General features: G+C 38.8%; 1 long non-coding RNA gene across 1 annotated transcript; it reads right to left on the bottom strand.

The window, feature by feature from the left end:
- Positions 1-20,948: 20,948 nt before the first annotated feature.
- On the bottom strand, positions 20,949-33,298 carry LOC121511526. Its single transcript, XR_005992050.1, has 4 exons — positions 33,216-33,298; positions 29,134-29,270; positions 28,257-28,332; positions 20,949-21,468 (listed from the first exon to the last, which is right to left on the bottom strand). It is a non-coding gene; the product is annotated as an uncharacterized LOC121511526 (long non-coding RNA).
- Positions 33,299-60,936: the final 27,638 nt, after the last annotated feature.

Raw genomic sequence — 60,936 nt, forward strand, 5'->3', positions numbered from 1 at the left:
AAACACTGATGAGCAAAGTGCAACATGATATGAAGTGGAACATCAGCACAACCTCGTCTGCTCCAAGCATCTTGATTCAGCAATTGTTCTGGTAAGCATCCCTTCCAATTTTGCTTCGAAGCTCGAAAGTGATGCTCACTCAAAACGGCAGCCATGGGAATAATGTCTTTGATAAAGTTCTGTTTATTCTTTGATATGATCTCAGTCTTATTGCAACAGCAAAGAGGCTCACCAACACTCTCATGAGTGAACTGTTATATAAAAGTGAAACAAGTAAACAAACTGAGCTGCTTTATAGCCTTTTGAGTAACTTCTTGAGTCTCAGGCAATGAGTCCAACCCTCCTCTCTAGTCTGTGGCAGATAGTGTGAGGTCAAGCTTCAAGCTCTTGAAACAAGTCCGAGATAACTCGCTAGGACCTAAGCACATCTCTTCACTAAACATCTGAATTTGTTCAAACTTCTTGCAAAACCTGAATTTTCTTCTTCCTCATCTGTGATTTTATCAAATCATTATAACTTTATCTGCCTTCACCTAATAGTTATTTTACTGATTTGTCTTTGGTGCATCATAATGTAACATGGTACCTCCATTAGTAAGTTTAGTTATAGCAACAAAATGGAAGATGTCAATGGCCATAACAGCCATAAAGGTGTCCCCCATTTGTTGTTTTGCTGTTTTTCTTGTCCCTCTGTTTCTGCTTTTCCCCTCTGCTACCTCTCCTACCGTTTTCCAACCCAAGCATGGCTTCGGCAGATGGCTGTCAACATGAGTCTGGTTCTGTTTGAGATTCCTGCCCCTTAACCCTCTGAGCCCTAGCTATTTTTTAACCATTCTGTCTTACCTAGACGTATTGACTCAAAAAGCGGAGACTTTTGTTGGTCATACTTTTTCTCCCAACTTCCAAAAAGTTTTAAAAGTCATTCTGTAGCTAAAAGTCTTCAAAAACATTCACATTTTTACAGGAAAAGTCCTTGTGCTCCTTCGTGTTAGCTTTATTTGTGCCATTAGTCAAAGCAGTTCCTGTCTGCAGTGATACAGAGGGCGACATCACAGGCTCTCTGTCTCTATCTCTCTCAGTTAGGAGCAGAAAAAGGCCGTCTCTAGTGTGCAGTTTGACAAAGTATGATGCAACGACAGAACAGCCTGGCATTGGTTGTCACAGACCAGTAACAGTGCATTATAGGATACAAACAGACAAGTAGCATTAGCAGCTGTTATGTAGCATCTAATGACCTTTGATATCAATTTCCAGGCTCACCAGAAAAGCCTCTGTAAGGGCTAAATACTGCTAGTGCTGTGTTCAAGGTGATTAGTGTTGCTCTTTACTATAATAGGCTACATCAAACACTTCAGTCTTGACCTGCCTTCTATGGCTTCTAACTTCCGTTATGAATTCACGCTATACAAAGCAGATTTATTAAGTCAGCTAATAGAGATGAGATCCGTATTGGCAGATGCTCATTTAAATATTTTATCTGTATTGGCAGATAATTTTTTTGTTGATATTCACAGCGCTTAAAATTGGCCTGTTTTGGCTGTAAATATGGCAGTACTGACTGTATGAGTAAGCTTAGGGATTTTTAGGCAGGACCAACAGAAAGCTGAAGTCTTCCTTTTTTGTCCTTATTCCTTATGCTTTAAAGGTTGTTTAAGGACTAAAATGTATTTCTTTTTTTCATCATTAAGCTTTGAAATGTATTTCAGGGACTTAAGTTTTAGGTCTGAAAAACATATTTAAATGTCAGTATCAGCTAAAATGAATCTGTTAATATCATCATATTGGATAGAATCAAAAATCTACTATCGTGTGTCCTTCCCCGTTAAGTTTTATCATGCAGGATTAATATTTTTAACAAACGGGACTTACCACATGTATGGGTGTGTTTACCACGGCTGCTTTGAGCGAAGGTAATGAAAAGGACTGTTCTGCAGCTTAAAGGACTAACGTAAAAGGAGGCATGTTGTGGATGTCGATGCCTGATAGACTGAAAAAGTTAATCTGAGACAGCATTTCAAACAAAATGACCACCACTGATCCACTTTAAAAGCATGCACCAGAAATAAATGGGTAATGTCTCTGAGGCTATGTCCATGTTTTAAACAGTGTATGGTTAAGTCAGTTTAGTACAATAAAATTAACAACAACAGTTGGCCAAAAAATGAAACTGAATTCTTGTGGTATGTAGAGATCAGAAAAGTTATTACCTGGGAGGAAAAAATCAAGTAGTGTAAGTCTGTAATGGGGACCAGAGAGGTTGTGCTGGTGATAGTAAGGGATATTTTAGAGTAAGGTTAGAGAAGCACTTAACACGGGGTGACGGTTTTCCAGGTTGTGGGGGTTTGCAGTGTTAATGAAGAGGGCAGGTCAGTATGACACCAGCCTTCACCTTGGAACATGACAGGGTCTGGTTTTACTGCAGCTCTTACTGAGGTTATGATGGATGGATGGATGGATGGATGGATGGATGGATGGAGGGATGTACTGTGTACATATGTATATTATCATAGGAGAGGGCAGAACCAATGACAACCAGTGGGAAAGAAGAAGAGGTGGAGGGTGAGAATACAATCCAGCTCTTGTTTTTTATAGCCCCATTTCAGCAGATGAGCAGCATCAATCTTAACCTCACCACTGAGGTAAGGCCTGCTGCTATTGGTGGGGTAGTTATAACACCCATTCACACACACAACATGCAGCAGTCTACATGCATACTGTAAAAGAAATATGGTAACTTTTTTCATATTAACCCATGAAAAAGTCCTTGCTGACAAAGTGTTCTCAATAAATTAAAACAACCTTTGAAATGTTGACCATGCTGAACATCTGGATAGATATAACAATGAATCTCATATTGAATCTATGATGACTAACAATGTGGCTCACTTTGTACGTTATTGTAAATTACCAGAATTCTTCTGTTGATATGAAATGTCAAAATCTGCTTTCAAGCCAATATTCAAGCACAGTCATATATTGAGAATATACCAAATCCTGTGTATTATGTTGAGCTTAATCTATGCAGTACAGACACTACAGGAGTATAAAATCTGTACAAGTGGGTCTGCATTTTCAGTATTGGGAAACTGGTCCTCTTGTGTATGATTTTAATACATTTTAGTACATTTATACATTTTAAGTCCAAGCTAACCTTACAAAGCTGATGGACTGGCCAAATTCCACGTCTGTCATCAGGTGATCCATCTTGCAAAACTCCAATCTGAATGAAATGTGCCCAGTCTGAGAGCAGATGAATCAATTGGCATCATTTGTGGACAGTGAGTCTGCAAGCTGGTTAATTATGGTGACCAGTATAGTAATAAGCTCGGATTTAGCCTAAGCAGCAGGTTTTCTTTAGAATTGGACCACGTTTCTTGACTAGAAGAAGAGCAAAGAACCTCACTTAAACTTTTTCTTGCCAGAAAAGATGTTTTTGCTCTCCATCTGACTGGCCTCAGCATTAGCATCAAAGCAGCCATCACCTCATCAATGGTTCAGGTGCTCTGATCATCTTTCACTGTGGCCTTTTTTGTCATTGATTACATGGAAATCAAACATGAACGAATAGAGTTAAGACGGCTTTGTATCTGCAAAATAGTTAAAATTTAGTAGATTCTTTTTATTTAAGATGCCTTTGCTGTTCAAAACATTTTCTAGGAGATAGGGTTAATCAGTCTCAAATTTACAAACAGTATATAAACATGAATGGACATGTGTCCCTTTGCTCATGCAAAACAACAAAAAATGCATGCCCACCTGCAGCACATTCACATAGCAACATCAGAAATATTTCAGCGTTAGATAAATTAGCTTCACATCACAGGAACAGAAATGTTGTTAAAGAATTCTACATCAGTGTCATTTTCCAGACAAAAAATCTTAAGTCAGGAACAAACATGTCTCATTTTCTTCCTGTGCTGGGAGACTGTCTGTTTACATGAAGAAATTAAAGCAAAAACCATGTTGGTGTTAGTGAGCGTGTGAATATGTGTATTTGGTGCTGGTGGGGTGGGGGCATACAGCAAAACAGAAAATGTTTTGAATTATACATTCCTGCCATCAGTGACAAATTGAGAGAGGGATTTGTCATAAATCATACACACACTGCGCTGCCTACGCAGAGAGGTGCTCGGTGGGTAGCAGCTTGAGATTTAGGAGTGTGCTGTCGCCTCGTCTGGAGCCTGCAGCCACACCTCCACCAGGTACACAACTGTGTGAGGTACATGTTATTCTCAGCATATATCAACTGACAGGATGAGAAGTCTTTGTTCAAGGTTAATTATCTTTAGCACTCTATTTTCCCCGTATGTCCTTTCTTATATGTTTTTGAAACATTATAAAAGTAAAATCTTCAGTCTTTCAAACTTAGGTATATTAACTAACAACGAGGATATTCACAGTATTTCATAGGACTTATAATCATAAGCCACAAATCTTTGTGAACAACACTTCAGTACAGTTGTGCGTTTTCCCAGTGGTATTCCCACCACTCATGTTATGGGAATGCTGGAAAGACTCTGGACAGTGTCTTGTTTCTGGAGCATGTTTAACACACCAGACACACCTTTAGACAAAAAAGAGGGTAAAGTTTAGAAAGAGGTGAATAAAACACATAAGCAGAGGAAGGCTGAGTCCATCCATCATGGTAACTTAACTAACAGGAGCAGGGCAAAGGAGAGTGGAGGGGTCAGAGAGCAGAGATGACCACTATGTTGTAAGGAGAGTACAATATCAGTGTGACGCTAACATCTGCTGGGAATATAAATACTGTGTAAAGGTGACCCGCCAGTTTTACTATATGATGCATGTGTTGTTATGTGTGTGTTTGATCCTTGCATGTGTTGTTATTGTTTGTGTGGGTGTTGGGTGTCAAATGGTTCACAACAGCTGCTGCAAAAATTGTAACTTTAAATTGTACACTAAAAATGGTGAAAAGTATTATATTTAATGCCAAAAACACAGATATCTTTGACTTTGTACTATTCAACAACTACTATATTATTATTTATAAACTGAGTTTATGAATTGTGTGCACTACTGTGGAGGAATAGAATTACATTCAGCAGTGGAGTACAAGACAAAGTGGGATCATAAAGTGTATTTTGTCATAACCTGTTGTATCATATTTTATCATATTTTAATGTACGATATTGTTAACTTTTTTGGCAGCCTATGGAAGGGTGCCAAAAAAGAGGATGGTACAGTTTGGTTATTTGTGACCCTTTTAACTTTTGATAATGGACCAGACTGCTAGGTGGAAACTACCTATTTGTGAGCTGCTGTGCCTTTTTCTCTTACTAATACAAACAACTCTGCCACAGATTTTTTAGCAAAAGTTTGCACCCAGGCAAATTATACTTTTGGTTGATTTTTAAATGATATCATATCATACTGTATCATACCGTGCTGTGTTATATTGAAAAACATTCTTCAGATAAAAAAAATGTAAATAAACTTAGCCATAGCCATGGTCAGTTTGAAACATGGCATCAGTGATGACACATACAAGAATTTGAGAGGAGGAGGGTCCAAGGATCTCTGGTTCCCAGCTTTCTCTGGTCCACACTACATGTCTGTTGTCAATAAATAAATCACAGATGAAGTCAGACCCTTGTATTTACACAGAGGTTAAAACTCACGAGCCGAGGCGCTTAAAAGAACCTAAACAAAACAAATGTGTGCAAAGGTTTCCCACAGACATGTACTTGGGAGGCACACAGAAGAACATGGAGCAATGCTGAGCTAATCGTAGAAAACACACATTCACTGGGGTTTATAAAGTAAAGCATAAACACACCAAGAGAACTCAAATGTTTCCCTATGAACTGAACTTTTAATCAGATTGTGGTTCACCATTTGAACCACACTCTGGAATATTCCAAAACACAACTTAAAAGATAAACCCAAGAAGATTTTAGGTTTTAAAATTTGAAGCCATCTTGTTGGACAGCTGAATGCCTTTACACTTACTAATTATAAAACTGGATGAACGTGGTGCACAGCAGGTTTTGTGGTGGGTAGTTTAAGTATGCAGCTTTGTTGGCAAAAAATGTGTCATTTCAGATGAGAGAGATGAGAGCTGTTTTAATACAAACTTTGGTACTGTCCTTTGTACTGAACTTAAACGTTGACAGAAGCCTGTTTCTATCTGAAACCACAGGGACCACAAGCTTTACCTTCCACTAAAATTAAGACCAGTATAAGGCAAAATCAGAAATTGGTCTTGAAGTACACTATATAATTTATATCATACTACTTCAGTACTTAAGAGATTTAAAAGCACTTAGTTTTATCACCTAACTATGACTGCATTCTCAAAGTGCATATATCCCAGATTCTGGTATTTGAAAATATGAACTGCAGTTTTTAAAGGTTTAGAGAGGCACATATTTACTGCATACACAGAGCAGAGATTACTGCTTAGTTTGTCATTATGCTCGCCCCAAAAAACCTCTTTAATGTTAACGTAAAAAATATGGAAGGCAAAATAAAAGACTGCATAAATATTCACCCCTTTAAAGTGACTGACCTAATTCAACAGAGGTCCAGCCATTTGGTGCTAGTAGTCTCACAATTTGTGAAAAGGGGATCACCTAAGTGCAGTGAATGTGTCTCAAGGGATTGTAGTACAAAGACAATTGTGTCTAAAAGGTCCAATATTCCTGGAATCAGTAAAATAAAGACAAAAGAACGCTCCAAGCAACTCAGAGGAAAGTTTATTGAAAGGTTTAAGTCAGGGGATCCATCCATCCATTTCCTTTACCGCTTCTGCCGTTAGAGGTTGCGGGGGGGTTGGGGGGACTGGAGCCAATCCCAGCTGTCATTGGGCAAGAGGCGGGGTACACCCTGGACTGGCCTCCAGTCAATCACAGGGCTAACATGTACAGACAGACAACCAGGCATGCTCACATCCATACCTACGGCCAATTTTAGAGTCACCAATTCACCTAACAAGCATGTTTCTGGTGGTGGCAGGAAGCTGGAGTACCCAGGGAGAACCTCCACTTGCACAGGGAGAACATGCAAACTACTACACAGAAAGGCCCTGACCAGGAAGCGAACCTTGCTGTGAGGCAATAGTGCTAACCCCTGCGCCACCATGCAGCCCAAGTCAGGGGATCGATACAAAAAAATTCCAAGGCACTGAACATCCCCTAAAGTTCAGTTAAATCCATCATCAAGAAATGGAAGATATAAGGCACAGGTGTAAATCTGCTGAGATCAGGTTGTCCTCATGAACTGAGTGACTGAGCAAGAAGGAGACCAGTGAGAGAGGCCACCAAGACACCTATGACTACTCTGAAGGAGTTACAAGCTTCAGCAGCTGAGATGGGAGAGACTCTCCATACAACAACTGTTGCCCGGGCTCTTCACCAGTCAAAAATTTACAGGAGAGTGGTAAAGAAAAAGCCACTGTTGAGGAAAACTCCAAATAAATCTTGACTAAATTTCGCCAAAAGGCATGTGGGAGACTTCATGGTCAAGAGGGAGAAAGATCTTTGGTCTGATAAGACCAAAACGCTATGTTTGGAGGTCACCAAACCCTGCACATCACCACAAACACTCCATTCTCACCGTGCTGGCAACATTATGCTGTTGGGATGCTTCTCGGCTCTGGAAGGCTTGTAAAGGTAGAGGTTAAAATGAATGCATTGCAGCAAAATATAAGAAAATCCTGTAGAACTGTCTCATTCAATCTGCAAGAGAACTACGCTTGGGAGAATTATTTTCCAGCAATACAATGACCAGAAGCATACAGTGAATACCACAAAGAAATGTTTTAAAGACAACAAGATGAATGTTCTGGAGTGACCGAGTCAAAGCCCAGGCCTCAAACAAACAGAGAATTTGGGGATAGACTTAAAAAGGGCAGTGCATGCCCGATCCCATGCAACCTGACAGAGCATGAGCAGTTTTGCAAAGAAGAATGCAGTAAAATTGCAGTGTGCGGATGTGCAGTTCTGATTTAGGCTTATCAACACAGACTCGGTGCTGTGATTGCAGCTAAATGTGCATCTACTTAATACTGACTTAAAGGGGGTGAATATTTAAGCAGTCACTTATTTTACATTACATATTTTTATTCAGTTGACATTAATTGAAAGAAATCTTTTTTCACTGAAAGAGGTTTTTGCCCCTTTGTCATCACAAAAGCCAAATTATATTGGCCATGATTGCTTTAAAAATTCAATAAAAGGGTAAAACATATAGGGGGTTGAATACTTACAATAAGCATTGTAGCACCAAGTATAATCTAGTTAACCTTGCAAAGCAGATGGATACGCCTGTTTCCTTGTTTCTCACTGGCAAATCCATCTTGCAAAGCTCCCATCTGAACCGTTTGGGCCCGGTTAGAAAGTGACAGGACCAATCGGCGACGAGGGGGAGTACTTTAAGGCTCAGCAGAGTCGTGACGTAAACAAGCAGCAGCAAGAGCTGGTGCAGTCATGGAGGAAGGGATTAGCGTGGATGCTGCTAAAGCGCCAGTTTTATCAGAACTTAACATTTCTTTGTTAAAAGAGGAACAAAGAACAGCAGTGAGTTGTTTTCTTTTCAAAAACGACAAGTCGAGTTCTTACATGTCTAAAGTTGCCATGTTTCGTGTTATTTCTCAGTAGCTGCGCACGTGCAGCTCGATAGCTGCTACGTCACGTGTTTTGTTGCTCTTATTGGCCTGTAGAGATGTGACAGACAGAACATTCATCCAATCGCACTCTGAGTTTTTTTCAAAGCCTCTGCCTTTTCTCAAATGTTTCCTATTGAAGCTTTCTCAGATGAATGCATCTGGTGTGTCAGGTTATAATCTAGTAGCTTTTGTAGGTTATCAAGTATATCTCTTACAAAATGAATATATGGTAAATAATTTTGCTCAACAACTTTCAGTCAGACTTCTCCATCCTGTGGCTGAATTTGATGGTGAGTTGAATATTGCACAGAGCTTCATATAAATATCGCTCTGTATATACCTGACTGCTACACACAACATGCCTCCACACCACCCAACCCAGGATCTTTCTGACTCAATCTCCGCTCAGAGCCACATCCGAAATCACTGGCTCACTAACTATCAGAAGGAAAATCAAATATTTTGTTTTGGGCTTCACTAATATCAGCATTTTTGCTCCACCCCTAATGGCGTTTTTATTGATCGGCCTCTAAATGTTGGGCCCATATATTTGACGGCACTCATTTAAAGTAGAAGTGAGTAATAGCTGTCTGAAGGAAGGCTGTAAAGCTGCATGTGTGTGGGTTTTCTGTCAGAAGAGAAGAGATGAAGAAAAAAGAGAGGGAGAATAAGTGATAGAGAGCAAGAAGGAAGTTGGGGCAAGGTGGGGTGAGAAAATGAGGAGACTTTCAGGAAGGGGGGAGGGATAAGCAGTAAAAACATTTTCCATACCTAACAAAATTTGTACTAAAGCATTTCTGCAAACGCAACCCATTTTAGCGACACACTCTCATACATCACTTCTACGCTTTCACAAACAAACCCCCTCTCTCTGTCCCCTCCTTCATCTCTCTCTCTCTATCCCTCCATCCCTCTCGGGTCATCAGCAAGCGAAACCACAACAAAGGGGGGCCGTTGCCGCGGTGACCTTGGCTGTGACATCATGTGGCGGCAGAAAGAAATGAAGCCATTAGGCCGAGGCAGCGCTTGCCCATAAATCAGACTGTTTCCAATAAGCTGCCTTAATGGTCATCCATCACCCCGCCAGCCAGCGCCCTCCGCACCCAACAGCCCGGGGAACGGCCACAGGGATGCAGGGGAGGGGGTAATAATGGGGAAGAGAGAGGAGAAACAGCCTGGGTAAAAATCTTGGGGATAACGGAGGAGAGGGAAAGCAGAGGTAGGGATGTGGAACAGAGAAGGTGACAGGAGGGAGTACGTAGAAAAGTAAGGAGAGGGTAAGTGGATGAGGGATGCAGATATAGGAGAAGTGAAGCAGGTTGTAGTCCTAACAGCAGGTTGCATGGTTCCACTTTGACCAATGACTACTATTTAGTGTTTTTTTAGTGTGCAAGAGCTGTACAATATTGAATTTTTGTTGATACTGATATGGCGATATTTACCAACTCATACCAATATTGATACCGGTATAGGTTCTTTGCAGATGACGTCATGCAGCAGCAGAGGACGCCAGCTGGGGGGCAAGAAGTTATTTCTGCATTGATTGATGCTACCAAAAAGGCCATGATTTGAGCTGTTTAGGACAATGCCAAGCATTCAAATTGCAAAAGAATGTGTATAGATAGATAGATAGATAGATAGATATACAGTGCTTAACAAATTTATTAGACCACCTGTCATATTTGTCACACAGACCATCCAGCATCATGAAGTGCTTTAATGCGGACTCTTTCATTTTCAGTGAGCTCTGCACGTTTTACCATTTTGAACAGGAATGAGGAATTTCAAACTGAATTCACTTTTTCATACCCAAATTTGAGCCGGCTCACTGGGCTTCTCTGAGAAGTCAGAAATTAATCAAGCATAACATTCAACCAAAACTAAAACTCATTTTTCTGTTCAGGAATGCAACATTACAAATATCATTTGATTTGAAGAGCTTCTTGGTGTATTAACCATTGCAGAAACATAAAAAATGATTTTGGTAATTACCAATTCTGTTAATTTAGGGCAGCTGTGGCATTAACCTTATTTTGGGTGGTGGTCTAATACATTTTTTCAGCACTGTATATGTCCACATATATATATATATATATATATATATATATATTCTTTTTTTTGTTTGTTTGTTTTGTTTTTCAAAAAGTTTGAAAACCTCTTGGAGAAAAGGCAGCAGAATTGAAAAAGCCTCAGTCCCAAACTGGACAAGCAGTGTCACACATGGCTCTTGGTTCATTTCTACAAACCACTCTGGGTTGGTTCAGTACAGTTTTGTCATAGTTTAGCCCATTAAACTCTGATCTTACCCATGTTTCCTCAGCTGAGGTCTATCTCACCACCTCCAGTCTTGCTTGTTTTGTTGGCAAATCCATCTCTTGTAAGAGATTCAGATCGTTTGGCTTAACTCAGTAGAGCTGGTTGTTTAGCTCCCAAATGGCTCTTCATATTTTTATGTGGATTTAATAACAACGAAAGTCTGGAGGGAAGGAAACTGGCACTCAAATGGTGGCTAGCTAATGCGGCTAACATAAAAGAGCCATTTCTTAGAACAGAATTGTTCGTGAACAGCACATCTTTACTCTGTTGCTTACCTTAAAAGGTGTATCCAAAGGTGTATCCAGTTGATAGCATATGGAGCAAAGACAATCAACATTTTAACATACAGCATGTTTATGACAAAATTTTTATTTTCTATTTGTTAAAGGGGCTCAGCTAGCCTCTTACCTCAGTACAAGACTCCTCTAGACTCTTGTTTCCCTTCATCTTGCTAGAAGACACTAGACACTTTGTGGTTTGCAGGAGTCAGTACCGTAAAATACCATATAATCACCAGGTCCCAATTAACCGCGGGGTGTGGCAGTACATTTTGACAAATAAACGCCTGTTCCAAACAAACGCCCGGTGTAATTTGTTTAAAGCTCCGATATGTGACTGAAAAGAGATGAGAACTGTAAAGAATCAACTCTAAACTCCCCCATCCATTCCTGTTCTTCTCTGTGTTTGACTCATGGTTTGACTGTTTGAGCTCCGTCGCGCCACCCCTCACGTTATGCACCTCCTTGCGGATGAGATGTCCGCTGAATTGCATTCTGATGGTGGCAAAGCATTTGTGGAGTAGTTTTGCTCTGTTTTCCACTGAAATCAATGGCCGAATCACAGGCATGAAAACACTTCATCTCATCATGAACAAATTCAACACAGGACCGAACACTGCCGTAATTCTAACATTGAATTAACTTCTCACTGAGCCGAGATACAGAAGCTACAGCGGCCAATAGGAACACTCCCTCTGACCTGAGCCTGATTGGCTGCGAGTACTAGCCTCCTCATTGGCTGGGGCATGTCCCTTGCTGGTTTTCTCAAGTGAGATAGCAGCACCATGCCCCGGTGCAGCGAAAAAATTAAAAGTACGACATTAACTTTAAACTGTCTGTCGTCAACTTTGTGTTTGTTTAGTTCCTTACCTGTATTTAAAGTGTTTAGAGAGTGCTGAGTTGACAGGGGAAGGCAATTAAAGTCTCCTGTCACCTCAAAAACCACTGTATCTGCGCAGCGCGAGCCCATGTAATCCTCTTAGCTGCAAGTAGATGTGCAGATATGAAGAGCGAAGTTGCTGTCAACTTAAAACTGATTTTAATCATCCATGGCTGCAGGATGGACTTTTTGCTGGGTCAAAACAAAAATAATCGTCGCTCAGGTCATGACCCCAGTAGTTGCCATGGTAGCTTCTTCTTCTTTCTCCTCCTTTGCGGGGTTGTAAACCAGCTACATGCATACTGCCACCAGCTGTTTCAGACCTGGTAAATATGCAAGTGCGCCCGGGCACGGTTCAGTGTTGCAAGTGTGAAAGCACGCCAGGGGGGAAGGGGGAGGGATCGCGCCGCGGCGCAGTTTAAAACAACTGGGCCTAATGTGAAAGCACCCTACTTCACAAACATATTGGTACATACAGCTGATATTTACAATTGATATATCAGCTGTAAATTGTTAAAAATATACATATAAATATATTTTAAGTTAACCATTCTTTTTTGTAATATTTTTTGAGCAAAGACAACTAATGCAAGATTATGTTTTATTAGACCACCACCCAAAGTAAGGTTAATGCCACAGCTGCCCTAAATTAACAGCATTGGCAATTACCAAAATCATTTTTTATGTTTCTGCAATGGTTAATACACCAATATGTAGAAGCTCTTTAACCCAAATGATATTTTAATGCTAAAATATAATTATTATCGTTATCCATGAATTTTCAAATTTACTGATTTACAAAAAAACCTGAAAAATAGTAAAGCACATTATTATTTCTTGATTAATATGTAAAATTATAGTTATTTACTTGCATTCCTGAACAGAAAATTGAGTTTTAGTTTTGGTTGAATGTTATGCTTAATTAATTTCTGACTTCTCATTGAGCCGGCTCAAATTTGGGTATGAAAAGGTGAATTCAGTTTGAAATTCCTCATTCCTGTTCAAAATGGTAAAACGTGGAGAGCTCACTGAAAATGAAAGAGTCCGCATTAAAGCACTTCATGATGCTGGATGGTCTGTGTGACAAATATGACAGGTGGTCTAATAAATTTATTAAGCACTGTACTTGGTCAGTATGGCCATTTTTTTCCAGCTTTACTATGTGCACTTGCTTTGTAGTTTATGATGGTTGCATGATAAGAAACTCCGACACACCAGATTCAGTCAGGCTTAGAGTAATAAACCATCCCACTTCTTTCATCTGACAGAAAAAAGTGGAATTTAATTTAAAAGGATATTTTGTTAAACTGAAATGAACCTGCTTCCTTTATGTGTATCGTTCCTCTGAGTGCTTTAGTAGTCAAATAAAATGTTCCATTTATTAACATATAAATGTCATCCAACCCATCCTTCAGTACTTAATAAATTACAAAATGTTAGCTAATTATCATTTGGTGATTAGATGGAAAATTACAGCAGTAAGATGCTAACACACAGAGAATCCCCCAGAGTGAACAGAAGTTTATAGCAAGAAAGCATCCTTGTGCTGGAAACATCTCTGTGAGCCAAACCCCAAACCCCTGGTAGCTAACCATGGCAGAAGAATTACTCCACTGACTCCCTGTAGTTATGTCAGCAGGAACCCGGTGTAATCAGCCCTGTTTGAGTCCCACACCACACCAGCCTCGTGCTGAAAGGTCCCGTGTAAGTTATGTTTCACGCAGTGTGCAATTGTGGTCTAGCATCCTTAACTCCGCTCTCCAGCTTTCCTTCCTTTTTCACTGTCTTGCTCAGTATTTGTTCCTGGACTAGACCTTCTTCTCCAAACATTCTCACTCTCTTTAGTTTCATCCTCATTTCATGTGATCCACCTTTTCCAACACTCCCCCACTCCGTCTTTCATTTTCCTCCTTGCTATGTGTGTGTATTTATGTGTGTTTGACCATATCCCCCACGAAAAACGAGAGCCCATTTTGTCCAAAATCAACTCACCCAGAAGTCACTTACAGCCGGTGCTCTTATGAGCCCTGTAAATGCGAAGCTGAAAAATGATGTGTGTGGCATGCCTCTCCTCTTAGGTTTCCCCAAGAACAGCGGCCAAATTGTTTTTGCTGGGCACTACGAGGGGCATTATCCATCATTTTGAATGAGCTCCTTAATTGGGATTATAGGAGCAAAAGTGCAAAAATTGACTCTGAGAGTGATACCATTACAAGTGGGCCTTTCAGATGAAATAAGAGGGTGAGTGTGGACTGTCAGCCAGTGTTTTGGTAGATATTTGGCCAACACTTTGAGTTTATATGTGTGCATATAAAGCATCTTTTATCTGAATAAATGTGTTTGAAAATATACGTCTTAATGTCGTTGCACTGGGTAAGTGACTAAAGTCATTAATTACTTTTCTAGGATTGAATTAGTGATACATTTTGCAATGTATTCAGAGAATAAAGGTATTCATTCCTTTATTTTATTGTAGGTCTAAAAGTGTGCTACTCAAGTTGCATAATTCCTGAGGTGGAATTTGATATTGTTTGATTCTTTCTTTCTGTAACTATCCAGTACAGCTGTGTTGCCTAGTTACCAGCAAAATCATTACAAATGCAACATATATACTTATTATTAAAAAGCAATAAAAAATGTATTATCATCACAGTATTTCTATATTCATATTCTTATTTCTATATTCATATTCTTATTTCTAACACACTTTTTACAAGACAACACTGAACTGAAGCAATGTCACTATGGTTGCTAGAACAAGAAAGCATTGCAAACCCATAAAAATCCACAAATTAGGCCCAACCTAACTCATTTAAACATGTTATTTACTGTGCTTATCATGCAACTTTTTGGCAGGACTTAAAATGTAAGAACATACAACTCAAGAGCATACAACATCTCTACTAAGGATAGGGTGTTTCTATTGGTATTCCTATTTTAAACTGGTTATTGTTTCCTTTCATTTTATTTTTTGAAAATGCAGTTTCATTACTTTTACAAATTTCCTGAATTGTGCAGGATCAAACACAAATGCTTATTTGAAACATATTTGTCTTACTGTTGGTAATTACAGGACAGTTTGGCTGCAGACCGCTCATCCCTGACAGCCACTCTTAATCTGAGATGCTGTGTATTTAAGAACAGAAAACCACATAAAACGTAGGGTAAGGGTTAGGGTAAGAGTTGAAGACATGGTTAGGATACCAAAACTTAAAAGTTAAAGGCCTGACCTGCAAAAACCCTATTACAAAACGCTGAATTAAGACAAGTAAACAGTCCGTTTACAGGAAAAACTAAGTCCTTAATGAAAATTTTCTAACACAGCAAGCCAAGCTTAGTTCTGTTACCTGTGTAAGCTACGTAGATACTGTGGCTGCATAAGTAAAGCAAAGCTCACAACGCAGCTACATAAGCTATATATCAATGTTATCTACATAGCTAAGTAAGCTTTAGCTATGTTGGCTAAAGCTCACGTTGCTTAAGCTAACTTGGCTGTAGATAAGGGAGCTATGTAGCTAATGTAGCTAAAGCTAAGATCACCAAGCTGGCTATGTAGATACATTATCTAGGGGATTAGACTTCTGAACTTTTTCTCTGTGTTATACATGAAAGTTTGCTTAGTCTGTAATGTTTGCAACGTGGTTATTTCATGAATGTAACTGCCAGACTTTGTTTACGAATGAAGTTGAATTTAAAACAATTCTTTAACTGTAAATAAATTGTACTGGCAAACTCTGGCACTTCCTGAGTTTTATGGTGTCTCAGTTAAATAGTCTACAAGAGTGGGCATTTGAGATGAACAGACCCCTCTCGGTAAATATTGTTTATGTATATAGTATAGTATACATCATGGAAGAAGATTGTTACTTGTGTATTTTGTCACTGGAAATGTTTGAAGATGAAGTGTGTCTAGAGTCCTATAGTTTGTGTGTTTGGCTGTGAGTGTTAAGCTGTGGAGTGTGTACACAGAGCAGGCAGACAGGCAGACAAACACCAGCCCAGCAGGTACTATTTTATTCATGGTGGGTAATCCCCACTCTGCACCTCCTTAATCTGCTGCCATGCAGTGTTTGCCAAAAGTTCAGCTTCACTCCACCTCCTCTTAACCGCTCACAAACTCTCTGACTTTTATGCTTTTCTGTAAAGCTGCATTTCTGAGGACTTACCATCTGTTAGTCTGATGGTTTCTTAAAGGTAGAAATGCAATTTTAAGCAGAGTAAAAATGGCTGTCTGTGTATCAGACCAGGCAGTTTTCTTTCAAAATTTAACTCAGAATGTACCCATAAGCACTCCGAACATGGGAAAACTTTCTGTGTCTGACAGATTTAGTGATAGATTTTGTTGACCTGCAGAGTGCTTAGACAAAAACCCAACAACTTAAACGAAATTATTAAACAACAAAGAGAGAACTATTTAACTCATTGGTATGAATAAACTTAAAAAACAAAGCAAACTGGAAAGCTATTTGTCACTTCATATGCAGTTGCAGAATACTTAAGCACTGTGCACAGCCAAGGAACATCCTTCTATCTATCTATCTATCTATCTATCTATCTATCTATCTATCTATCTATCTATCTATCTATCTATCTATCTATCTATCTATCTATCTATCTATCTATCCACGAAGTAAAATAAAACTGATAATATACAAAATCAAAAGTAATCCTAAAAAACAATGAACTTAAACTTTACAAAACCATAATGTAAATAAACATCAAAGTTAATACACAATAAAAAAGGGACCCCTATTATGAATCTACACAGCAGCATTTATCCAGCCAGGTGGAACGGTGTTATTGGTCCACAGTTTTAAAATGCTATTAATAAAGTTAATTTGGGGTTGCTAAAGTTTAACCAATTTTAACATTTTCTTTTTTTGTTCCAAAATAGTTATTCCTTCTTTGTACTGAGTAATAGTAAAAGTAAGGTTAGAAGTGAGTCAGTACCTGCAAAAAAACAAAAAACAAAAAACTTGAAGTCACAAGAATAAAAAGTCTAAAATTCAACATAAGTTCTTGAATTAAGTCAAAACAGGATAAATAAATCTTTACTAGAATTTCTAAAAGAAATACAAAGCGCTCTAACAACAAAAAACAGATGTAATGTCTTTAGTCAAGCTGCACACATGTTTCTCAGCCTTGGTGTCAGTATCTATTACTATTGAATGTGGCTTCCATGTTGAAATAGATTTGAACAGTGATCCAAATCTATCAGATGTGAAGAGCATCTAAGAAAAGAGCATTAAGGCATGCACTGTTGGTTTTTATTCTCCCTTTTTCTCTCAGCCACATTTTTCCTTTCTCTCATCTCTCATGATACCAGTCTTAGTCTCTCTCTCTCTCTCTTTCTCTCTCTCTCTTTCTCTCGCTCTCTCTCTCACACACACTGGGGACCTTGGTGGCCCTTCTCAGCTGGTACAGAGCCCCATATGCTCCAACTCCTGTTGTTATTGTTGTTGTTTGGCTTCCCGGCTCATTTGACGTGTGGACCCATGACAGTGTCCAGGACCCCTTCCAAGTTGTGGTGCCTCTTTGTGTGTGCGTGTGAATTTAAGTGTGTCGCTGAGTCTGTTTATGTGGTATCTTTTACATGCTGTATTTTTTATGTGTTTATGAAATATTTAGGATAAAGTGTATGTCTTGTGGATCTTTGATTTTCAGCACTGGTTCTTAGTACTCTTAATGTCCTGAGTGTCACAAAGTAACTTACTTGGAAAATGAATGACATGTTGTTTGCATAAAACACTGATTTCAACGTACTAGTCCAGGGATGGCAATAAAAAGTTCTGCAGTCAAAAGTCTTTGTCATTCCTCAAACTTTAAAGTGTTTTCAAATGACTGAAGTTGGTTTCTTTGTTCATCATTAAACTTATTGTGTCTTTAAGTTTTAGGTCTGAACTATATCTATATGTGATATAAATGTCGGTATTGGCTAAAATAAATTTAATATCAGCATACTGTCAAAAATACAATATTGTGTACCCCTAAAATATGTGTGTAACAAAGAAATGGTGCTGCTATAGGTAAATATTTTAAGGAAAGTTAGGTTTCAAAAAGACAGATGGTATTAAAGCCTCCTGAAACTATTTCCATTTACTTAAAGGAAGCTCCTGCCTTGTTGTGTGGCTGTAAGCTAACACCGAAGCTAAGCTAATAAAGATGTAATGCATGCATCAGGCTGTGACCTTTCTAGTCTTTCCGCTCAGTCGCTTGGGGTTGCTTCCATTCAACAACAGCTGTGAATAAATGTAAATATACATGTAAATGTCATTCTCTTACAGTGAAGTTCCCTTTTCCTGTTTTCCCTGACCAAGCCAGTGAAATGGCCGCCAATGAAGTCTCCAGTGGCAGGCAGCTCTCTGATAAATGTCTCCCTGAATACATTTCTACGGTGTTGAAAACCGAAGGCTTTGGGAGGTGGAGGTCTTGGAAACGTTGCAGCTTGGCATAAGCAGAATATATGGAAAGTCTGGGCAGACTGGAGTATTTGCTTCATATTCCAAAGGCAATAGGAGCTGTGGTTCAAAGTGGGATTGTAGAAAATACTGGTTGTTATGGTTCTTGCAGTTGCCAAGTGGCGAAGGGCTAAGTGGAGATAATGTGTCCTTGTGGGTCATCAGAATGTGGAACGGCTATGTGGGAGGTGTACTCAATGGACAGATAGCCAAAAATCACATGTAGCACAGACCCACCCTCTCTTTGTTTACATACAGGAGAATTCCAAACAGTAGCACAAATTATTTTAAGGTCATATTGGGAGACGCCTTGAAGGCTATTTATGTCCATATTAGACTCTGTTCCCACAAAGTTTCCCAGAGAAAATGTTCTGAAAAGTGCACTTGGACTGAGAGAGGGTTAGTAACATCTAATCTTACACTCCTTAAAGAGCAGTTGGCTCTATATTAATATGCAGAGTATTTCTACATATCCTTCTCTTGTTCATAAGTGAAGCCAAAATACTCCAGTGATGGACACTTGGAATAACGCCCAAAAGGAAGCTGTTTGTTGGAACCACAGAATTGATGCCGTGCCCCTCCCATTAATTGAAGCACATACATTTATTTAATGATAACACGTGTGTCAGGTTGGTACAGTCCACAGCAGGACTGATATCTCTTTATCTGAAGCTCAAAGATATGGATAGTTCAAGACATGTATTGTTTGCTGTCCTCACATTTTCTCTTGCTTTTCCCTCCTAATCTGGATGAGAATGCTGCAGGAGCTGCATTTGAGAAGAAAGTTGACCTATTATTAGTTTCAAAAACTAGAAAAAGAAGCAGTGCTTTTTTTAACCAGACAGGATTTTAAAAACAAGAGTATATCAAATTAATCCAGCAAACCTTCCATATTAAGGGCCCAGCAGTAATTTTCCCATCCTTTAAAAAATGTCACATTTTAATACAACTGTGGTAGATTTAGGAGGATGCAGCACAGATGGTGATAGTTTACTTTTGTTCTGTTATATTCTCAAGCTGTCAGTTTTTAAATTGGTGTCATTCTGCTCCTCAAAATAAATGACAGTTGTGAAAGAGGCAAACATTCAGCTGCAATCTCAAAAGACGCAAGTGACAATTTTTAATCTTCTGTTAACATTTAAGTGGGCAAAATGAATGCAAAAAGCCTGCTGTGTTTAAGTGTGAGATGCTCATTTTCTTCATTTAATGTGTTGGATTACATAATTACTTCTTCCCTACAAAGAATTGCAGCTGTGATCAACTGCGTTAATTACATTAGCTAACACATTTTTTCACATTTAAATAATTTGCCAAATATTATCTTATCTCTTGAGGTGCACATGGAAATGATTCAATTACAAAGCAGAAACTAGGAATAGAGAAAAATAGACAGAAAATGCAGTTGGAAAACTTAACTGATATTTAAACTATTTTTTATTTAATTTCTGTTGTACTCATTGAATTTCATTTTCCCTGGAAGCTGAAAATAGTTGATTCAGTCTAATTTGCATCTTTTAATATCAACATGTTAACAGCCACACTTCAATATCTGAGCAGAAAAACCCTGACGATGATAAATGACACCTATTCATGAACACAAACACACATCCATGCACATAAATACTAAAACACATCAGCTTTTACACCCACACACATGCATATGAAACAATATTCTGCCAGATTCCCTTTAAAAATTATGTTGGCCCGGTGCAGACGCTGGCCTTAAAAACCACAGCCTCCACCCCCTCACCTTCATGTCCCTCTCAGGAGCCAAAATGGCGTCCATAAATCAAGGAGCTAGATGTAATCTGCAGTGTCCAGAATTCAAGGGGCAAGGCTGCACAGCATAATGCGACTGGTTCTCCATTGTCATTCAGAAGCAGGCAGCAGCACCGAGAGCCTTGCCTGCACCTGATAAGAGTCCGCTCAGAGTGAGCCATAAATCACAGAGAGTGCCAACGGTTACTCCACTGATTTCACACACTGAGGGAGAGAGGGAGTGTGTGAGAGGCAGAGAGATAGGGGAGGAATCGTACACAAAGAGTAAGGAGAGGGTGGTTTCCAGTGTGAGCAGTATGGCCAAAGATGAGAATGAAAATGTGAGTGTAAAGAAGAAAGAGAGAAAGAGGAGAAGGCAAGGATATGAAAGAGAGATGTGTGGGAAGGAGGGAATGTAAGGGAAGAAAGAAAAAGAGGGAGGGAAGGAGGGAGCAAGGGGGTGATAGATCTGCAATTTACTCCCCTATCTCATCTGGCAAGAAGTTTCTCCACACAAAAGGCCTGACCTTCAAGAAATAAACACCTCGCTCTCCCAGAGAGCCCTGCTGATGTCTGTGCTGCATGTCAATTCTATCACCTGCTCTCAGGGTGGAACTAAAACGAATTGCGAGAGAGATTTTTAAAAATAAAGTTTATTCTGAAACAGCCCACGTAAAATTAATGCTTTAAGTGTGTTACATCATCATTTAGCAGATTTTACTTTTAGTCTAGTATGATGTGTCAATTCAGCTTATGAATGATGCCAGCAAATAGCCCAATTCACAGTGAAATTTAAAGATGTGATGTTTACGCCCCTGTGATGTTTTGCCTTCACTATGAACGTTGCAGAGGTAGTAACAGAGGTGAGAACAGGATCAGCTAAACCAGTGAGAAGTGAGTTCTTCTGTGCTGTTCTCTTGCTGTCCCAGAAGGTCAAAAACACTGTGAATTGACTCGTGATATCATGACACTCCTGTGTAAATGTTTCAAGAAGTATTGAAGGCTTTATTGTCCTCGATGGCATAGTGGTCAGGTCATGTCCCATATATGAAGGCCAAGGTTCAACTATCATGGTGCTCCTTTCCCACATGCCCCTCCTCACTCTTCCTCCATTTTTTTTATACTCGACCCAGTGACCTGTTGCAGTGCAGGCTAAAAATACAAACAAAAAAAGTAATCCTTAAAGCAAAAAGGCACAAAGTGTTGGAAACAAACAGGAAATGAACTAAATGAACTGGTGTCTTCTAGTTCATTTACACATGCATTAAGTTTCTGAAGAATGTTTTAGTGGGGTAAGCTGCTGAAAATGCAAACTGATTTTAAAGGGAATTTCCTGCCAGTCCTCTTGTACATTCTCATGTGAGGTTGTGGTTCGCTGATGTTTGGACACATCAGGAAATTTTCCAGGAATGCTGGTGAGAAGTGGTCTAAAAATAAGGCTGTTGGCGCTGCCAGCAGTAGAAAAGCCCCTATGAACAAAGGCCCTAATATCATCCTTAATGTAGTTACTTATCACTTCAGTTGAGTAGTTATATAAGAGTATAACCCTCAATAGCCTACATTCAACTTTATTTTCATTTTCTAAGTTCAAAACACTGCCATACCACACTGTTCCTATGACACACTAAATGCTAAGCTTCTCGTGTTTACGTCTGGTGAAGTTTCACTCTGTCAGGAGGCCAGCAGCATTAACTGAAGCTGTAGCTGAAGGAGGAAGGCTTCATTACAGTTTTGAAAGAGCATTTGACTGAGATTTCATAATTAGTTTAATTAACTTGTAAATCTTGTGTCATCTAATTTGATATTCAAAATCTGCGATTTAGCTGGCTAACCATGCACATTCCTTGTAATGGCATTGATACCAGATAATCAATGCATGGCTAACTGTGCACTCACTTTAAACTACTTCATTTTTTTTCTCTTAGCCAGTTTGTTCTTCTCTGCTCATTCACTGACAGGGTGAATATGTCAGCTACTTGGAGCATTGATATAAAGAAACAAAACTGAACGCATGAGAATAAGCAGCTCAGGAAGATGTCAGGTGCAACATTCCCTAAGTTAAGTTTTTAGAAGATTTAAGGAGTGCATTTGGACAACAGCTTCAGATACAATAAATACTGTTGTGAGAAGGTTTTGTTGCTTGCCACTAAAGCGATTCTATCTACAGTACTTTTTTAAGTGCTCATAGTGGAGCTCTCCAATCACAGCCAATATCCTACAACAAATTTCCCCTGTGGGGCTATCCTAAATAAACTCACACATCATATAATTCTTCAGTTTAAGGTTTTTTCAATATTTAATTTTACATTACACCACTTAAACAAAAATCCTTTTAACAAAAATTTAAAAAAATTAAACTTTTCTGTGTTGTACTGCCAAATCCATCACCAAATCTTAAAGTGAACATCCTGAAGTGACCATTTGGAGCAAAGATTTTAGAAAATCCACCATCAAAAATGATCAAAAATTCAGCCTACCAATCTGAAATCCTGGACCCAAATCACAGAAACTCAGTCAGCTGAGAGCGTCCTCTCTGCAACTCTCTCCTTCTATTTTCAGTCTTTGTGTCAAACCCTAATCACTCTCCCCCCATCGCTCCACTTCGAGTGGCAGCTCTCACTCTCACCATTGCCTCTATTCAATCATCCCCTTATTCCTTATTCATATGCTAAACCCCTATAGCAGAGCCCCTTTGGCCAAGTGCACTGTGAGATAGTGGTTAACATGTGTAATCCCCCATTAACGCATACGAGACAACGTATCCTCCGTGGACGCCTGCTCTCCCTCTGGGATTAGCCCTCTGAGAGTGGAGGGGCTGATGGGTAATGGTTCAGAGAAGCTCCTCTCACTTTCAAAAGGCATCATCCCTCCCACCTCCTTCTCCTCCACCCCTAGAGTTTGAGCTGAGATCACTGAGGGTAAGTGTGTTTGCCTGAAGGATTAAACTGATTGTAAGGAGTGACGGTATTTATTCAGCACACATTCATTTCTATACAAAGCTCTACAGGAAATGCTACGACTGAGCTGCTACAACAGAAACTGTGAAGTAAACGCTACAGGTTAAGACAGCATCAAAAAATGTATGTTTTCATAAAGCTTCCATTGGGGGTTCTTGCATATTTCACGCATCAGTATGTGCATCACACCACTGGACTGAGTTGGATGGGTGGGTGCGGTGAGCTACACCTTATAATAGAATAATCACTTGGCTTTCATTTGGAGTTTGTTGCAAAGCAGGCTTTCAAGTGTTTTGCACTGTTGAGAGACTTCCATCTAGCCACTTTAGATCGGTAGAGGGCTGCAGTGATTGTTGTCCCTCTGGAACTTTGTCCCATTTCCAATCAGGATCTCTGAATCTCAGTCAGAGTGGCCATCGGGTTCTTGGTCACCTCTCTTACCAAGACCCTTTTACACCAATTGCTCGGTTTGGCTGGGCTGCCAGCTCTTGAAGAAGTCCTGGTTGTACCAAGTTTCTTCAATTTGAGTATTATAGAGGTCACTGTTCTCTTGGGAACCTTCAGTGTCGCAGAACCTTTTTTTTAGCCTTCTACAGATCTGTGCCTTGCAGCAATCCTGTCTCTGAGCCCTGCAGACAATTAGTTTGACCTCATGGCTTGTTTTTTTCTCTGAAATGTACTGTTAACTGCGAGGCCTTCTATACAGAGGTGTGTGCCTTTCCAAATCATGTCCATGCACTCAAGTCAAGGAATAGAAACATCTCAGCAAAGATCTAGAGAAATGGGAGAACCTGAGCTAAATTTGTGTTTTTGCAAAGGGTCTGAATACTTATGCCAATGTGATATGTAAGCCTTTTTTTAAATTCATTTGCAAAAATGTCTAAAACTCTGTTTTCACTTTGTCCTTATGGGGTACTAAGTGTAGATTGCGCTTAACACAATTGAAAAAAGGGCGTTTGAATATTTTTTAAATGGACTATATGAATAACAGGATCATTTTGTTTAAATTAATACAGACATTTCAGTAAAACAAATCTTCGTTCTTCCCTTAAAGTGAAATAAGAAACTGTATTTTGTCTTTGTTTTCTGCGCTACAAACGTGGCAAACTTTCGTTTTTTAATATACTAATAAACAAAACTTGATTGCTAGGCACATAATGGGAAAAAAGATTGGCAACACAAAAATTGTGTTATGTTTTGGGGTTGAAGTTACTGAACATGACATCACTAAATAGTGTTGTCCAAAAAGTTGTTAATTGCTGTTTACCTTTCATTGCAAGCCAAGTTCTTCACACATGAGAGGCTGCACATCGTCATCACTCAGGAAGAGTTCAGCCCAAACAGAAGTTACATCATGTCTGTGGACTGTTTTCAGTTTGCCTGTCTGTGAATGGGACCTGCTAGCACACCTCATTGGGTTTCACATTATGTACCCTAATCCAGCCAAAGACTATCAAAGGAAACATTAGATGGAGGACCTTGAAAAGTTTTGTGACATTGTGGAGCGCTGCTCCTCTTGGACTGGCTTCAAAGCAATGGGCTGTTACGGAGAGGAGACACTGGTTTTATGGCTGATGGGTCCCTTTTGTCCAAGTCCAAAAGAACTGGGAAATCTCTCAGGGTTGGTATGAATTTTTATATCATTTTTCAGAAAATATATCTAAAAGTTTTAGGTGTTCAATCCTACTTGATGAAACAAAAAGCTCAGAGTGAATGCAAAGCAGACTAAAATTATAGTGAAAAAATCATCTAAGATGACAGATTTAATTTAAAATTGGAAAGTAGTTTTGGATTGGACTGGTTTACTTTGAGAATTCTCCTTTTAAGCCCTGTAACAACACTGTAAAGATTATTTAAAAAGTGGTAGAAAAGTGCTTGAATCCTCCGAGGTTTTGTGGTGGAACCACCCCTGAATGCTCCCCAGATCCATCCAGAATGACATCAATATAAATATGAATGTCTGAGGGTGTTACTCCCTCAAACTGCCAAATTCCTCTCCTCCCTCCCTTTATCCTTCCCTTACTCTCTCTGGAAATGTGAAATTAGCTGAAACATGAGCACAATTACACGAAGGCCTAGCTTAAAGACCGGGGGACTGGGAAAATAAACTGATCACAGACCCCTGAACAAATCTGGTTTACTTTACAAAGCCTCCTCTGAACTCCTGCCAACGTTTTCCCCCCGTCTGGATAATTCCTCCCTGAGCAGTTTCATGTTTACACCTTGAAAATCGCTGGATGATCAAGAGGGAAGAGACTCCGACGCATTCCCTTCTTTTGTTCTGCCAGAGGACGCTCGGCTGAGCATCACACCTCAAAAGTAACATTAGAAATATCTAATTGGGTAAAAATATGCAGGTCATCCTTTTGAAGTCTTTTTCCCTCTTTGTGGTGCGTGCAGCTCCCTCCCATTTACAGTAAATCTGTGGGAAAAAACTCTCCAAAGCTATCTTCTTTAGTTTCTTTTATTCAAGCCTAGATCCAGTGTTCTTCCTTTTTTTTTTTTTTTAGCAGCAGAGACCATTGAGCCGTTTTATAGCTTTTCTCATTACTGCATTTTCCAAACAGTGTGCGAGGGGCAGTGGTGCATGGTTGAATTACTTAGGGGTACTGGGGATAACGGCACAGGGCTGATATGTTATACTGCACTGCTGTAAGGGGTCCTGCGAGGGACATCAGACGACTGCCATGTCAGATTGTAAACCGGCTTTTATAACATACTGAGAGACGGAAAAGAAACAATAAAAAGCTCCTGATAAAAGCTTTATTTTGCAAAACAGGAGCTACGGAAAGCAAAGAATGTCTCTTTATCTGTTCAGTCCAGCTCTCAGGGAAGACCTGGCTTAAATATTCAGATTGAGTGAGTGTTTCATAACATCTGAAAGCAAGAAGACAATATATTTGAGTTTTATATGAGTTACCAGACTTGCAAAGGTTTGTCAAGGAGGGTAATATTTTTCTTTAAAGGTGAACAATATTTAAAACACCTTTAGACCAAAAGGTCCAAATTTGACACAAATTGCTAAAGATTTCCAGTTAAAAAAATGTACTTTCTTGCTAGACCTGGTGACCATGCCAGATTTCAGTACTTCTAGCAACAATAAATGGCCAGAACTCACATTTAGAACAATGAAAAATTGAAGGTCTACTTGGCAAGAGGTTGAGCCGTCTTCATTTTGAACATTATTTAAGTTTTCCTGTTCCAGGTGCAGGCTTGATTGTAAAGAAGTATGCAAGATGATACAAAATACTGGATTGGTGGATAGATGAGAGTTGCTTCGATACCAGTATCAAGAACACATAAGATATTGCTGAAAATGCAGGTGTTGGCATATCACACAGTATATGCTTGGTATGAGGCTGCTCATACAAAGAGAGTGTCCGTTACAACAAAACTTTGTCCAAACCACTCCATTTATCAAAATCAAGATTGCAGTAAATCAAAATTAATGTAAATTCATCCCTGTAACATCAAATGCCACAAGTTATTTTCATTAAAATCTCATAATGTATTACAAAACAATTACAAAAAACTATCTGCCACATTAATAGGCTTATATGTAAAGTATGAAGGGCTGATATAGAGCAGAAATATCTATTGAAGTCTGCATGTGTGCAAATGTGTTCAAGAAAAGATCTAAAAATAGGAAAACAGAGGCCAAAGACTTGATCATTATTATTACAGGTTGCAGAAAAAGTCTATAATGGTGCTTTAGAGTGATCAGAGTACACAAGGAAATAAAAATGTTTGGTTCTTATGTTTGCTGTTAAATCAACATGTTTGATTTCAGGATGATCAGGGGCCGTCAATTTAAAACATTTCATGCCATTAAAAACATTTGACACATAACAAAATGTTCCTGTAGTGAAACGCAGGTCTTTGTTCTTCTGCTATAAGAGATTGTTTTATTAAATCCAGAAACCTTTTTGTAATTAAACTGCACTAAACTATTTTTCTTCTGTAACTCTGTGAAATTTGTTAATCACATTGTTTGACTAAAACAAGACTAAAATGTGAGTGCTGCACAGTTGGACGTTCATTATCCATGATATTTCTCTACTGTGAGTACAATTGGTAAACACAAGGAGCAATTGTGTAGAAAGCATTCAAGATACTTCAGTATTTTCTTGTAGTCTGTAGTTTGTAGTGATTGTGTATTAATGTCATGTTGTACAGTTATATTAATTGTTAAACTTATTTCATAAAATTTGTTTAAAAAATAATTGCTTTGATTAAAGTGAAGACTTAACTGTAAGGACTTTTTTTTCATCAACTAAAACTAGACAAAACCTTTCATGGGTGAAAATGACTAAATGTGGCAAAATTAACAGTATCAAAAAATAAAGAATACTGTCAGTCTAGATGGATTTAGTGAATACTTTACTTTAAGCAACATCTGTGGAAATTCAGTGATATACTCATCCAGTCATCAGAAGATAAACCATATTTGAGTTATGACCATTCCTGCTCCACTCCATTGCAATTCACTCTTACCCATTTACGCCACATTTACACACGAATGCCACAGCAGTATTAGCACTCTTGGCCAAAGAAACATTGACATTTGACTGCAGGAGCTGGGGGTTGAACCCTCAGCCCCCTGGTTGAGATATGAACCCCAGCCATCCCCAACATTCATGTTCTATAGATGACTTTGCTTTAAGAGCCTTCCTGCTGCCAGATGGGCCAAATAGGCACATTTAAAAAACAAGATCCAACATTAATCAAAGCTAGGCCTGCTTACATAAAGTTTATATGTGAAACAAACAGTTGAAGGTCATAATGTTGTTTTTGGTGTGCCTCTAAGCTATGTTTTGGCACATGAATAGGCTGCACACACATTGCTTTGACGTGTGTGAGTTGGGGTGGCAGCATATGGCTTCAGTGCACCACAGTACCAACAGTGTACACCATATGTGGTTGTATTTTGTATGCTCTGTGTATACAGCCTCAGAGCTTAATGGCTATAACAATTATACATACCTCCTCTGATCTTGTATCACAGAAGACTTGGTTTCACTCCAGCATGATTCAATCAGCTGCAGCGTGTCTGCCGTCTCTGAAAAGATAGATTATGCCATTACCGCTCTGAACTGGGGCTCTGTGCGCTCAGAAAACAGTAAAGCTACACTGGTCTTTAAAGGAAATGTCACTAATTACCCATTTTTGTTTAGGATAATATTGTTAAGTCATTTATCATGGAAAAGGGTGCCACTGCTGCAGAAAAATTATGAATAGCCCTGTTTTTTTGCCTAATGGCGCTAAACATACAGGACATTTTAGCATCTGTTAAATTCCTGAAACTGAGATTTCACTCTGCAATGAGATGTGCACCATCTGTAAAATTCAACAGCCGCACTGACAAAAAGTTATAACAGGAAATCTAATCCACCTTAGAATGTTATTGCAGGCATTAAGTGTTTTAACCTACTCTACCTTTCAGCACAGTTACATTTTATAGGCAGCTGTTCGATCACTCAGTCATTTCAATAAGATACAGTATCATTTACAGATAAATTGGTATTTCATCATGGCTGTATGGGATTTTGTAACGGCTGCTACAATTGTTACAACTCTTCATTCATAAATACTTCACTTTACATAGCTGTAAAACCTGCTATTGCCATATTTTACTCCCCCTCAGTGGTTATAGAAATCTCCCCTTACCGGGATCTTTTTTCACACCCATACCCATTTCATTTTGATGCTAGCATGTGATGGAAGCTCAGCATGATGGCGCTCACATTTCCAATAAGGTTGGCACAATGTGGCTCTGGACTATTAATATCCAACAATGCTACAGCCACAGTGGTGGCATCTGTCTTCTTGGGCCTCCCTCCTTTCCTCTCATGCTCCTCACCTTTACTGATCTTCCTCACCACTTCTCTCCTCCGTCTGCTCAGATGGGCTGTGTAGTCCTGCAGTATGACACGTAGTTCAGTGAAAGGCACTTGAACTGTTGCCAGCAGCCACATGCTGCTTTGGCTATTTCCATCTCTGTAGAGTAAATGAACAGAAATTGCAGAATTTGTGTTAACTTCCTTCAAAATAAGAGCAGCTGTGTCATAAAACTTTTGAATTTATCTGTCCAGATCAACAATTTTATGAGTTAAAAAAAGATACTGAAAAGTTTTCAAGAAAGTATTAAGCTTAGAGCACAAAAACTGACATACATATTTACATGCGCGGGTTTGTAATTTAACTGTACTTTAAATCTGTTTTCACATCAAACAAATAATCCTTTACAAAGGCCATCAACACCAGTGTTTAATGTTCAAGCCAGCACTTCATATGAATGCCATCCAAGGACTGGGTCTGCATTTATTATGGGAAACATTTTGGACAACTGTCCGGCTGCTCGTGGCATTCTCATTTCATTACTTTCACTTGTGCTTTAATTGATCTTTATTTCCCTTGATTATGATCATAATTAAACACCAGAAAGCTGTTCAAGCTAGCAGCCATCTGCCAGGTTGGATGACGGGCACCATCAGTGTGGGTATATGGGTACAAGGCCACCGTGGTGCGCTCTGCCAAGACCAAAGCCAAAAAAGGCCTCCATGATTTTATCGTCATAAAGTCAGCCATATTGTTGATCTTCATGTTAAAAATCAGCCTTTTATGTTTTTGTGGATTTCTGATCAGTCTCTTCAGAAAAACTGAAAGTAGGAACATACTGTAGCTGTTTAAGTGTGATGTTTACTTTTCAATTAGTGATTTAGAGGCAACTAAAGACACTTTTAATGAGAGTTTTTTTTTTATGTACAGGCATGCTTGAAACCAGAGTTCCTAGTTATTCCTGTTGACAGCACGGTTTGGCCTTTCAGAAAAAAAAAAAAAAAACATTGAAAAAAAGAGTGCTCCAAATACAGAATGTAAATGTGTTACAGGCAGGCCTGTCCACAGATTTGGCAGAGCCCCTGTCAAACCCAGTGAATGGGCCCTCCCCAGATGTGATTTATTGATGATATCAATGCATGTATGTTGGATGAGTAGCATTAGTGTTAGCATGCGTTCTGGCTAACAACTACCTCATTTTTTAAATTAAAATTGTGACAAGCTATTATCGGGTTCTGATGGTGAAATTATTAATTTGTGCCTCTTCCTAACCCCTTTAAATCAATTTTTCTAACACATTTTGTTGCTTCTATTTGCCAGTTTCATCAATTATTGGCACTTTTCAGCCATTTTTGCCACATTAAACTACTTTTCGCCACATTTGGACCCTTTGTTATCACTTTTTGCGCCTGTTTCTGCCACTTTAAACACATTTTTGCTTATTTCAAATCTCATTTCACCACCTTTTCACCACTTTTTTTGACCATTGTAAATAAAATATTTTTTTTGCTATTTCTTTGTTTTGCCAGTCACCCATTTTCCCTCTTTTAACCTATTTTGCCACTTTCAACTGATTTTTGCACCTCTTTTAGTTTTATCAGAACTTGACAACATTTCTTCGTTAAAAGAAGAACAAAGAACAGCAGTGAGTTTAAATTGATTTTACAAGTGTTTTTTTTATTCAGGTAAAAAACAAAATATTGTCGTAACAGTTTAACTTTAAATTGGACTATTACTTTGCTGACCTCTATGGTCCCCCCAGTTGGCTGGGCCCCAGAAAGCTCTCCCCTTTATCCCTCTTTTTAAACGCCCTTGCTTACAGGTACTGTACTAGGTCCACACAGTGCACAAAATGTTTATAATTTTCGATGTTTTATGTTCTGCCAGCTTGTTAGCTTTCTTTGGTGTTGTTCAAAGACTTTTTAACATTCACTAAAAAAAAACCTAATCTTAAAGAATCAAAAGAAGACTTACTGTGAAGAAGAATGACTGCCATCAACTCTTGACCTCTTGTTAAATAAGTTAAAGTAGTTGGAGTCAAAGGATAGGGGATCCTAATTTCAAGTTGGGGACTGTTGAGCCAACATATGGTTTAGACAGAGATTAGTTGGTCAGATTTACCCCCCTGAAAGCCTTAACAACCTATCAAAGCATATCACTTTTCAGTTTATCCAAACAATACTGAAAGAATCAGGTAAGTGTGTGTGATAAGAGGAGGTACTGTGACTCAAACTAAGAGGATGTAAAGCTACACCACTGATTTAAACTCCTCAGTTCAACCTGATGAAAAAGGCTTGGTTGTGGATCAAGGCTATCAATAGTCATCCAGTCAAAAGGCCATATTCTTATGATGAAAAAAGACGCCATTAAAAACATCTACTTTACATTTTGATTTTCTTCGGATTATGTCCCCGCATTAGATTTATACTCGTTCCAATTTTTATTGTCGGCGCTTCAAGCAGCTCAAATCGAGTTATGAACTTAATCAATCTGTGCTCTCCTGCATTGACTGTTTTATGATTGGCCGAGGTCGCCAGGTTTTATTGACCCGATAACCTTAGATGAAAATGGCTGTCTGTATTTGACTGGGAGTGGGAGAAATGGGTCGGCCAGAAATATAGAGCGTCTTCTCTCAGTAGCACCTACTAGTTAAACGCATCATAAATGAGAGCTGACGTGGACTAATTTCTTCCGGTGCGTGCTCCTATCCCCTCACTATTGTTGGCTGACAGTGAAGAGCAGTCCATAAAGACAGTCATAGAGGATAGCTGCTGTGTAAATTTAGGCTGGGGGTGAGGAGCCTGCATGAGGCGTGATGGATGAGGTAGGAATCCTGCCCTTTCTCGCTTCCTCACTCCCCATCTCTGTGGCCTATTCCATCTCCATCCACCGGGATGAGGAGAGACATGCCTGCATTCCTGACCTCCATAAGGAAACAAGGCGCTGTTGCTACAGCTGCATGCTGAGCAGAGCATCACCCTTTGGGAGAAGGCACAGCTCTGCAGCAGGTTTGGGGAGTCTCTCGACCAACTGACACATCATTGAGCTGCTGTATCATTTGGTGAATTGTAGAGGTGAAGAGGTGAAAGTAAGAGAGGGTTTTAGCATGTGATGAAATGACAAATCCTTTAGTCAAATAAATCTATGAATAGGGTTTGGATAAAAACCAGCTGGCTCTTTAGTCGGAGGTTCATATGTAAGGAGAGAAAAGTGATAAAATACACTGACATGCTCTGTGTTGAACTATTTATTCAAACCACTGAACTATGATGTTAAAGTAATGGTGAAACTGAAGTCATCATCAGGTTACACCTTTAACTTTCTTAGTCTTTAATCAAAGCTTCTGTTAAACAACTGGTTTGTGTTGATCTTAAGCCTCCTGCGGACTATGCAGTATCTCTGGTCTCTTTCCTGTTGTTGTATTTTTGTAAATAAAATTCTCATCCTGCTTTATTTAAACACACAACTATGTCAATTATAGGGAACCTTTACAAAGGACGATGTTAGAAAAAGGCAGTTGAGGCAGTGTGCTGTTTATCTGTGGTCTCTAACATAAAAAATAACATTACAGAAATAGTCAGTGTTACCAATATGGGTGGCTTTAGGCTTTAGTACAAATTTCAGCCAGTTTCTAACTGGATGTGCCAAATACACTGTTTTACATATCAACTACATGGGATATATTTCACGTCCATAAGGAAACAGCTGCCTATAGTCAGTGTTTGGAGAAGTCAGAACCTTTAAAAAAATCTTGGAGGGTGATTGGACAAATATTCTGCCTGTCCCAGTCATAACAGGACAATCAGAGTACCAAAACATTTGATATACGAGCTGTCAGTGAGTAAACTTTGTAACAGGAGCTCCACAGGCAACTGGTATTCTTGTTAACCATCAGTGGAGCCAGTTGATAACTAAAACTCTCACTGAAAACGATAAGGAGGAGAAATAAAACATCTATTTTACCAAGAATAATTTCCAGTACGGTTGTCTGCTCATCTTTTATGAAAAAATGTGTCAGAGGGCAAAAATCCAAAAACAAAAGGAGGACCCAAATGCAGAATCAACTAAGAATGACTGATTTAATAAACAAACAAAAGAACTTACTTAAACTAAATCCACAGGAACCCAAAACTCAAAGTCCATGAAACCAAGCCAAAAACACTGGAGCATCATGAGGGGATGACACCTGACGAACTGACAAAGGACAGGGAGAAACACAGAACTTAAATACACAGGGAGTGATTGCACAAGGAGAAACAGGTGTGGATAACGAGACACAGGTGAAACTAGTGAGGGTAATCACAGAGGAGGGAAACAGGAGCAGAAAGCAAAACTGGAATTAAACACAAGGGCAGGCAACTACAAAATAAAACAGGAAACATGGAACACTTCACAATACACAAGAACACTGGACCAGGAGGAGAATCAGCGTGAGACACTAGGAGGGAGCAAGGAAGCAAATACAAACACAGGGAGTAACACTAAACATGAAAGGAGCACAAGAAACACCTAAGAAACTAAACACCAGGACTATACAAACTAGGAAAACATACATACAATGTAAAACTAGAAACATGGAAATCACAGAATAACCAAAGGAGAACATGAGGGAACTCAGGAACGTAACAAATCAGAACCTGGATCATGACAAAATGTCTTGTTCTGATAAAACTTCCACTATAGTTACAACTGAGCTAATCTCTTCACCAGTGGTCATTATTAAACAGCTCAGAGTAAAAAACTAAACCACACACAAGCTATCCCCTTGTTCTCTTCCAATGGCTGACCTGTTTGATTGGTCTCAGCCCCCACCCCCAGCACCTCACTTTAAATGGGCTCTTGTATGTATTTTTTATATTTGATGGTATAATAAATCAGCTCCTCTTCTCTGGCCAACCTGGAGGAAGAGAAACAGCTCACTGAGAAGTGACAAAAAAGAATCAGCTGATCATCTGATGCTGTCTGTATACTGTATATAGGACTCTAACATGTGCTGACTACGCATGGATCTGCTGGTCAGCTACCTGGATCATCACTGCTCTCTTTATTATAAACTCTGAACTTATCAGAGCCATGTCATTTAGAGCCTTCACTGTGAATAAGTTGTCTGTTGAATATAGGCAAATGAGAATCCATTTTGCTCAACATTTAAATAAATAATTATCTTTAAAATTTACATAGACTGGGATTTTTATGCATTTATGGCACACTAAGTTTATCAGAGATTATGATAACACACACAGTTGATGATGGAGATGATTCATGTGTTTCAAATGATGGTTTTCTCTCCTATTTATCCTAGCCTGAATTGTGCAACGTACGGTCAGGCTTGCTCACTTATTCTCTCTCTCTCTCTCTCTCAGTCTGGGCTTATTAAAAGTTACTAAAGTACACTCAGCTGAACTCTTATCTCTAGGAAAGCTTAGAACAACGATTAAAAGATATTTCTTTTTTTTATTCCAACTACGAGGAGCACCAATGTCCGCAAAGTGCAAAGCAATTAAGCTTCAAAAGAATCAACATAACGATGACAGCGCGTCAAAAGTAAAATGCAAACAGGCGTTTGCGACACAAAGGTTCTGGAATTGTCAACAATATCATAGTCTGCATGAGTTAACATGCAGACCTGTTGCAACTGCATGTAATAATGACATAGAAAAATAACAGCTTTGCACAATAACTCTGACAACCTCATTCAGATTTAAACAGCAGGTGTGGGTCAATGCAGACAGCAGCTCTATGCCATACGATCACCTCCCACACAACCACAATAGCAGAATATAATTCTAATTTTCTCACAGACAATCACAGGTGAAATAAAGCCTACCTTCAGACGTTTACTCAGCACTCTCACAGAGAATCTTTTCAGGTTTTTGAGCCAGTTGGTACCCTGTACAGTTTGTGATTAGTTGGTTGAAAACCAGAAAACACAACCTGAGCTTCACTATGATGCAACAAAATCAGTGTCTTTTTCTTCAAGATGAAAGTTGCAAATTACTTCCTAATGGTAAAACAAAATAAAACAAGCCAATCATAAAATCTTAAGTGAAAGATGAAGAAATAATTACATAAATGCTGTTTTTCTTGTTTAAAAGACATCTTAAAAGACAAGAGTATAATTAAAATTGTATTGTTTGTTTAAAATCTTTAAATGGATCAGCTCTTCAATGCCTGCATGCTCTTGTGATCCCTGAGGTCAGCTTCACCTCGTAGCCCTTAAAACAAATTTAAAAAAATCTGAGGAAATCGAGCCTTTTCTGTAGTGGTCTTAAATTGTGGAACAAACTACCATTGAAATCAAAATGTCCCCCATCCTACTGACTTTTAAATTGTGTCTTAAAACGTATCTAATCTTTGAATTTTAATGTCTTTTATTTTCTTAATCCTTGTGTTTTTTATGGATTTTATTTGTTTTTATGCATTTATTATGTGTTTTTAAGTCATCATTGACCTGTACCCTTCCTCTATTGTCAGCCTGAGATTCATTACAATTAGGGGTGCACCGATTGCAATTTTCTGGCCGATCACCAATAACCGCTCTTTAAAAAGCCTGACCTGCCAATTCCGATTTTGGCCGACAGCATACACCTTCAGTGTTCCAATCTTATTTTATTGAAAAACATTGAACAATACCCGTGAAACAATACAAACTTGTTGTTTTAACTGCACATGAGGTAGTTCTCTCAAATATAAATGAAAATTTAAGAGCATTGCCGTCCAAACTACTAAATTATCAGTTTTTTTAGTCTTTCATTTTTCACATTTTAGTAGGTAGAGGTACATATGAAACCGATCGTATCCACCGATCTTATCTAAGTATCGGCCGATCACCGATCCCCCAAAATTAAGGAAATCAGCGCTGATTCCGATTTTATGTGTCTTTAAGCTACAGTATTTCGACATTTAATTTCTCAGTCAAAGACATAGGAGAGATTTGGTGTTGTTACCAGCAGCTATGTAGTAAACAGTGAGCCTAGCTTACAATACTCTGCTGCACTGCTGCCACCACCATGGCCCCTTCAGCATTAACACATATGGCTTTCCTTAGATCATTACTTCCATTAAGTCATTAAGCCGGGGCCTAAGTGAGGCCTGTTAGTTAGTCACATTAAACAGTTAACACTTTCCGTCTCCACAACCCGATGGGCTGACACGTCTGCCGTGGCGACTGACACATCGCTCCATCCACATAATTAGGAAAATTGCTCTTAACAGGTCCACCGTTTGGTAATGGTCTCATTTCTTCCATCTCGCTCTGACGAGAGCAAACTGCAAGAAGATGTCCCCATTAACTCTTTGCACCAAGGCTAGACCCCTCCTGTGTCCATTCAACATGTCCTGATCCGTCACCGCCTCCCTGACACAAACTCACACACATCTTTGTAATGGTATTAATGAGCCAACCTATGGCCTGCTCCCTCACAGATCTTTAGCATTTTTTTGGAGACCTTTGATCGAACAGCTATCATTTCAGACTTTTTAGGGGGAGTTAATGCTCAATGTGAGGAGGGGAGAGGGCAATTTAGGAAGAATGAAGGATGGTGAGACGATTCGGCGGAATAACACACCAAGCTTTCATCTTGTCGCTCCCTTACCACCACCGCCCCCTTCCAACGAGCATCCAGTCCTCCATCCCTTCATCTCACCCCCAACCCCCTCCACCCCCAGTCCTCTGACCAAATTAAATTGAAACCAGATGGAGCAGGGCCTGGACTGTGCGTTGTGTCAGATTGTCATGCCGCATTAACCATGATTTCACATTGAGACGGTCTGCCTGGCCAGAAAAAAAAAGCGACAACAGACAGAGCAAGGGAGAGAGGGAGGAAGATAGAGGGATGGAGATGGAGAGAAGAGGAGCTTAGAAGACAGAGAGGAGAGAAGAGGTGGGGGCTGATGAATATGGTCCTGCTGCCAACAGATCAATCCCACTGATCGCACAGCTGGCACAGGCTGATGATATGAACACCATATGACAGAGAGACAGGCCTGCTACAGGGAGGCTCTGGATGGTGCCATACCTTTACAGATAGGATTTAACATAAATCTGAATCCAAATCCAATAATGGTTTCATTAACATCTGCATGATGCATGTGAAAGTCAGCCGCCTTTGGACTAAAGTCTCAATTTCTCTCTATTTGCTCACCTTTGGCAGAAATAAAGCTGTGCCACAGTTGTCAGGACAAGTGATCTCTTTTGTTTAGATAACAGTGGGGGCAATAGACTAAACAAAGATCACACGTAAAGTATTAAAGCACATGTTGGGGACAAAAGAAAAGCTGGAAAATCAGTTGACAATCTGAGCTAAAAAATGAGAATAAAATATGTTCACTTAAGCTATTTGCTCACAGAAAAAAACTAATATAAACTAAATCATAATTCTATCAGGTTTCAGCTGTGACATTAGGGCATAATTAAGTAATCATGCAATAAACCATATTTAAATGTATAATCTGTACACATATCTATATGTAATTATGTAAGTATATGTGTATATTGGTGTACATATAAGTGTCTCCCTATTTCCAATCCATAATATATTCAACATGTACATAACAGCTGTAAATAGTATAATTGTTTGATTTGTAAGTTACATTTCTATATTTCATATATTTTATCTATTCATTTATTCATTTGTGTGCTTTGTTTACTCCACTCTTGCTGCCATAAATTTGGAATTTCCCCTTGCAGGACTACTAAAGGAATATCTTATCTTATCTTATCTTATCTTATCTTATCTTAATTCCCTTGGGTCAAGTTTGTCTACCAATGAACATTATCTCGAGAGAGGTACAAAGTTCTCCTGACAATGCAATGTTTGGTACACCCTGCTGGAAAAGCAGTAAAATCATATAATTCTGTTTCTAGTGTGCTTTGAGAAAGCCTGGAAGCAGATACATCTGCAAGCTCATGTTTTATTTGCTCTGGTTGATGTGTCTGGTCAATCTCTCATTCTGACAGATTTCTGTGTGAACTGATTCAGTCCCGGTCATTCATTTTTGTAAGGCAGGTTCAGTATAAGAAAATCTAAGTGCATTACAAGAAATGCTGTTGGGGCACTAATGTAGACTGCCAAACTGTCAAATTTCCAAATGTAGAATGATTTTAATCTGCCTGTGTGCCAGGATTTAATAAAACTATTCATGATACATGCTGTGACGACCCCTCCAGAACACTAGGTGTTCCTCTTTTTCTGTTTGCTGGTTTCTTTTTGTTCTCTGGTTGCAGGGTCAGGGGAAAGCGGGGTCAGCGTCATCAGGAGAATGAGCTACACCTGGGCCCGGTGTAGTCTCCCCTTTAAATCTGCCTCCTGGATCAGTGGCTGCTCTCTATCTCCCTCATGGCTCGCATGGCGGAGCATGCCTCACGGAGCGGCTGATTATTTCTTCGTTGTGTTGGGAACTGAATTTGGTCAGTGTATTCCTGCCTGTTTGTAAATAAACTGTTGGCTAAACGGCTTCTACCTCGTCTCGCCTCCCGTTTATGTTGCATCCTCGGAGCCAGGTTGTAACAATGCAAATAGTGAGTTTTGATCATGCCTAAATTAATCTGGAAGGTAAGTCACCCCAGTATATAAACCACAGTCTTTTTTTTGAATCTCCCAAGAGGATAAAGCCTTAAACTGGTTAGCTGTGTATGTGTTTTAGTACCTTCTTTTTTCTTACTACAGTACGGTAGTTGAGCTCTCCACCTCCAGTGATTGTTTTGAAATGGACTCACAACCTAAGGGTCACTCTGCCCCCCTCCATCTGTCACTTGCTGTCCTTTCTGAGGAGAGTTCTCAGTCAAAGCACTTAACAGTAACAGCTACACTAACAGTATTCTTACCATTTTCATTAAATGCATGATTTTGACCTAACAAGGAGGAAGAGCAGTTAAAAAGTGGCGCCAAAACCCACCTGTCTGGTCTGTGTTATGTTTTTCAGCACATTTAAGCTGCTGTTTGCAATACTCAAAGAATTGGGTGACTGTTTCAAAAGCATTAGCTCTCATGCAGCATGTGGCAGGGGCAGCTGCAGCTGCATGCACTTGTGGAAATGATTAGGGCTGAACAATGTGGGAAAATAAACTAATTGCAATTGATATTGCAATTACTTTTCAAGTTCCTAATCTTATATATCTTATCATTCTATATTAAAAGCAACACAATATTAGATAGATTGAACTGGTCTGAATAATTTAAATTTAAAATTCAAGATGAATTGTTGATTGCAGTGAATGATTATTTTTAAGTCATTCTCATTTTTATTTATAAAATAAAAAAAACAACAAAACTAATGAAAGTAGGACTATTATAAAAAATGACACTTGAATGTTTGCATGATCTGTAAAGCGTAAAATCTGCTGTAAAGAAATGTATTAAACTGACATTTTGACACACATTTCAGTTTAAAGAAATATTGCGGTAAATGCCATATTGCAATTCAATCTAAATTTCGATTAATTGCCCAGCCTTAGTAATGACGTCATCTGTCTCAGCACATCATGCTGGTGTATAAGTCGCAGCTGACCTTTTAGATGAAAAGATATTTTGGTATGTGTGTTAAAGCTCCTTTGGACAAAGCATTATCTAATATCTCTTTGTCGAAGTTGTTATTGTTAACATAACAAGCTCCCATATTTGCATTCTAGCTTACTTTGGCTAACTACTTATGTTCCCATTAAAATCAACAGCGTGGAAAGTGCACCTGTCTTATGATATTGATGTAGCTGTCTTACAGCTTTGGTCTGTATTCATAATTTTGGCATACTACATTTAAAAATAAATAAACATGTTTCCTTTACACTTAGAAAAAAACATCCTCCTTACTTATTACTTTTATCTTCCTCTAACTTTCACCAACTCTTCCATGAGCGTTCTCATAGTCTTAACAGAGTGAAGCATTCATCTTCAGTCGGCCGCCCAAGGATCAGCGCTCCACTTAACCTCTCAGGAGATGGAATTACAAGTTTGACTTCAACCAGCAATATCATCTCATTGCAGGTGTCATTACCCCAGCTTATAATTGACAGAAGCATTAACATGTCATTAACACATAAGCTTAGACTTATATTTGAACCTTTTAATGAGGCCATCATTCAACATTAATAGATTAGTTATCATGGGTAATGACTGAGGTGTCTTTGCCTGTCCCCACAGGTCGCCGTACAGAAAACTCAGCATAATGTTTTTTTTTTGCCAGGGTGGGATGGGAAGGGAGTGTGCTCTCCAAGGAAAAGAGAAGGAGGGTCGTTCAGGGCAAACATAGAGAGACAAGAGTGGGTACTGGCGTCCATGCTGAAGTCTTAAGGTGGGAGATAATGAACGAGTGAGACTATTCCTGTGCGGATGAGCCGAAGAAGGTTTAATCAGAATGAGTCGAGCAGGGACCAAAAGTTTTGTCCTTGTGCTGTTAACAATATAACATGACGTGCCAGGACAAAATAGGTAGCTGACATAATGGTAAGACCAGCTGTCAGTCATTTTGGGTTATCTTAAGTCTTCATGCATACACTTAGCAGTAGAGATGTAACCTGATGACTAGGGATGCACGATATTGGATTTTTGCCGATATCCAATATGCTGATATTTTGAAACAAATTTTGGCCAATACTGCTATTTAATTACATTTTTTTCCACTGTTATAAACACCAATTCTATCATGGACTACATTTTTTTTTAAATATTGGTAGTCTATTTTTGTGCAAACTGACAAAACATTGGATTTTTATCAGAACTGAAGGATATATATATATATATATATATATATATATATATATATATTTTTTTTTTTTTTTTTTTTTTTTTTTTTTTTTCAAGTACAGCCATACACTAATGACAAACTTACAGTAATGTCTTTGGGTTACATGTGTATTACATGCTTACATGTATTTTTAACAGTACAGCCAAAGTCATCTGCATTTTTGAGGGCAATAAGCAGCAGCAAAATAACATCATGGCATCATCGCGTGCGCTTAATTATGACATCATATTATCGGCTGTACACATCGGTGTAAATTTTACTATCGGCCGATACCGATCATTAACTTTTTAAGCTATTATCAGCCGATACGATATACTACCGATAATATCGTGCATCCCTACTGATGACACAACTAAATCTTGAAACAGACAAGCGGCAGTCAAAATGATAAAACAAAAATAGTTCAGTCAGGATCACTTTGTCAAGAAACATATATGATTTGCCACTATAAATATTTATCAGTTATTAATTAACACTTACACAGTTATTTATGTTTGCTGGTGTGGCTCTTCTGGGTTCCTCCTGCCCTACCACGAGTCTAGATGAAAAGCATCAAGCAGGAACAGCCCACATTTCTGCTCTTTCTATGCCGATAAGGAGAGCCAGAGGCTGTGAAAGAAGCAGCTAAAAACCCAGAGCACAGCAGGCATCAGTGCCAACAGAATGACAATAACTTAGTCAGAATCAGAATGTAGGAGGAGCTGGGGAGGAGGAGGATTGCAAGAGCAGCTTGCAGAGACAGCGGCAGAGCAAAGCCAGGTAAGAGCAGTTTAAATAATGCAACATGAGTGCAGTGAGCCAGTAGCATGTTTAGTGCAAATCAGCTGACCATCAGTTGATGAGGGCTTGATTGAGATCAGCTGATGTCAAACACTTTATGCTTGATTTCTGCAATACTTTATGTTTAAAAACTTAAAAAGGTCATTTTGTAAGAAATATTTTAACATGTAACCATACAATGGAAAGATTACTTTGCACATCTATTTCTCAGGACAGGTGCGTTGGAGGGCAGGGTATCCAACAAACAGTTCAAAGTAAACACCCGCACACTGTCCAACTTGCAAAAAAAGGCTGTATTTATTTGCAACGTTTTGGTACTAGACCTTCATCAGGCAGACCTGATGTGGTTTTGTAAATCTTCCACACTGTATTTTATTGACACTGTTATATTTTATATTTATTGCTTGTATAGTAGATGATTGCAATTTTTTCAATTTGTTTATTTCACTGCAGACCCAAGGACTGTTTCAGGTGGTTGGGTGGGGATGGTGCGGTGTGGTGTGCATGGGAGGGAGGAAGAAGGAATGCCCTGTCAGTCAATATATTTCTCATACATTTATAAACTTGATAAAAATGTATGGGGAAAAGATATCAGGTTGATTTAACTGTTTTACATTCTGCATTAAAAGCACTGCTGTGGCCTTTAAATGTGAATTTGTATTGTAAGTAAGTTTGCAGCTATTAGCTCATCTGCTCTCAAAGCCTCAAACTACAAACACACACTCACACACACAAACAAACCCCCCTGTGCTACATACTAATCACCCCAAGCTTGAGTCCTTCCTTGTTTACATCGAGCCCTGAATTAAAGACCACAATTAATCTCCCCGAATGCCTCCTCTCACCTCAGCCGCAGCCCATGATTGATTAAAGCTGGCTCTGACATGGCGGTGGCTCAACCTGACTTGAGTTTCACCAAAAGGAGAGACCGGCTCGCGAATGGCTCTGTCCCTTCACTACTTCATGCCCCCCTCCCCCAACTCCCACCCCATCATACTCCTCTGATGTGAAAACCAGGTATCCCCCATAACCTCCCCGTCAGACTCTTCAGCCTCCTGTCTTTCCTCCCATTTCTCGGTCCTAGCAGAGTTGGTGATGGATTGTATTTTGCTCCTCAGAAACACGTTGTTTTCTTTAGCACAGCAGGGTATTCTATTTGCAAAGGTCTGGACAGTGAAGGACTGTGGATATCCATCACTGCAGAGGTGCCTCTGGTATGTTCCTTACTGTAGGAGGAGAAGTCATGAGGAATGGATGATTGAAGTTTTTTGGTCCCAACAGGAATCCATATTGATACAAAACCTTAAAAACAAGACAGAAAATACTAAAGCTTTCTGTATGGCCATTTTAACTTTTGCACCAGAAAATGTTTGTCCATTTTAGGCAGAGAGATCATAAAAATCATAGAGATAGCTGGAGATTATCCATCTCAAAAGACAGGACATGATGTAAAAAGATGAAATGGAATGATGGACAAAACAAAGAAAGCCAGACAGCAGGATGCATTTTTTGCTTTTTATCAGTGCAGTATATATAGTCTGACATACTGATAGCAGCACAGAAGAACATACTAGTGAATGCAAACATGAAGAAGCAGTCACTCGCCAACCATACACGGATAACAGGATAAATACACTATCAGCCTGACTCGCTTTTCAAAGGAGAATTTTTCTGAATACATCCTGATGAATTCAAACAGATATTTTTTTAATGTACTCTGTATGCTGAGATATCTAACTACTACTACTGGAGAGCTGTCTGTCTGTCTCTATTTGCAACCCTCCCTGTTTCTCCAATTGTCACTCATACCTCTCAGAGGACTTCTTGGGTATACTGGTTTGAAACTAGAACAATGACAAAATCATAAATATGTATAGATTTTGTATAAAAATCAAAATTGCTGTTTCAGTTTGCTCCCCTTTATGTCTCCATCCACCAATATGGCTGATGTGCTGTTGTACGATGAACGTATTGCATCACTTCCTGTTTGTGTGTTTGCTCTGTTGTTGTGTTTCTCTGCGCATTGATCAAGCTAAAGTTACATTTTTCACTCTTTCCACTTCTAATCACTACTGTTTTATAGCTGTTGTGCGTTCAGGCGTACATATGGTTAACTGCATTCACCCTCGTGGTTTAGCTGCTTTCCTCTTAGCCTCCATTCCCTCTTTTGCAACAGCTTAGCCTAGCTTAGCCTTGGCCTCTCTGTCTGCTTCTACCTCTCATGCTTGGCAGAAGCAGGAGAGGCACCATTTACCGATAATGGTACGTGTATTAAATGTAGTTTCTCTGTAGCTCTGGAGGACAGGGTAACTCTTTACACCACTGAATCCAAACCTTTATTCTCAGCTCTAGCTAGCCAGCCCCCTGTAGTAGCCAGGGACAGCCAACCTAGCATAGCTAGCGTAGCATGTGCTAATGTGCGTATGAGATGAGTGATAAGTATTCCTGAGACTACAGAAGTCAGGGGGCGTAGTGAGGTGTAGTCATGTGGCCAGAGCAGGTTTGAACTCAGAATCAGCTTTATTGGCCAAGCATGCTTACACAACAAAGAATTTGACTCTGGTTAGCTTTCTTCTCAATGTACAGGAATTACACATTAAACACAAAAATACAAAAACTTATAAAATATTAAAATGACCATCTAGATATGTACAAGCTTTTGCTGGTATTATTTCTAGTTTAGAAAATAAAAGAATACAATAAAAATGTAAGAGGGTTTGATTTGAACAATTTGAGGTTTGACCCTTTATGGGGCAAGGAATCATACATGGTAACTTTGGTTGACTTCTTTCATGGCTTCCCCCAACTCTTTATGAAACAGTAAAACCAGCCAATCAGTGGAGATCAGTCAATGTTGCAGAAAGTGACATAACACCACCAGACCAATCAGCAATGGCTCACACTGCTCTAATTTCCTGGGGGGGGGGTGGTGTTTCGACCATAAACAGGCAAGGAACAATTTATGGTCTCTTTGTTGTTCCTGATTTTCATCATAATAATAAGAATAATATATAAAAGTTATAAAAGTAAAAAAAAAATAAAAATTAAAAAGTATTAGGATTTCCCTGATTTTATTCAAGGGCTAAAAATGAATTTTTAAAATATTTCAATAAGTGCCCCATAAAGGGTTAAATATTTTTCATGGATTAGAATGAGGAGAGAAGACAGATGTGCTGAAAAAACAGAGGATTTATCCAAAGCAGTCGGACCATGAAGGCACACAAACCACAAACTCATACTAGTTCAAAAAATGGTCTTAAGCTCATGTGAACCAAACACATGACAAAAACAAAAGTGATTATACTGAAATAGTGCAATAACTTTTTGCAATGGTGCATGTGATATTTCTGAAAGACAAGGTTACAAGTTGAATTCAATCATTTTCAGTTAATCAAGAGTTAAAGAGATACTCATAACCTCATGTCCCTATAACCAAAGCTCCTTTGTGTTTCTCTTAGGTTACCATATCACAGTCGCCCACATGGATGCTCTCCAAAGACAGCTAACGTACTCCAAGTCTCCTTTTAGCACTTCCATGTGAAAGTCAAACAGAGGCAGCGGTTCTGAGACACCGACAGATGACAACCTTGAACCCATGAGCATAAGTTGAGCAGTTGGGTTGAAATGGTTTGAAAGGTAGGGCTGCCTCATGGCGTTTCCACCGCGGCATTCACCTCTGGAGAGACTGAATACATATACAGAGGTCCTGATATGTTTTACATGCTGTTCTCCGAGGGGATCTGGGGGGTATTTGTAACGGAGCTATTTCAACAGAGCGATGATGTACACAGGCCAGCTCTGTTGAAATAGATTGGAGATGATGTGAAACGCAAACAGGACATGAAACCTCGGAGGCAAGTGATTTGAAATATAAAATAAATAAATAAAAGATTGTGCATCACAGAGTTTTGTCTTTAATCATGTGTAGGAAAAAAAGTGTTGTTGTAATCCAATATAAGCCTGATTGGTTTTAAATATCACCAGTGACACACACACACCCACACACACACAGTCTTTTCAACACGTACACACAAAGGGGGAGGCCCAGGGTTCCTGTGTGACCAGCAGACGAGGGAGTTGAACTTGTGACCCCTCCCTAGGACGCGAGGCCCCGGGGGTTGCAGTATCACAGAGCTGATCCACTCCAGCCTGCCTGCCTGGCTGGCTTGGCTTGGCTCGAGTTCACGCCCACCCACTCCCCCAGCTCCCACAGCTGGCACGTAACACACAGCGCGCGGTGTGCAGCATGACTCGAGCCGGGATACAGTGGTAAAAGACTGCTGGGTAAATTTTATTCAGAGGGTTTGCTCTGAACATGGACATCAGAAAGCATTTCACGATTAAAAATGTGAAATAAATTCTATTTTCTTTTTTGTTTAACCTTCTCCAAGAAAATTCCCACTGAGATTTAAAGGCTTTTTACAAGGGAGCATTGCTGAGACAGCAGCATGAAAGACCTTACACAGAGATCAAACAACAGGAAATAACATCACACATTCAATAGAATTCATGGCAGAAAATTGTATTATTTCTAAAATTTATGTTACAAAAATATAGATTCCAAGTCATATAAAACATGAGTGAACACTTAAGCATTTATTGACTTACTTCTAAGGCAGAAAAATTTAGCAAAATTTAGATTAAATCATAATTAGTCCTGCAATTTATAAATCCCAGATGGTGCAATATTTCTTTGACCTGAAATGTATTTAAAAATACCAGTTAATATATGTTTTTTGACAGAGTGGTTATGCTTTACAAATCATGCAAGCATTTAAGTGTCTTTTTTTCTGGAATAATTAACAAAAAAAATCCTACTTTCCTTCTTATTGTATATGTATACAGTGACTATTTACTACAGAGACTGTTTTTATATTTCCTGCATCTTATTTGATTTTATTTATAGTGTCTGTGAGTATGTGAAAGTATATAAGGTGGGTTTGTGTATGCGTACATGTATATAAATGAATAAAAGGCTGCTGTACAGGACAGCTGCAAACAAAGTTCTGTTGTGTTCTGAATTACCATGGAAATAAAGTACCTATTCTATTCTGTTTGTTTTATTAAAAACTACAAAGACATAAAATCATCATTTCCTTTAATGTAACAATTAATAACGAATTTACAGTGAGTCAAAATAATGGCAATTACATATTTTTTTCAAAACTGTTCAGATTTGGTTTAATCTCCCAAATATTGTGTTTGTTATAACACAGACTGATTAGTGCTTGATTATTGAGAAAACATAAGATGAGAAATTTAAAAAATAATTGCATGTTAGAATGCATTTGCAAAAAATACTGCAATTGCATTATTTCCCAAGTCATTCAGCCTCCTTTCTTCTAATGTAAAAAGGGCATCAACATCTGTAGCGTACTGTTTAAATCATAGAGTTGTCACTGGGCAAACAAATTGACCTCAGTTTATTAAATGACTGTAGAATCAGGTCTATATACAAAATAAAAGTTTATGAAGTGTTCCTGCTGATTCAAAATAGCAATAGGATGATGAATTTTCATGCATTTCAAACAGAACACACTCTTATTTTGGAGACAGCAGTGTTTCAGCAGGCCTTAGATAAGATGACTGATACTATAACAGCTGAAGTGTAACTAAGAAAATTCAGCTCAGTAATCACTTTGGATTTTATGTTTTGAATCAGGCCTCATAACTGCAATAATTAATCACTAAAAAGAAAAAAAAATTCCCACACAAAAGCTTCATAAGTAAACTGCTTAGTATTGTAACGCAATTCAAAAATAGAACCCAACCATGAGAATCCACATTTTCAGCTTGGACATCTATCACACTGAAAGGATACACCAGTGAAAGCTGTTACAATTACTATGAAAAGTATCTCAAACAATGAGCACGGCTGATAAAACATACATTTATCACCAAACAGGCAAAATTAACACTTTTATTATGAAAAGAGGAAAAATGTAATCAGGAAAGATTTTAACACCAAACAAAGGAGACAAAAATGTCACCTCTGCTTTTATACATGAAGGAAATGTGTTGAATGTGATCATATGGTTAGCATTTATTAAGTAAGTCTAGGATTTTATTGTGTAAAATATTGTTATCATTGTCAGTTTCTATAGTTCTGATTTACAGCCACAGTTTCAATTATCAGCTTCATTAATCTTGTCTTTTATCTTATTAAATATCACAAAGACTCCCAGGTAAAAATAATTCACTGTTTCACAGTCTGAAGCCCTCACTGTGTAATAATTAAAATATTAATTAGGGAATTATTGGTGGAACAGCAATCCTATTTTAATAATTAGGGCATTTCACATGAATAATTATTATTTCATAATTAATGTCATGTTTCACTCTTGATTATGTGACCTGATATTTCAACCTATTACCATATGTACCGTTTGCAATTCATTGTCCTTTGTCTTGTTACAATATCTTAAAAAAATGTTTTGATCATGAATGCAGAAATGAACAGACCTGAGAATTAGATGATCAAATAGAACATCTTTCAGTTTAAATCTAAAGGAAAATTTAAAAAAATGGACATAGTGACTGAGAAAATAACTGATCCAAGCACGACCAAGACTTTTGTCTTCCCACTCATTTATCCATTTTAATTTAGATTTGAAAAGAAAAGTTTATTTCAAATTCAAACAATAAAAAAACTTAAATACAGTGTTGTTTAAATCTTCCGCTATTCATGCAGGGTTTTTCACAATATTCTCTGTGTAAATACATAAACACCGTGAAGACAGTTTACAATCTGACTACACAACCAGCCTGAATGTCCACAGACTCCCACAGCCAGAGGAGAAGCTTTGTACCACAAACCCCATTCACAGAGGAGGAGGAGAAGGAGAGGAAGGGAGGAGGGGAGTTAGCACATGGTTATCAGGGTGTCAGCACCCCCTGCTGGCTCTGGCTGCATGGCCGGGACTTCTGCCCACCCTTCTCCCTGACTGTCAAACCCCCAGCCCATCCACCTAAGATTGCCTTACTGCACGTTTACAGACTGCTACAGCAAAATACACGTCTGATGTTCATGGATGAAAATGTTCAACGCTGTAGAGAAGGAGAGCACAAAGCACTGATGAGGGAGTTATCTTCTGTCTGTCTGTCTTCTTTCCTTCAGTTGAATTTGTTCAGCGGTATTAAATCCAGTGTTGAAATTAACAAATGCACCAATCACTGCTTATGCAATACTACTGATGTAACAAAGTACGAATCCATACAAGCTGGTAACAGCCAATGGAAGTGCATGTTCTTCTCCATCATGAGCATTGTGTGAGTGTGTTTGTGTGTGGATCTAAAAGTCCGGTGGGGGACAACCAGGGACCCAAGTGAAGAAAGGGGCCCTTTTTAAGTCTGAAATGAATATTGTTATATTTTCAGTGTTATAGTGAAGGTAACATCAGCATAATGAATGTGATTCTTGAATCATTAACAAGTCATTGTAAGACCCTTCCTGTGCTTAGAAAAAATTACATTTCTTAAATGATGCATATATGACATAGTGCAATTCAACATAGTTGTTTACTTTAAGCTGCTTTACAGTTTTAAGGGTTTATTATAAAGTTACAGTTATTTGGAGTGGTCACTTTACCAGATTTAGCTTTGACATGGTTGTGGTAACGATCAAATGACACTCAAGCCTCAACACAACAGAAATAGAGGCCATTGGATACCATTATTGGGTTATTTCTTGTTTTTGATGCCAAAAATGTATGCATACCCTACACATGGTCTCAACTACACAAATACTTTGGCAATATTTCAATGCCGAAAACACTGCCAATGTATATGAGCAATCAAGGGACAGTTGCCCCGTACCTTGCTGAAGCATACCTGTCCTCACTCCCCAGCTCCCTGTTGACTTAAAATTACAATCCTCCAGCTTAAGGCCTGGGCATTAATGTGCTGTTAACTCTTAGAGGGACATGCAGAATGGAGAAATATAAAACAATCTAACAGTAACTTTACTCACTTTGTGGCTTTTTTGAGTCATATTGGTCCGATACAGCCCTCTAACACTCCACCATTGTTGAAAATGATTGTTGAGAGGAACAGTTGTATCGATTAGAAGTGATGGGTACAGGGGACTGCCAGCAGATTTGCCTGGGCCCTTGACAACCCCAGAGAATGGGCCCTCCCCAGTTGTGATTAATTGGTTATTTCAACACATGTGTGGTGGATCGGTAGCACTGGTGCTAGCGTCCTGGCTAACAGTTATCTTAGGTGCTATCTTATGAGCAGAAAAGTGCTTCAAGCTATAAATGGATTCTGATGTTTAAAGAACTTATATGTGCCACCTTTTAACTTTATTAATCACTTTTTCCACCCATTTTTGCCTCTTTTTACCCATTTGTGCCACTTGTAACTATTTTTAAAATCTCATATCTCCACCTTTTCCGCCCATTTTTGCACCTTTTTAAGTTACCTTTTGCCACTTCCCGCCCATTGCTGCCTCTGTTGACCCTTTTTTTGCCACTATAAGAGTGGTAATTATTCAGGGAAAAACATAAAATATCACAGCTTAACTTTACAACAGACCATAATTTTGCTGACCTTCATGGGGCGCTTATTTAGCTGGGCCCCAGAAAGCTCTCCTTCTATCCCCCCTTATTGGTGGCCTTGTGTACATAGCTCACAAATGCTTGAGTGCATGCATGAGCAATCATACCATGACAAAGCCCACCTCTTCCATCTATGTAAGGGCCAAGGCAGTGTACTGTGCTGCAGCTTAGTATGGGGTTCTAATACAAGTCAAATAAATTGGGTACAGTGTGGATTGGCTAGTGTGAGTGCACCCTTAGACAGTGCAGGAGTTAGCCAGGAAATTTTGGGTGGGATTAATCTATTCTTATGCACCTTTTTTTCCTGTTATAGTGTTTTTTTTAAAGCGTCTGTAGTTTTTGTGTTGATCCCTACAATATACTATACAACATATTTTTGAAATTTTCAGCACTGAAACATATTAAAGGAAAATGTATGAGGCAATTTATGACAACCTTAGCTCAAAGCTTTCTGAGGGTGATAAGTGTAATCAATGCGTGGTTATAGCAAAATCCAAGGGTTGACTGAGGTCGTGATGGAGGAGGCTGATGTGACATCCTTACATGGGCCTCCAGGAATCCTTATGACATCCCTGATAAGGATAGATGATGAGTAATCCAGACTCTGTTTCATTGCTTGGCTAAGGTCATGTTCAAGATAAGCTGTTTATTAATGCAGCTTTGGATCACATTTACACAGATGCATTTCATCATTACAGCCTCAAGGGTAATAAAACTCACAGAATATAAGATACAAGGTTTATTCACATCAATAGCCCACTAAAATTGTCTGATTGTAGATTTCAGTTTAGTGGAAATTCAACTTCACAAGACAGCCATAAACAATAATATGATGTCTGTGATTGTATAGGGGTGAAGAATTGGAAAACTTAACAAGGACATTATTATGTTATTATAAAACATGACTCATTTAATAAGCTATTGTTAATCATTATGGTTTTACCATATGGATAGTTGTATAAAGTGTGAGTAAGAACTGATCAGTAAAATAGAGAAATTATTAGTTTTGATCTCACAATAATGTTTAGAGCTTTCACACTTAGAGCTCTTAAAATATTCAAAACAGTTTAGAGTGAGTTGCATGTCTCAACAGAAAGGGAGATTTTTTTGAAAAGACTGAAAATTATTTGACCATAAGGACATGATTGGCATCACAAGTATCTTCAAACTTGTAATCAGTCAGTCTGCCTTTTTAAAGTGTTAAAAGTATTCATGGTGCTATTTGATATCATTGTGAACATAGACCACACAAAGCTAAGGAGAGAGTCCCAGGAGATTAGAAAGAAAATTATAGACCAGCATGTTAAAGGTAAAGCCTAAAGGGCTATCACCAAGGAGATAGATGTTCCTGTACCCAACCTCCCTGGACATGGCCACAAGAGGAAAATTGATGACAAATTAAAGCGATGGATAATACGAATGGTAACCAAAGAGCCCAGAACCACTTCCAAAGAGATTGGAGATAAACTCCAAGGTCAGGGTACATCAACGTCAGAACGCACCCTCTATTGTTGTTTGAACCAAACTGGACTTAATGGAAGATGACCAAGAAAGACTCCACTGTTGAAAGCAAATTATGAAGAAGCAAGACTGTAATTTGCCAAAATGCATATTAACAAGCCACAAACCTTGTGAGAGAATATCCTTTGGACAGATGAAACAAAACTGGTTATGTTCTGAGACTACTTTGCTGCATCTGGCACAGGGTGTCTTAAATCTGTGCAGGGTACAATGAAACATCAAGGCTATCAAGGCATTCTGGAGCAAAATGTGCTGCCCAGTGTCACAAAACTTGGTCTCAGTCACCAGTCATGGGTTCTTCAACAAGATAAAACCCAAAACACAGAGCTAAAAACACCCAAGAATGGCTAAGAAAAAAAATTAGACTATTTTGAAGTGGCTTTCTATGAGCCATGATCTAAATCCAATTGAACATCCGTGGGAGGAGCTGAAACATGTTGTCTGGAGAAGGCCCCCTTCAAACCTGAGATAGCTGGAGCTGGAGGCTGTTCTCAAAGATTTCAAGGATTTCTGTCTGCTCTGTTGTAAAAGCAGATTTGCTTATTTTAACTAAAAGGCCTTCTGGGTAGTTAAAAAGTATTTTTGTATTAAAAAGTGTTTGTAGGCCTGTCATGTTGGGATATTTTTACTGAAAACAATGACATTTTTGTTAATTTTGTCAGATATATATCACTTTTTTGTTTGGGTCCTATGTTGGGGGAAGGCTTAGCTTTTCTTAGATCCATGTAGGTTGATATCAAAAACACAATTTTTCTCCTTTAATTTATATATAACTTCTCTCACATCCTAACTGCCTGCCGAGTCGACTCATCTTCCTCAATGGGAAGGTTTACCAACCACAGGAATATCAAGGTCTCCAATCAAACCTAGGATTGTGAAAATGAAGCTGAGAACAGCACATTACCATGACACCGCCACCTCCCCTGTGGACGTTTGGGAGAAGGGTGACACTACGGGGGGCTCTGGGTCTTGTCGTTAGCCAGCAACAAGCTGCTCTCTCTAGGTTATCAGGCTTCTTCCGTGACCCCCCGGTGGAGCAGCAGGGCTGTTCTGTTGTTTCATTATCACAGAGGTTCACGCAGCATGGAGAGGCGCCATCATTATCCATCAGGCTTAATGAGACTATCTTGCTGCCGTAAAAGGTCAGGCAATTACTTCTGGTGCAGTTTTCAGCCTGGAGATGTGAGGAGGTTGGAGAAGAAATACAAGACAGTACACAAAGATCCACACCCAGACAAACAAAATGGAATTAAAGGTCTCACTTTTATATTTTTGCCAACTTCTGTGAAGATTTCTTAAACTTTGTCTTTTAAAACAATTTTAATGCAGATTATTTTGCTGGTTTCAGGATGAGTATCGAGGAACGGCAATTACCTGTTCACTTTCAGCCATTTGGATCAGGTGCACTATATGACAGGTCGGTAATTGGACCAAGCATCTGATCTTTGACCTGTGGCATATGACATCACCTAGGCTGTGTATTTTTTTGTTCCTGAAAGTTCCACCCATGAACATCTTAACAAAATGGTCTTTAAATGGACTAAACCATTAAATCTTTCAGTTATTCACAGCCAGTGATGATGAATGAAAATGTCTTCTGGATAAAGGTCTGATAAAGGAAAATTGTTTGTCGTCACTCAGTTTCCTAAAGACAAGGTCATCTTGGCAATTTTCAGCAGATTCGTTGGAAAAATTTCTGCCATTAAAGCTGTATTGTTCTATTTAGTCGCTGTAAAGAAAGTCTCAATAACAGATGTTGACGAAGTAGAAGATTTGTTGATCAAGAGGCAACAAGACTTTGTCTTATGGTTTCCTTTATGTTTTCATGAACGACTGATGTGTGTGGTCTTGGAAAAAAGCAAGAATATAGACTTTTAAATTCAACTTTTCCCAAGGACACTCAACACCACCAAAAGATCTGTTGAAGTGATTTCTGTATACTGCTGGCTGCAGTTTTACTTTACTTTACATTGAGACTCTCTTTCTTAATGTGTACATGCAACCTACTTCACACAAAGCAAAGAGGAATAAGAACTTCTCCAGTCCCATTATAGAACTAGATTTGTTGAAATGACCCTCTCCTATATTGCCTCTATTTCAGCATACCATAATTTCACTCCAACTGATGTCCCGGCAATAAAAAGACACCTGCAGAGAAATGTTTTAGAAAAATATCCCCCCTCCCCTCTCTCTCAGAGCACTATCTTGTCTCCAGAGCCAGCGGCGATCCTGGGACAGGTTTATGCTCCTTTCGTACAGAGTTTGAGCCACTGGTTACAGTGTTTTAACGGCTGGATTAATGGGGTGGCAAGAAGAGCCATAAATTGACAATATAACTGCTGAACATACTTGCCAAGACAATTAAGATAATACAACTGGAAATAGAGGCCCCATGAATCGCCATGCTTAAGAGCAATGGCTGCCTCACAATGATGTGCGCCTTTGAGGCCTTTGGCAGGAAGCTGTTGTCTGTGTTTTTCCAGATGTGAGAGGTGATAAACTTCTGACAATCACATGACAGCTGGAGAGATGAAGGGATGTTAGGGTTGTTCCCAAAACAGGATTTCAAACTTCATTATAAAAATGGTAAAAACAAGACTTACAGCAACAAATAGAAGGCCTATGCATCCAACAGTGGATAATTTCATGTTTGATTTGCCAAAAAAAAAAATACACACTGACTTAATTACATGAATACAGGGGTAATGTTTTAGTACTTAAATGTTCCCAAGACCCCCCATAAGGGGAATAATAACCACCCTTATCAAAGCAACATCACGTATAATGTGTCCAATATAGCCTTTTTCAAAATGTAAACAAAACAGACTGACCTTTTTATAGGTAATGTTAACATTGTAGATGGGCACACATTTAGAACCACTTGGAAAGTAACATCAGACTTCAAAGCTTAGCCATGATGTGCACAAATGTTAGGAGGCCAGAAAATAAGGAGAAGAACTGAGACAACTCTGAGGGAAAAATGATGAATAATTGGGAAAAGTGTCAGAAATGAGCAGAGAAATTGGTGAAAGGGGTTAGATGTGGTGAAAATGGGTCAAAAACTTTAAAAGGTAGTTAAAAGAGGTAAAAACTGGTGATACTGACATGAGCTGATTCAAAAATGGGTAGGAAAAGGGTTACAAAAAGAGGGAAAACTGACAGAATGGTGTTTGGTGAAAATTGGTGAACTGACAAAATTAGTTGAAAGTGGCAAAAAGGAGGCCAAAAAGTGAAGGATAAAGTGGTGACAAGGGTATAAGAAGTTGCATAAAGTTAAAAAAAAAAAAAAAAAAAAAAAAAAAAAAGGAAAAAATTGGGCAGGTAAAATTGGTCATTTCATCATTTTTCATTTGAAAGCAGGAAAAACTTCTGAAAAGAGGTTAAAAAGTGGCAAAAATGGGTTTAAAGAATCAAAAAGGGCCAAAAGAGGCTAAAATTGGCAGGGAAAGTCCTGAAAATTGGCAAAATGACAAAAACTGGCTGAAAGTGGCCGAAAGAGGCAAAAATAAGCATGGCAAAAGTGGTGGTTAAAAAGTGGCACAAAAGGGTTAAAAGAGGTAAAAAGGCAAAAGAAAAAAATGGTAAAAGGTCAAAAAAGGCAAAATGGCTTTACTAACGGCAGATATGGGAGGAAGAAGCTGTGAAAGGGGTTTTAAAAAATTCAAAAATTAGCAAAAAGAGGCAAAAAAGGTACATGTGTCAAAAATGGGTTAGAGGAAAAAATGGGCAAAATTGGCAAAAAACAGTAGTAAAACAGTGATAAAAATTGGTGAAAAGAGGCTAAACATATTTGAAACAGTAGAATGAATATTTATAATATGAGAACCCGATCAAAGCTAGAAAGTCTTTCAGACAGAAGACGAGGAAACTGTTAGAGGAGGTCAGGACCAATGCGACCAATCTAAACCGAATTGATACGTAAATAAATCACAACTGGGGAGGGCCCATTTACTGAATTTTTCAATTTTGTCTATGTATTATTTGACTTGTTTAATAAACTAATAACATGAGAAGCTTTACAGAAATGTCTTTCTTTAAATACATTTTCTCTAATAATTACTCTTATCAAAACACCATCTACAAGCTCATCCAACACAAGGCTTTGCCATTTAAATGCTATTACTCTGACTCAACTGTCCAAAGGTCAGCAGTCTTGTCTGTCATTGAGGTTAAAAGATTATTTGCTGAATGATCTGAACACATTCACTTTAATCCTCTATCATCTATATCTGGCTTGCTTTTGCCTGGAATTACACATTTAGTTTTGTCCAAGTGAAGTAGAATAAAGAATCCAAAGCTCCTCTAAGAACAAAATAAGTAATGTGTGTGAAGTTATTATCAATATTATTTTTATCAAACTTGAATGAGACACAAATCTGCCAACACTCCCCATATTCTGTTTGAAAGTGATCTTCCAGGATTGTTACTCAGGATCTGTAAAATATAGTGGTGTTGTTTTTCCTGCTCCTGTCGCCGTCGACCACCATCCTGTTTGATAATGAGCATGCGGCGACAGGCGGGTAACAAAAACAAAGGCGTAATAAGAGAGTGAAAAATGATGCGGAGCGGTTGTAATGAAGATGAAAAGACTTGCTCTGATGCCTAATGAAGATACATGCCCGTATTTTCTCAGACACAGTACTAATTACAAGCTGGGGCTCCATTAATAGCTCATGAAATATTAAGTTCCATTAGATAATAACAGATTTTAAAAACTAACACAGGCACACTGGAGCTTTCTGAGGCAGGTAGACAGATGCAGTGTGAGGTCTCAGTTTTGTTGAAATGTGCCTCTTCATTATTTAAACTTTACATTTATCAAGACTGAGACATGTTTACTTTCTGCACTTTCTATTAAACATGTAAATACATACATTTGCATACTTAGACTGTCTTGTTTATAATGCTGTGATGTGAAGATTCTGACAACTTGTGGCAACAGTTGCCCTTAAGTAATAACATAACTCCTCACTTTATTTTCTTTCAAGGTTGTCAAAAATTTCGAAACTCCTATCGTTTTCAGTCTCATGTGTTTTAAAAGAATTGACGTATTTATCCTTATGATCAATACCGTCAACCCCCCCCCCCCCCCACAAAAGCTTTAGCTTTTAAAAATGCTACATCTACAGCCAAAGATAAACTTTCTATGTGCAAACATGATGGCTGCCATGCTTCCCTTAATTTTGTGTGGCACATCGGCTGAGCAAATCCTGAAAGATATGAAGTCACATGGACGAATAAAGAGTAAAAGCCGTATGCACATAACTGTTAGGACGTTCATAGAACAGGGGGAATGTACATGGGACATAGTCATAGTCATAGTCATAGCAACAACAATAATGGTAGAAAGTTATGAAGAGCCGTATGATGTACCATTACTACTGCACAGACACAAGCATGTCTGTTAAAGTAGCTCAGACAGATAAGGTTTAATTTAGAGGTCAACAGAGAAACATGAAAAAAAGGAAATGGAAACAAAAATGGCGTTTCAGGTCAGTTTAAATGACCCTCACTATAACCCTGGTGACTTTTCTTAGCTAGGCCAGGTCATTTGTTGGTTTAAGTGTTGACCAATATTGTTTTTTCATAATGACACTGAGTTTTAGCAGTGCATATATTTGGAATGAATATGCATTTGTTATGACAAGCAAAATATACCTACAAAAGCAAAACTGCATGTTAAAAAATTAAGGAAATTAATCAATTTAGCACTAACTCTTTCACCATGAGTCACAGCACAGAGCAATGCTGTAGCAGCAGGAAACAGGAAGTAAAGCTGTACACGCTCAGTGCCACCCAGGTCACAGTGTTGACTGGCTGGTAATTGTGTAACATCAAGCAAGCCATATAGTGCTGTTATCAGGGCATGGGGATAGACTGTAGAGAGCAAAAATACAACCAGAGGGAAAGACACATTGCAGTGGACTCACACACCTTCTAATTAATTTACTTTGTATCTCATTGGTAAAATAAAATGCTGACTGTAATAATCTGATAAATGCCAAATATCGGCATCAATAATTAGCTGGGTCGTCAACTGGTCTAACTCTACTTGGCTTTTCGTTGTATGCATGACTAAGAAAACATCAACTCACAGAAGAAAATATTAAACAGATTCTGAGCTGACCCAATATTATTGATTAATGATGTTTCTATTAAGGTAATTCTGATCTTAGAATTAACATGATAGTAATCTCCTTGAGTGTCACCATATTTGACACTCAAGTAGGCTCACTGTGGATTCTACAAGCCCAGGTTTAGAGGAAGCCGGAGCTGACATATTTTCTAAGTGTGCTAAAGTACAGTAATGTAGCCTAGTTCAGGAATGGATCACAAGCTCAAATTCCTATCATCCATAGACATTCAACCTGAGTCAAAAATAAGTAGAATATCAGCCGATAACTGCTTGCCAGCACAGACAATAAAAATAACGGGATATCGTTAAACGTGAAATGTGTCTGGGTAAATAACAGATATCAAAAACTTGAAGAGCCACTTTGCATAGTTTTTCATTAAATTAGTATCTTCTAACCATATATCAGACATAACAGAAAACATTAAGTGATTTAACAATGTTGTAACTATGACAACTGATAACACTTTCAGCTGAAAAGTCACCAGTTAACACAGTCACTTGTTAAAACATAACATCTGCTCTTCCACAGCACTGTTTACACTGAAGGCTTTTGGTTAATGATTGTTGGGGGTTTTTTCGATTCTGAATCAAATCGTGACCCCTAGAATTGAAATCAAAACAAATCGTAAGATATAAAGATTCCCATCCCTACTTTAAGAACACTGAAATTCACCCACTGTTGTAAAACGTGCCTCTTTTTAGCCTTTTCCTTGCCTCATATTTTGTATTTCAAAAGGGTATCAACGATAAATGAAAGTATTTAGCTCCCGTTTTGCTATTAAATCAGCTTATCTAAAAGCAAAGATAACACAGTTACATCCTCCTGTACTGCACCTTTAAATTCAAGAGAAAAAGCAGAGAGAATCAAGGAATTAATCATGAATGGTTGGCCAGTAATGATCCTGGGACTTGGTGTTATTGGTAAATTATAATGAATGGACATAAAGAATGGCTTCGCTTGGGCCCCTCAAGCTCCAAGGCCCCTGCAAATGAGAAAGAAAAAGACCCGTTGTCGGTGAGTATGTGCAGCCCTGCCAAGCGCTCGATTGATTTTCTTATTTTGGAGCCGGCAGCCTTGCTCTGAGGAATGAGTTTTAATTCTGGCGGTGCATGATTAAGTCTGCTTGTGCTTAACGCCGGCCCGTTCGACTGGAAAAGTGGATGCGGTAGGAAAAGCGAGAAAGAAAGTGAAGGTTGTGATAGTGAGGAATGGGTTGGTTTGCTTTAGCGAGGCTTTATGTTTGTGTCTTAATGGGTGTCTGTGTGTGTACTTTAAAATGTGGGTGGGTGGGTGGTGGGAGCTGCGGTTGTTCGGAGGCCCTGAATGGCACCTGTCAGGCCCTTGATTAACGAGGCCCTCTGCCCTTCAATTCCCCAGCCTGTCACTCAGAGAGGATGCATTAATCTTCATCGCCCGCTTGTCAGGTCAGGGCCGGTCCAAGACACCCACCAGTGTGTCTCTCTGTGGTTGTGCTTTTAATGCGTGTCTGTGTGTGTTTTAGTGTTTAAGTGCATGTATATTGCTTTGCTAGAGTGTAAGATGAAACGCATGTGTGTTTGAGAGCATGTGTAAGATAGAGGGGTGAAAGCAGGTGGGGGCAGCTGGAGTGAAGGTCTACGAGGGCAAAAAGTCAACACTAAGAAAACATGAAAATACCAGAAATGCTTATGATTAATATTTTTGCCCATCAACAGTAGGCATTTGCATAATTTATTAAGATTCACACAAGCATGTGCACTCTGCAACACCCACGTCAATCCCTTGTGTGAGAGGTGAGAAGAAAGGCTGGGCTGATGGGGGGAAGGTTGCTCAGAGACAGATGGAGAGTGGAGCTGCCACTCCTGCCAGCCGACACTCGCACCCACCAAACCAGCCAACCAGCACCCCACCCCAGAACTCACGGTACAGCCTGAACGACCAATCAGAAGAGCCAAACACCACAAGCAGCGTCCAATCAAAGAGCCAGCGGTTCAATTAGAGCATAATAAAGGGACATTCATCATTCAATTAGGCATCTGTCACCATGCCACAAAGGGGGGGGGGGCAAAGAGAGAGAAAGGGGAGGAAAGAAAGAGAGAACAACGGAAAGAAGGGAAAAGAGACGCAAGCCTTTGGAAAAAGGGAGAAATAGAAAGGAGACTCAGAAACAGTGGAGAGTGTATAGTGGCACAGAAACAAATGCAGAAAGAGGGGGAATGAGCAATGCAAAGGGTGGAAAGACAACAAGGCGGGGATGCAAAATCTTCATAATGTTAATTACAGTGCCATCATAGTGACACTGTTATGACTAACAGCCAGCTCTGGTGTAATGAGGAGCCCAAAAGAAAAACACATCAGGGCATCAGAGACAAATGGCAGAGATTATTTGCTGCAGTGTGTGTTCTCATAAAACTTTTGCCATTAAAAAGTTCTTCTTTAATCAGCCTCAAAATAGTCCTTTCTTACATTTTCCTATGACAAGATACAGAAATATTACATGCTACATACAATGGAGCAGACTCTATGAGGACTTTTTTTCAAACATTTACTGCCTAGGGATTGCTATCCAACAAAAAACAGACAGTTGATCTACACACTGGAAACATGTAAACCAAACCAGTGTTATTGTACCTGTTTAAAAATAAAAAACATACAAAAATCTCTTCTTCAATTGTACGTTAGACTGTAAAAGAGGTCATGTGGCCTTTAGCTTTCTATACTCTGAAAATACCCTGAGTGTTAAAAGTGTTAAAAAAGAAGTCGGACACTAAGAGAGTACCATGAAAAAAATATATATTTTCAAATATAATTATAGCAGTTTTCAGATATTAAGAACCAGTTATTCCCAGAGACATTTAGAGCTGTGAATATCTTAATGATCAGTCAGAGCATCATAAGCTTCCAGTAGCAACCTTTTCTCTTCATGTATTAACATGTATATTCCAGATCTCACGTTTATTTATTATTTATTTATTGCAATACTCTACTCATACTGTGTCCATATGTAAATATATTTATTCAAGACAGATTCTGTAACTCACACATTCACCTCAAGGTATCCTGCTTCTGATGTTATTATTTATTTTATTGGCCCGAAAAGATTACACA

This window comes from Cheilinus undulatus, linkage group 6 (genome assembly GCF_018320785.1).
Source record: "Cheilinus undulatus linkage group 6, ASM1832078v1, whole genome shotgun sequence".
NCBI classification, from domain to species: Eukaryota; Metazoa; Chordata; class Actinopteri; order Labriformes; family Labridae; genus Cheilinus; species Cheilinus undulatus.